We start from the raw sequence: 71314 nt of genomic DNA, 5'->3' as shown, positions 1-71314 counted from the left end.
GGTCAGGACTCTGGACAGATCACTAGCTGGAATTCATCCACAGAGAGCAGTTGTCTCAGCAACCAGCAGAGGCCTTCTGAAGGCTGGTGTGTTTGGACCTGCAGCTGGCTCCATCATCTTTGAGGGATCAGCTGCTTCTTAAAGAGCCATTGTACGGTTCTGCATCCATTGGCTCCTTCAGGGTGAGGGTGGTAAGAAGTGGATCAGGGGGATGCCCACTGCTGCATGGAATCTGGTTAAGCCATGTCCTCTGGCTTGGAAGTGGCGTGGCTGGTGAATCATGTGAGTGGGACTCTTTACCCACTGCAACTTCTATTCTGAGCTTCATAGAACCTATCTATGATGCTCCATAGAGGTGAACCTATTTGGAGGAGGAGTTCACTATGGGGAATAATATGGTCTCAAATCGCCAGTCTGCCTCTTCTGCAAATTCTGAAAGGTAAGAAGGGCATGCTCTGAATGTCAAAGTCAACTGCTGCAGGGCAAAGCCTTTGGCCATCTCTGAGCCTTGTGATTAAAAACTGACACACTGAAATAAATGAGCTATTAATATTTCATGCCCCAAAGTGGCTAAATCCTTTCTAATCACATTTTAATCCCAGGCAATGATAAGGCATTTGAAAGGGAAGATAAAACTGCTGCAGCTCACACCCTGCAGATGTTGGGAACAGAACTTTGAGGGACCTCACTGTGGTGGTGACCATGAAGGAATGAAGAAGGTCCCCAGGCTGATTGCTTCAGCCTGGGAAGAGGGCTGATCTTGCCCACCAAGCTGTTGCTGTGCCTGGGATCCCACCATCATCCCCTCCTTGGGCACCTTCACTGAGGAACTTTCCTAGTACTGAGTCTATCTTCCTTCAGGGAGTGGAATGATTTCTGAGGAACAGCACATGCTTTGGATAAAGAAGTTCTCAACCCAGTCTCGGACCTCCCCAGTTAATAGATTGGAAAGATCATGTTGGAAAGTTGTTGCTTATCCAAGAAGGAGTCAAAGAGCAGTCAACCAAAGAAGGCAAAAGGGGCAGCAATTTGCATGTGCTGATTAGAAATCATGAATATATATCCCACCCTAGTAGGGAAGGCTGTGATCAGCTGGCCTGGCCTTGGACCTCCTGATGCTGATTGTTGACCAGTCTCACTTCTTGCTCTCTCTTTTTAAGGTTCCTTGTAGTTTAAACTCAGGCAGTCTCTGTGCCATGGGTGTCTTCTGTCAGCTTGGCTGGTGGCTCAGCTATGCTCCTGTCTGGGCAGGGAGAGCCTGGTCTCAGCAGTCTATGCTCCAGCAAGCTCTAAATTAGATTCCTGCAGTGCACTCTACATGGGGTTGCCCTGGGAGACTGTTCAGGCACTGCAGCTGGGGCAAAATGCACCATCCACATGCAAACAAGGACTAGAAGGTCCGAATTGTGGCCTGCTTGGTTTAGCTGCCTATATGCTTCCAAGCTCAAGTCTAGGTGCTAGTTTTAACCTACAGAGCTTTACATGCTTAGTGCTTGATGATGCACCGCTCCCAGCTGTAATCTACCCAGACATCATGATCAATATTTGAGGCCATCTTCAAAGTGCCACTTCCAGGGGAGGCTCCAAGGGTAGCAACAGGAGGAAGCACCATCTCAGTGGCAGCTCCAGTCCAAATAGTGGGCTGCCTTCTGTTAAATGGGACCACTCCAAATACTGACCTAGATGGCTCAACGGTTTGGCACAATAGAAAGTAACGCCCTATGTTGCGATCTCAGCAACTGGGAATCAGACTGCATCACCTGGCCAGGAGGGTATGCCCAAGGAATGGGGTGTGTTTTGTCTGAGTTGCAGGACTAATCAATTCTGGAAACAAGCAGCCAGATGTGTTGTCCCATCAGCAGGAAGATGTTCAGTGCCTTGTGACCACAGCTGAATTGCAGGGTGTAGCTGAATGCCACCTAATCTGGAATGATTTAATGCATTTCAAATGCTTTCTGACAGCCCCCAAACAAACGGACAGTCTTCTCAGTAGGTTCCCATGTAAGCTGTCAGGTGAAAAGAAACACTATCATTTATTTTTAAATGTCTTGAAGTATTAACAACAGCCTACCAGGGAAATTCTCCTCTTATGTTTGTGATTTGAGAATTATTCATCAAAAGAGCAGAAATGACAGGGGTAACTATGGTCATTTTATTCACAGTGCACATCTGAAGAATCGGGATTCCTGCAGAGGGAGCAATAACGAGATTGGCATTGAATAATGAAGGTGCACCGAGACTGGAGGAGCAGTTTGGGAAGACTCTTGGGAGCCTCATTCGAAGAGCAGGTGAGATGATAGGTGTGCAGTAAGACCAAGAACAAATGCAGTTCCTACCAGTGTGGACACTGGCCGAAGTATATAAAACATGGCTCAACTATAAGCAAGTCTACTAAGCAATGAGCGCCAGTGCAACAGCTTTCAGGCTGGCAACACACAGTGCAATCCTGGCAGGGGATTTATGATTTAACTGTCACTGAAGGCCCTGTTATTTCCAACCAGTCATTGGAGATTTATTTATTTATTCATTTATTTGAAACATTCCTGTGCTGCCCCCATCGCAACAAAGCCTCAGGGCGGCTCAGCAGATAACAGCAGAAGAGGCTCACGGGCCAAAGGGAGACTCTGGAGGTTGTATCTGACCTGCAGGCTCAAGGTTCCCCATATCAGAGCCAAGCCGTATGTTGGATGATGTCATTCGTCAGGCGGGGATCCTGCCCTCTGATATCATTCAGCCTAGGGTGGTGGATCTGGCTTGCCACCCCAGTTCAGTTCCTCACCCCTGGGTTAAAGTAGAGTTATTATTTCTAAACGTTCACCTATGCCTCTAGGGTAGCACTTCATTCCCCAGCCTGATGCTGTCCAGATGTGCGGGAGCAGGGCAGTTGCTGCCCAGGACATCCAGAGGAACACAAAGGTTTGGGGAAAGCTGTATCGGCATCTTAAAACACCATGCAAATCTGTGTCCTCCTTTGTCTTCTCCCTGTCTCTTCTGGTCACTCTACCATTAAGCAGCCTTTTCTCCTGCATGGAGAAAGGCTACGCGACTCACAGGGGTTCCTCATATCTTTCCCCCTATGGGTGAAAAAGCAGTTTGCAGAAGGCAAATCGGAGCTGAAAATGAGGCAAGGTGAACAGGTGAAGCAGCCTAGGCCAACCTGTCCGGCTTCCACACAGGTGCACTTGCTCCTGTGTGGAAACAGGCTGTCTTGGGTTAACCCCCCCCCCCATAGTTATCCACAGCTTTGAGCTCAAATGCAGGTGACTTGGGAAGAACCTCCAGAGGAGGGCAGAGAAGAACACAGGAAACATCTTGATGAGGTAGAATAAAAGAAAAGGAGTGAGGAAAAGCCCCGTGATGAAGAATGTGTTGCTCAGTGGAGCAGCAAATGCTTCCTCTCTGTAGCTTAGTTGCTGGCCTGCTCGACCCCAGTCAAAGGATTGGGGTTGTTTGAATGGATCAGGCAAGCTGCAAGGAGGACCAGAGCCCAAAGATGGCTGCTTGTGAATGGCCACCCCCTACCCCTCCAAAACAGGACATGCATCTCCAAAAAGGAGGACAAGGATTTTCAGAAATGTAGCATATGCTTAGTTATATATAGATACAAATTTGGACATGAAGATTTAAATTTTAATAGGCTTATAGTATGGGAAGCTGAGACCAAGACAACCTGCATGCTTTGCTTAGCTGATGGGCAATGTCAAGGCTCAGTTCTTCCTCCTGGGTTTTAAAAATCAATTAATTTATTTATCCGTTTTTCAATTTGTATGCCGCCCACTAATCCAAATGGATTCTGTAGGTGGCTTAATGCTGGACTTGGATTGCAAAGCCCTTTAATAGAATAGAAGGCCATCCCACCGACGGATTGATTTTAAGAAAGGTCTTGGACTGCGCAGAAATGGATAGATTGACTTTATCGTTGAAGGAGAAAGAGGATACTGACTTCTATTGAACTTGGGATCTTTTTTATAATTGGCTGGAGAAACGGGACTTGGTGTAAATTTAGAGAAGTTTTCAAGTTATTATAAACTGATTTAAATATGACTATAGAATGTTAAAAAATATGTAGTAGGGGGCTGACCCAGTAAATCTGATGTATGCAATGACTGATGTTTTTAGTATTGGTTTAAACATTTTAATAAAAAAATTTCAAAAAAAATTCAAATATTCCTTCAGCAGCCCTTCAGACAGAGGCCAGCCTCTATACAAGTGCTTGCATGGCCACTCTGTCAGCACACCTTTGCATGGAGAAGGTATCGGCCTTGAGCACTGCCGTCACTAAACACTAAAGCATTCCGGGCGGCTGGTGACGGGAAACTTATGGAACGCAGAAGGGCCAAACTGAGCTGCCACGCGTGATGCTCTGCACCGCTGTCCAAGCCAAACCCTGAGTCTGGTTCAGTAATACTAACAGCAACTCCTTAAAGCAAGATTAGGAAGGCAGCTCTTGGAGATGCAAAAGAGGCTGTAAGGCACTGGCTTGATGGACTGAGGGCTGCAGACAGTGTAAGATTGCCTCTTATAGGGGTCTTAAAGTTTAACAGCTGGCCCATTTTTTCAGCACTCATGGGGATGTTCATCCAAAGGAAACCTAGCTCTGTACCGACAGAGATAGAATCATCCTGTATTTATTGTGATCAGGCATAAAGGCTTGGAAATGCTTAAACTGGACACCTGGGACAAATCTACCACGAACGTCTTGTGTTTAAACCTGTTTAATGCGTGAGAGATAATCCAAGAGCAAGCTTGTGTTTTTGTACAGAGCTTGTTCCTTTCAGTGTGCTATACCGGGAAAAAATTTTTTTGGTGGATTGTGCCCCTGCCCTTAATTAAATTAAGGGGCGTGGATTACTCCGAAGGTGCAAAGGTACCTGGTGGAACTGAAGTCACAACTTTCATTTTTCCCTACAGGGAACTTTTAAAAAGTCTTCTGGGTTAGTGCAGGATTTATTGCACCATTAATGTGATCATAAACAAGAACAACCTGTGTTGATATAAATGTGAGTGCTTCATTACTTTACTTGCTGACTTAGTAAAAATTCAGAGGCATCAGTTTAAGGGGCAGGATGAATGGAGCACTGCAGTTATGTTGTAAAACCATCTGGGCAGGTGGCCTTTGGACAGCCACAATGGATAGCCCGAGGGCAGCTGTGCGACATCAGCAGAGGCAATAGCCACGGTGTACGCAACAACGGGGGCACACTCGTGAAAGAGCATAGGAGGCTGACATGCGCTGGGGTCTTGTCCTTACGGAGAAGTGGCAGCAGTGCGTTGCTAGGCCCCGAAGTTGTGCATAAGCAACAAAGAGCTGCACGGGAGAGGCAGAAAATATCAGTCTGACTAGGTAAATAGATCTTCACGTGATCAAGGTGCTCTTGGTCTGTAGATGGAAGGAGAAGAAGTCACACGTTGGGAAGCTCCCTCATAAGAACTTCCCACACTCAGAAGACTCAGCATCAGGGAGGAGGGCGTTCTCACTGGCTTGAGGGTTAGACGATCAGGAAGCTCTGTTTGCATCCAGTTCTCAAATTGTATCACCATCTTGCTTTCAATAGAATAGGGACTTCTATATGTGCACTGATGTGACTTAAGCTGAAACTGGGTTTTAAAAGGAGGGCAATGTTGCTTTATGGATCTTCACTGATTCTGTCACATAGCCAAATCTGATTAGCTGCATGACATTATCCCATTCTGGTTGCGGTTATGCATTTATTATTAATTTATTAATTATATCCCACTTTTCTCCCATTGTGTAACTCAAGATAGGCATGAAAAAGGGACAGGTACATTTTTCAGAAAATCCGTTTTCATACATACCATCTGCAGAAATTTAGTGCAGCTCTTCTCTTAATGCTGGCATAAACTCAAATAGCTCCTAAGTAGTGTATCCAATTTGTCCTACTTCAAAGAGGACAAATTGTCCTACTTCAGTTTTCTTTTTGAAGGCAGTTCTCTCCTTATTTGCTCGTTTCCTTTCATTTAGAGAATCCTGGACCATATGATTAGAAATACTTAATGGCATGGTGAAGTGCACATACTAGCAGCCTTGAATTGAAGTGTCTCAAGATGGTAACAAATTTATAGTTCAATTTAATGCATGCTTACTCGGAAGCAAGTCCCACTTGGCTCAATGAAAGTGTGCCTAGAGCAGTCCCAGCCTCCTGATTCATGTTTCTAGTTGCAGTGAAATGTGAGGGTGATCTGGCTGCCCCCCTACTGACAGCCCGGGATTATTTGGCTGATCTGGCTGGCTAGGGGGGGGGTCCCTTTCCTCCCCCAGTGAGTCATGTGCATCCCCCCCCCTCGCAAAAAAAAGCGATGTGCTCAGTGGAAGAGGCCGATGGAGTTACAGTGGACTGTAGTTTTCTCTTTCCTTTGCACCTTCACAGAAATCAAAATAAAGTTTAAGAACGCCCTATTTCCACCCCAGATGTGTATCTCTATGCAACACCAAAGAGAGACTGGCTTAGTTGGGAATGGGTTGTTTGTGCTCCATCTATGGAAACAAGAAAATGTCTATTCGTCCACATCCCAAAAGGATTCACAGACATTCCAAGAAACAGGAAAGGGACTGAAGACGATTCTGCAACACTCACTCCAGGTATGCACAAAGGTCGCAAGGCCAAATGTTTCCTGACAGCACCTTGGGGTGAGGATAGGCTGCACATAACTCAGGTGTGAAGAACGGAGTCTTGTCCCAAGTCCTCTTCCAGCCCGTTTAACAGCAGTTCAAACTCACAGAGCAACTGTTTCATTTCTTCCCATGTTGTCATCTTTTGCTGAGCTGCAAGCTTATGAGCTGCATTTACCAGCAGTCCATAAATAACCTTGCTGGAGCCATTGGTGTCGGGCTCTTGGCGAAGGTTTTGGGTCCCTGCGCTTGCTTTAGAGAATGACTCATGGCAACAGGGGGTCAACGCACCATGTTAAGTACTTGGTGGTGTGGCTTTTGTCTGTGGATGTCATTCTGCTGCAGAAACAACATGATCACTGGATTCCAATAGCTCTCCTAGCATTACACACGTGACATTACCTATTATTCCTTTTATTTACTTAAAGTATCTGAATCCTGTTCCCCAGCTCAAAAGGCTCCTGCAGTCTTTCAAAGAAGACAGCCTTTGTCTGCAGGCTTATAATCTTAAGTAACACGACACACAAGGAAAACGGGATATGGAGGAAAAAGGAAAACGTCGTCATCTTCCAGCAGGACTGGGCACTGGCCCTCCTTCCCACCCCCTCCACCCCTTTTTCTTGTGTTTGCTAGATTGTTCCCTGAAGCACCCACATACCCGCCCCTCGCCCCCTTGCGCCATCATATTCGCCACATCTTCAGCTGACGTCTTGCCCCTTTCCTTCTGCACGCTGCTTAACTATAACCCATCAAGTATGAAGGGGGAAAAATTAGGGGCAAAAATGCAAAGAACTTCTAAGCATACAGGAGAAAGGATGTGTTGGGGGGGGTGGGGGGAGCAGCAGGACAAAAAATCCAAGGAAGGGAAGGGCCTCCAAGAGGAAGCACCTCCTTCACCCCTCTGGTGCTCCTCTCTCCTCCTGGAAAAGTAGAGGGCTCCTCACACTCACGGGATCCGCTCTCCACTGCTTCTCTCTTTACCTGCTTCCATTGTCAGTATTTGGAAGCACTGCCTGGGTGCTTTTACTTCTGTTATCAGCACCACATCTTGTGTCGTCTTCTTCAAGGCCCTTGCACATGTTGACCCCAGAACAGAGGATGGGGAAATGTGGCCCTCCAGATATTTCGAATGCTTTTTAAAAAAATATTTTAATAGCTAACTGCCATGAGGCCTTTGTTTTGTTTTGTTTTTGCTGTATTTTATTGTTGTTTTTAATGTGTTGTTGGTTTTTATTATGTTTTATTGTGCTTTTATCTTGTGGTTGTGAGCCACCCAGAGGTGCTATGGCACAATCGGGCGGCATGCAATGTTTTAAATAAATAAATATTCATAGAATCATAGAACAGTAGAGTTGAAAGGGGCCAAGAAGGCCGTCAGGTCAAAGTCCCTGCTGTTACAGGACACCACGTTACACCATCCCACTCAGAGGGCTGTCCAGTTTCCTTTTGAATGTCTCTAGTGTGAGAGCCCACCACCTCTCCAGGCAGCTGGTTCCACTGCCTTATTGCTCTGACAGTGAGTGCACTCCAAGTTCCATCAGCCTCAGCCAACAGGTTCAATAGTCAGGGATGATGGGACTTGCAGTGCCAGTGTGGTCTAGTGGTGAGTGTGTGGGACTGGGACTCTGGAGATCTGGATTCTAGTCTCCACTCAGCTATGACTCTCACGGGGTGACTTTAGGCCAGTCACTTACTCTCTGCCAAACCTACCTCACAGGGTTGTTGTTACAGGGATAAAATGAAGCTGAGGAGAACATCATAAGCTGCCTTGGGTTTCTTTGTGAGCGGAAGCAAGGTGGAGTATACATTTAATGCAAAATTAATAACAACCCCACCTCTGCCTGCCACCCGCTCTTCATATTGCCCTGTTCCACTCTCCGAGTAAAACGGCCAGTCCTTTCCATCACACACTTGACGGTACTCCCTGCAGCAAGCAGATCCGCTGTGTAAAGTGTTGGCAGGTTGCTTCTGTGTTACCAGACCAGACAAACTGGCCAGTTTCTTCTCTCATTCTCCCCATGTCTGCCTGGGTGTAGCGGGCTTAAATCCCAACGGCATGATTCACCAGGTCTCTACAGTTCAGAACCCTCATCCGTCTCCTCTCTGTAACAGTACCGTGGGACACGCTGAGCATCTTACATTACAAAACAAACCACATATTTCTCTTTGACAAGCAAAACAACTACGGCAGGAAGCCCTGTGCCAGTTGGGTTTCCATAGAGCAAGCTATTTCTTGACAACTTCCAGTTTATAAATAACTTGTGCTACGTTGGAGCAAAGGGATTCAAGAATGGGTCATAATGAATTCATGACACTCCACCACTTTTCTTCCCAAGCTCTTCCTTTTTTTGGATAGGGTTTCAATAATTGTTCAGAAAAAGCAACAGAAAAGGCCCCTCTTTATGTTGTTTCCTGCCTCCTTTCAATAACCTTGGTGCTCCCTGCTTACAGATACTGGCAAGGAAACTGGAGGTCAGTCGCTATGAACACCCTTCACCCTACACTTGCAGAAAGCTTGGAGATGCTCGTGTTTACTTGAATTCAGGGACATCAGTCCAGGTTTGTTTGGTTGAGGGATGGTGCCTGCATGTAAGGGTAAAATTGCAGAAAAAGGATAATAGAATTTGAGGAGTTGGAAGGGACTTTGGAAGCTCTCTGCTCTTTGCTCAGGGCGAGAGTCTTGGAAGGACACCAAACCAGCTGGCCTTCCACTCACTGCTGAAATACCTGCAGTGAAGGTTAGCCACCACCTCCGGAGGCCATCTGTGGCACAGATCTTGCCATTCAGAGGTTTTTCCTAATGCAGTATCCACCATCTGGTTCTAGTCTTGCCCTCTGGAGCAATAGAAAAGAAGTCCAGATGCTGAAGACCACTGTCATGTCTCACAGTAAAATTCACATTCCCAGAATTCTTCGTAGGACTTGCTTTCCAGATTATGCAGAGTCATGAGATGCAGCTGATTACAGAATAGCAGGCACAGGATCGAGTGGAACTGTTCTCACGAACTGGACAGTATGACTCCATTTATGCAGGTTCAGAATGCACTTATTCCATCTCAGTTGAGGCACAGCCATTTCTGGGAATTCTTACTGGACCCCTCTCCCCAGGGAAATTCACCATCTTATTGGCATTGGATAAACATTCCCTTTCCCATAGACAATTTGAATATGTTTACCCACAGCATTTCTTTTATGTAGACCAAATCAGCTATAACCATTTCATTTGGGCTTGAGAGTAGATACACGATGTCTGATCTGTTTTGGGGCCTGGCATATGGAGCGGGAGCTTTCCCCCTCCTGCCCCCTATGGGTAGCACTGTTTCTCAAGCAAGTAGGTGTACCCCACCTCTGGATTAGGCCCACCGTGTGCAGAAAGGGTTAAACCCCTTTGCTATTGTTGTGTGCCATTGGCTCTGACATTCATTTCTATACTGCCCAAGAGCCCAAGGGTCTTAGAGTGACCTTATGGTGACCCTATGAAGGAATGCCCTCCAGAATAGCCTTGCTTGGCTCTTCTAAATTCAGGGCTGTTTACGGAATTAATTCATCTCATACTTGTTTTTCCTTCTTCTGCCTTTGACTTTCTCTATCGTGGTTGTCCTCTCCAATGAGTCTTGCCTTCTCATGATGTGCCCAAAGCACGACAACATCAGTTCTCTTTTTGGCTTGTAGGGAAAGTTCAGGTTTGATCTGGCCAGAACCCACTCAGACCCTGCCCCTGCCCCCGCTACTAGGATCCTGATTCAGATTGGGTCCACACCCCATTCTAGTGTAAACACACACTTTCTCTCATACACAGTTCCTAGTTATGACTTGATTGTTTGGCCCTCACGTTGGCTTTCAGCCTTGCTTATTGCAATTACTCCTGTTATGCTTCTGTGCAGGATCCAATCAATGCGACCTTGGTCAAAGTGGAGGACTGATTCAGCATCCCCAAGTGTAGAGAGAACATGGAAATGAAGACTTAAATGGAAGAAAGGGATGCACTCGAGTGGAGGGCCCAAACTTCTCAGCTTCTGCCCTTGAGAAACAAGGGCGCTCCTTTTAGTTTGGAGTCCATCTTTCAATAGATTGAATGCTTGGCTCAATTTCCTCCCACTCCCAAGGGTGTGGTGGAGTTGATATTAAAAGAGAAGGCAAGCCTACCTCCTCTTTTATGATTTTTGAGGGAGGTATTCCGGGGTCAAGGAATTCACTGGTATTCCCCTATGACTCACTGCTGTTCCAGCCACCCATTTTAAAATTGCTCAGAATGCCCTGAAACAATGTTATGTGACCACAAGGGGCATTTGGCTAAAAAAAAAAATGTGACTTTCCCTGGTAGTACTGTGAAATGTTGAGAGACTTTCAACAGCAGAGTGAAGCGATGTGATGGAATCTGAGTGTGTGACTTGTTTCTAAAAGGTGATAAATTAGGCACTCCAGAAGAGAAAGCAGTATTAAGAGGATTGCTGTTAATATTAAGCCGTCGGTGTTTTAAAATAGGATTTCCTCCCCCACCTTCTCTGCTCCTTGCCCTGCCACTGCCAATAAACCTCAGCAAAGCAACGCTGTTTACATTTTAATAAAATTAAGTGACTTGGTGCTACATTCTATCATAGTCTTTATTGGAAAGTGGAACAAAATTGCACACAGAGGAGTCATAAAAAGGGGCAGGGGAGAATCACTGTGAGCAAAACATAGATTGTGCGAATCATTTCTTTAGGATGGATCACAGAAAAGGCCTCCCCCTGGGAGAAGAGGTCCAGGTTCCTCTTCCTCTCGATTGGTGTGGCTAAGAGTAAAAAGCTTTAAGAGATCCTTAACTACCAGAAGGGTCGGACGCCTCAAGCACAATCGGTGTTCAAACACCGAGGCCTCTGCAGAAAAAGAAATCGGTCTTTGCAACCTACAACAGTTGTTGATTACAGGAAGATTCTCTGATCCAGAGTGGCCATGCAGGAAGGTCCTTTGCATCTGCGAGCCACTAATGTCATAAGAAGAAAAGGTTGTTCTCTGCAGCACATCTTACTTTACAAGGAAGACTGGTTTCCTAGGCCAGTGCCAGGGCGCACCACGAATCCTGGCGAAGGGGAACGCTTAGTCCCGACTGCTGTGGTGTCATGGTGCCTGGAGAGAAATTGTAATCCTCTGGTTCATACTTGAACTGGGGGTGGCTATCAGTCAGTGTATCTTCAGACTGGCTTGGACCCTGCAGAGATGTACAGGAAGGAAATGAATACATTTGTCACCATCAAAGGGCATGGGTTGATTAATTGTGTGACGATGGGGGACTCATGGTTTGGGGACTTGCCAACTAGACAGTTTAAAGTGGACTGAGTCAGGGTTCTCCCCTCTCAGACCTCTATTTTTGAAGTTGGCTGGAATTTGCTTTTTTTTTTTTTAAGCCAGAGGAATTTGCATACAGTTGGGCTGTAATGGTGGCTGGACTTTACTCCAGTGGTGCAAATTGTAGCCAATCTGTATGCAGGTTTTACTGGCTCTGACAAAACAAGGCACACATCGTGTCCTGCTCTAAAAGTGAAGACCTCATGCTAACCTGTGTTGGCGCCAGTGCTTGGTTAGATGGACCATCATTTGGGAAATCAAGCTAAGCCCATCAACCAGATTTTGGCCTGCCAGCTAGATTCCTCACACATTGTAAAACCCATGTAGGAAACTGGCTACTTCAAATCAACCCCCTGCCCCTGCAGTCCAAGCGGCAGTCCTACATCCGGTTCTTACTGCAACCCCTTGTGCTAATGGCTTGGTAATCCATTTTGAGGTTTCCCTGGATCTCTCTGCTTGACCATTCAGCAATCAACAATCTTGACCAATTTCAACAGGTTGGCAAGCTCTTGTGTACAGTTTGGGTAAGAATGCCCATCTCATACAGACAACAGAGAAGGGCAGGGCTGCAGAGAGATGCCCGGGGGAAAAAAGGTAAACTTGGGGTCTTCCTCCTGCATTTCTCACATGCCTAAGCTGATAATATTAGCATAAGGCATGGAACACTCAAAGAAGCAGGATGTATTTTATTACAAGAATAATGTCTCTAATACTTAAACATGTGTCATGGTAGAATGATTTTTTCCATGGTCAGCTTATTCATGAAATTGTTAAGATGCTTACTTGAAGCATGGTTTCTGCTGAGAGCACAAAAAGTAATCCACTGTCCCAGTGTAGCTCTTGCATAACTTTTTAACAGGTTCCAGTTACTAAAGGTACACTGGCCTAATGCAATCAGCATATGGAGATGACTCGGCCAGCTGCGAAAGAGCCAGCTTGGCAAGAATAATTTATCCCAGGCCTTTGGCATAAAATTGGCTTGAGGCCATCAGGGTGCAGGTTTTGCCATGGCTGTCCCACAATCCAGAGAGTTTGTAAGCATTTTAATAAACAAGCTGAAGCGTTACATGAGTTAGATCCACAGTCCAGGTCTGTTGGATATTTGCCATGCAGTAGAAAATACCCAGCAGGTCTGAACGGTGGATTTAATGTGTGAAGAGCTTCTGCCTTTCTGTGGACATTTGAATGCACAGGACGAGAGCTGGTCTGGGTGAAACAAATGGAAACAGGGATCAGCTGTATGGTGGGAAAGATCCTTGTGCTGGGTGTTATGGTGAGGAGATACTTTTCCCCCATTCAGGGCTGCTTCTGCTGTAAAGGACAACTTCATCTCAGCCAGTATGGTGGACACACATCTCGCTTTGCAGAGGATGGGAGGAAAAGGACTGCCCAGTCCACAGCTAATGTAAGGATAAAGAACCACCAGAAGGAAGAGCTGGGCCTTGCAGGAGACCATCAAAACCAATTGGGGAGCATACTGGGCAAGGTATGGACCGTCTCCTTCCACATGTGCCTGCCTGCCTCTTAAGATGGGTTGGAGGCCCTTCTCCAGGAGCCCTCCCTTAAAGGAGATTAGGAGGAGGGTCTTCCTTCAGTGGCACCCCGACTGTGCAATATACTCCCCAGAGAGGTTTCCCTGGTGCCATCACGTTATTCTTTTTGGCACCGGGCTAAACCCTTTTTATTTTCCCAATATTTTAAGGTTTGCTATTTTAATATGGCTTTTATTGTCAGAAATTGATCAGGATGCTGTATATATATTCTTTTGTCTTACTGTCCTGAGACTTCAGTAAGGGATGGTCTAAAAAAGTCTTAAATAATTAAATAAAGTACATACATCAACTGGTCACAGTTCTATCTTTAAATCAATCATCATTTCTAATTAGCACATGGAGAGTTGATGCAAATCTGCACCATCTTTTGTCTTCTTTTTTGGCAATGCATTTCCTTCCTTTCATGAAACGTGACTATACTGCCATCTGAGGAACCATTCAAGCTCATCAGAAAAGAATAGACTGCAGGGCGATTCCAACTATCTTTGATTTTACAGCAGAACTATTGTTTTAAGTTGTCTTGAGCATTTTGGCTGCCTATACTGCAGTTGACTTTGGCAAAATGTAAACTGAATAGTGGAATAAAAATTAAATTAAGGAAAAATACATGCCATGGAATTCTGTAGTTCCTGTGATAGTTTACCTGGGAAGCTGACACTATGGATTGCCCTGGATATTGTGATGTTACCACGGGTTCAGTTTTTAAAGTGACTGTGCTTGCTGAGGAAGGGGAGTTGGTGGTTGAAGTCGTGGAACCTGAAGGAGAGAGGAAATTGTACATCAGTGAAAGGCCAGGGCAGATCACATCACCAATACCTTTTGTAGCATTTGTAGAATCAGAATAGTAGGGTTGGAAGCGGCCAGGAAGGCCACTGAGCCCAACCCCCTGCTCAGTGAAGACCCCAGCCTCAAGCATCCTTAACAGATGGCTGTCCTGCTGCATCTTGAATGCCTCCAGTGTGGGAGAGCCCACCACCTTCCTAGGTCATCACTTCCACTACTGTATTGCTCTAATGGTCAGGACGTTTTTGCCGATGCTCAGCCAGAATCTGGCGTCATGTAACTTGAACCCATTTTTCTATGTCCTGCATTCTGGGAAGACTGAGGAGAGGTCCTAGCCCATTTCTGAATGAATGACAGCCTTTCCAGAACATGCAGAATGGTATCCTCTCTCCACTCAGTTTTCTCTTCTTCAGGCTGAACATGTCCATTTATTTTAATCTCTCTTCTTAAGGCGTTGCTTCCAGTCCAATGTAGCATTTGTGTGTGTTTTTGTTTTATTTTTTGTAGCCGCCTCACAGGGCTGACTTGTGATCTATGATCATTCCAAGATGCTTCTCACTTGTAGTATTGCGAGCCAAGTATTTCCCTTGGCTCAAGTTACACGTATTTATTGCAAAAATGTATTTGGTTTCTTTCTCCTTGGTGCAGAACTTGGCCTTTGTCCCTGTTGAATTTCATTCTGTGCTTTTCAGCCCAGCGCTCCAACCTATCAAGATCACCTTGGATCCTGTTTCTGTCTTCTGGGGTATTAGCTATCCCACCCAGTTTTGTGTCATCTGCAAATCCGATCAGCATCCCCCACACCTCCTCGTCCAAAGCATCAGTTACGATGTTGAGGAGCACTGGGCCCAGGACTGAACCCTGCAGAACCCCGCTTCTCCCCAAATGGAGAAGGTGCCATTGATAAGCATGCTCTGAATCTGATTCTGGAGCCAACTGTGGATTCTCCTAAATTCCCACCCAGCCCACTTTCAGCTAGTTTGCTGATCAGAACATTATGGGGCACTTTGTCAAAAGCTCTTGCATTCCCACAGTCCACCAGGGAGGCTCCCTGATCATAATGGCTTATTCACGTTTCCTTCTTGTGGGCAAATTCAGCCTTCCAAGTGCTGATTCTTACATAGCCCAAGCAGCAGCATGCATGTGTCAGAGAGCCATCGGGAGCCCCAGGGAATCACCATGTTTTGCAGAAGTATAAAAAACTTTAGGGAAAACCCTAAGGAGCCCCCTTTTAGGCTTTGTCCTAAACGCAGGATTTTTCCCTTTTGTGAGCATGCTCAGTGATACCTTTTGAGCATGCTCGGTGGTGACAGACCAACTGGGGAGAGTGAAAGCCCACAAAAAGCAGGTGGGGAGGGAATGGATGGAACATCCTGTAGGAGGGCCAGGTCGGTTGGCACTTCAAAAGAGCACAAGAAGAGCCTCACTGGATCAGACCAGGTCCACCTAGTCCAGCATTCTGCTCATGCAGTGGCCAACCAGCTGCCCACAGGATCCCACAATGAGCAAAACAGCCTCCTCTGGCCCATGTTCCCCAGCAATTGGTATACACAGGCACACTGCATCTGATGCTTGGGGTACCATACAGCCATCAGGACCAGTAGCCTTTGAATGCTTTCTCCTCCATGAATTTGCCCAATGCTCTTTTTTGTTGTTGTTGTTAGTTGCGAAGTCGTGTCCGACCCATCGCGACCCCATGGACAACATTCCTCCAGGCCTTCCTATCCTCCACCATCTCCCGGAGTCCACTCAAGCTCACACCAACTGCCTCAGTGACTCCATCCAGCCACCTCATCCTCTGCTGTCCCCTTCTCCTTTTGCCCTCAATTGTTCCCAGCATTAGGCTCTTCTCCAGGGAGTCCTTCCTTCTCTTTAGGTGGCCAAAGTATTTGAGTTTCATCTTCAGGATCTGGCCTTCTAAAGAGCAGTCAGTGTTGATCTCCTCTAGGACTGACCGGTTTGATCGCCTTGCGCTCCAAGGGACTCACAGGAGTCTCCTCCAGCACCACAATTCAAAGGCCTCTATCCCTCAGCACTCAGCCTTCCTTATAGTCCAGCTTTCACAGCCATACATTGCAACTGGGAAAGCCATAGCCTTGACTATATGCACTTTTGTTGGCAGGGTGAAGTCTCTGCTTTTTAGTATGCTATCTAGATTTGCCATCGCTTTCCTCCCCAGGAGCAAGCATCTTTTAATTTCTTGGCTGCAGTCCCCATCTGCGGTGATCTTGGACCCCAGGAAAATAAAATCTGTCACTACCTCCATTTCTTCCCCATCTATTTGCCAGGAAGTGAGAGGACCGGATACCATGATCTTAGTTTTCTTAATGTTGAGTTTCAAAATGCTCTTTTTAAAGCCATCTAAATTGGGGGCTGCCACTCCATCCTCTGGCAGTGTATTCCAAAGTTTAACTAAATGTTTAAAAAGTCCTTTTTCTCTGTCTTGAATCACCCACCAATCAGCTTCGTGGGATGACCATTTTGGGTTCTAGGTTTTATGGAAGAGGGAGAAAGAAGTTTCCCTTTCCACTTTCTCCTCACCATGCATAGTTTAGAACACCATTATATGGCTCCCTTTATTCCTCTTTTTTTCTAAGCCAAACTGTTGGAACTGCTCCTCACAGGGGACTTGTTCCAACTCCTTCATCATCTGAGTCGTCCTCTCTGCTCCTTTTCTAAATACATGCTGTAGCATGCTGTGTATTTAATCATTTATATACCACTTTTTGGTCGAGTTCTCCAAGGCAGGTTACAAAGTATCACAAAACAACTGAACAGAATTCTCTTCCAAGGTCTCCTGAAAGTCTCCATGGAAGCTGATGGCAGAACTTCTCACTCATTGCAAGTACCGCTTGTCTTTGCCCCTGAGCTTTGTTGGCATCATTTCACCATCCCGTCAAATCACCTTTACTTTTGATTTCTTTCTGGGGCCATTTTTGTCATCACTCAGGGTCAAGCCAGGAGATCAGCAGAACTATGAGAAACCGTTCTTGCTGGAATGCCCCAACTCAGACTGGGAATGGGTAGTGTTTTCGGAATAGGTGGAGTTGATGCTGATAGAACTCTATTATCTTGGCTCAGCTGGAGATCAGAGGAAGAGAGGAGGAGGAACTGAGCAAGAGAACCCTGCCTCCACAAATGTTAGCCTTCCTGTATTGTCTTGTCTGTGTAGAAATTTAGCAGGAATCTCTTTGGAGCATAGCCCTGTCCAATGATATTTTGTAAAGTAGCATGAGCACTGCTAACATCATAACAATGGTAATAATAATAATAATAATAATAATAATAATAATAATAGGAGCTACCTGTTGAGGATTTGCCTTTGCTGATATTTTTAGGTTTCCTCTTCCTCGTCTGGATGCTCTCCTTTTTCATTGCCAGAGGTCTTGGTACCTTGACGTTCAGAAGGGCAAGATGACAGTTTAGACCTGCTTTTCTATATGATATGCACACACACATTTCCTTTTTTGGTTACTGTATTTATGCAATACCCAAGTTGTCCTTGTCCTTCACAGGAGTTATTTTTCTCATTAGCAGTCCTTGGCTCGTAAATGTGAGAGGAGCGATATCGGGAAGACTCCTGAGCAAATTATAACTATACATAAATTCTTTGCATTTTAGTGGGTTCAGAAGAATTGCCATAGGCACGGAATGTTTCTAGGCTGATGCAGACTTCCCTAACATGGTAACCTTCAGAAGGATTTGATCACAACTGCCATCATCCCAGTGCCATTAACACAGGCATGTTGGCTGGGGATGCTAGGAGTTGTACTCCAAATCATCTTGGGGGTGTCGAGTTGAGGATGCCAGATGAGAAGTCAGTCCAATCGAGCTCAATGGGATTTCCATCCATAAGAGCTGAGGACAGGAACTTTGGTCCTCCTGCTCCCTGTTGAGTCTGACCACCAGTCCCAAAATCCTGATATTGCCAACAGTAACTGACCAGGGCTCCCCAGGGATTCTGGCAGGGGTTTTTCATTCCTATCTGGACATCCCAGAGACTGATCTTGAGAACTTCTGCACAAGGAGCTGGCACTCCATGACTGAGCTATACCTCCTTAAGCTGCTCCTACCATGTCTTGGATCCCCCAGTCCTTCACCCCTGCAGAATATGAAGGACAAGCCTTCGCTAGGGTGTACAGCTCAGCAACTTACCCCGTGGAGCTTCATGTACAATCCACATGCGTTGCAGACGGGCTCCCCTTCCACGTTCCGCCTCCAGAGTGTGGTGTTGGTTGTGTGGCAGTTGGTGCAGCAGAGGCCAGCACGGCGAGATGAGGACTGAAAAACAAGGAAAACACATTGGCTTAATGCACAGGCAAAGTCTTGCAGGGCACAGGAGAGATTTATTATATTTGCGTCACATGGGAGATGAAATCCAAGAGTAGGGGGGGAATTCTATGAGGCTGCTTGTAACTTTTGAACTGGGAAGGTTTCGGGTGTCCAGTCAAGCCTGGGAGCAGTAGAGGTGAGGATTGCTCCTGTGCTCTCCTCACCTCAAAACATTTAGATGACTGATTTCAGCATGTTTTTAAGTCTACAGGGAAATCCACACATATTAGCATGCATTTTCCTCCAAATGTATGATTTCCTGTGTTTTCCAGCTATTTTTGCTATGATTTCCAGCTATTTTTGCTAGCAATGTCCCCTAATATAATGCAAACTCTGCACATTATTTTCACTAATATATACACATCTCTTATGCATCTTTCTCTTGCACACAGGTTTAGATCGGAGAACTGCAGTGCAAAATTCAGCGCAGTGCAAACACCAATAAGCATGACTGAGTTTGTAAATTTCTGAGTGAAGTGTGAATTAGGTAGATTGACATAACGGTGCCAGCTGAATGAATGTCACATCATGTGCTACATAGAGAGTACTTTTTAAAATATCTATGGCATGTTTGGTTTGGCTGAGGAAGGAGGACTCTAACGTGTGGAACCCCCAAACGGTAGTTTGATGTGTTATAGTCCTGCAGCAAATACATTATGTGCATTGGCCAAAAGTGTGTTCCACCAACTTTGAGGTGCTTCAGCAACGCTTCTCAGCCTCAAAGGAAGAAACTATCAGCTCATGACAATCACCATCCAGCTGCCTAGAAAATTATGTACATGATGAAGTTCATCTCTGTTTACTTTTCTATTAAAAACTTGGGACCACAAATGATGAACGAAAGGATGCCCATCACTGCAAAGAGTGTTGTTGGGTTCAGCTTTTCAGGAAGAGGCTGGGAAAGCTGCGAAGATGCTTGAATGTTCCAGTTGCAAAGGCCGTCGTTAAAAGAGCATGCTTGCAGTCACTTTCTAGGCTTCTCTTCTGTGACATGGGTCATGGTCCCTTGCAAAAGATCTGCGCTTGAACCTTGAGGCTTCTTAAGATCAACAGATCTGTTTTGGCTAAAGCTTTTGTGGATGCGTGCCCACTTCAGTTGCTTGAAGTGTTATACTTATCAGGCTGATCATATCCACATATCCACTGCAGATGGAAACATGGCAAGATAAAGCCCTTTCTTCAAGCCAGCACCCTCTGGACACTGTGGATTTTAAGCCCCCCTGCTCCTCCCAGTCTGCATGGTCAAAGGCCATGGATGACAGAGCTAAAGTCCAACATCTGGAGAACCACAGAATACCCACTCGTGGTCTGTGGACACAGATCTTGTTCTGGGTGTGAGAGGTCTTAAGTGCCAGACAAGCCACTGAACTTGGGCGAGAGGAGTCAGTCTTTTTGGAAACGAGGCTTTGACATCTCTGGGGGGAGCTGGGAGAAGCTCCTAAGACCCTGGAGAACTGCTGCCCACCTGTGTAGACTGCATGGTGCTACACCAGGGAGAGACAATGTGGAGCCTGCAGACACCTGGCCACTTAAACAAAAATAGCAAAAAGCTTTGAGCCGGTGCTCATAAGTGTGGGTTACAGGACTGTTTAGTGTGTGGTCCTGTGTATTTTTAGACAGAACCCCCCCAAAAGTTGTAGGCCTTTTTCCTGCTTGAATATACAGAGGATTGTGCCATGTGTGTGTGCGTGTCTGTGTGCGCGTCAGTGTCAGACCCTGCCTCTGCTTTTATTGTGAGCCGCCCCGAGGCTTCGGCAAATGGGGCGGCATAGAAGCCTTCTAAACAAACAAACAAACAAACAAACAAATAAATAAACTTAGTCTTGTGGACCGGTTACTTTTCCTTCACGACCAACCACAGCTCCTCCAGCAGTTTTTTTGTGGTGGTGCCCTCAACAGTTTCTCAGCTTGGTGAACTCATCTGATCACCCCAAAAAGGTTGCCCCTGCGGAGCCAGATGGGCCAACAGCTGGACTCGGTGCCACGCCATATAATGCAGCTCCCATACAAGTTCCATGAAACTTCCTAGTCTCTTTGGGGTTGCTACAAGTTCAGTATGGAACAGATAAGGGATTCTGGGAACAGTTCGAGTGCTCTTTCTAAAATGCTTTATGATCATGGATTTCTTTCCCTGTAAGAAAGGAATCTAGCAGACCTGCACATTTGAGAGAAGCAGACTATGAAAATATATATGATTTTTATGACAAATAGTGAATATGGAGTCAGTAGGGTCAATGCTCATCCTTTGACAGGTCAAATTCAGTAGCACCAGCAAAAATGGCCAATGACCCAGATTTATAATTTATGGATAAAAGAAAACAATGAGATCATGATGAGTACTGTGATTACTAAGACTTCAAGATAATGATGGGAAATATGGCTATCATTGGCTGTAGAGCCTTCTCTTCAAGCAGTATCTCTGGGATCTCATCCCAGTCGCTTAAAACAGACCAGTGTACTGGTCTGGATCCCAGAGGGTGGTCCAAAGATGCATTTGGGAGGACCCCACTTTGCCTAAGGCATGGGGTCCACCCAGACCAGCAGATGACTTGCTGAAGGTTGTGGTTGCCAGCCTCTGCAGACCTGGGGCCCTCTTTGAACTCAGTGATGCAATTTTCTTTCAGCAATATATTTGCATGGATGCTGGTAACTCATCATAGTCACACTGTGACCCAGTAGTGCCATTTACGCAGCTTTTCGTTGCCTCCCATCCCTGGGTGGTGGATCTCTACACTCTTGCCCGTTTCCCCATAGCTTGTACTCTTCATTTTCTCCCCCAGTTATCTTAATACAGGGAGCTCTTAATATGCAGCTGCTAGCCGTGAGGAAAGGAAACTCTGCATCGGATTTGCACGTGCAAGAGCATGTGTGAATGCACATACAGCTGCATGTACCTGCCTCCTGCCTGCGACCTTCAGACCAGCATCGAGTATGGTCCTTAGGGCCAAATGGTTGTGCATCCCAGCTGGCCAGCGGAAGGCCTAGGGCCTAAGGCCGCCCACATGGCACAAGCTAAACTTGAATGAGAGAGACTTTCTGGCATGGGGTTTGATGCAGCCATGCTCTGGCAGACTTGACGCAGCATGCAAGCTCCTTCCAGTCCAAGGGCCGGATTCCATTTCAGAGCAGCTGCCAGGAGTGGCATTCCTGGGACAGGCGAAGCTGAAGCCCAAAGGGCCAGGGCCAAGCCCCCTCCCAATACCAGCATATTTTAAATTAACCCAGTAACTAAGCCTTAGGAGAAGCATTTCAGCCCTGTAAGGCAGGGGTAAAGCTGCATAAAATACAAGAAACTGAACAATCAGGGCTTGGGGCAAAAGAGGTTGTGGCTTTCTGAAGAAGGCCTGGACTGGGACCCACAGAAGGCTAGATTTGGCCCCAGCATCTGAGGTTGTCCAGCCCTGCTTTAAAGGAAAAGTGCTATGCTGCCAGAGAAAAATTACATTTTCCATTCATCCTCCCCAGGTTTTGGCACTGGTGTCAAAAAGAAAGAGATATAGGGGGGTTTTGGATGTAGAGAAGGGAGGGAAGCGCAGAGTGCTGCAAATATTCCAAATGTTCTCTTAAGAGAAAGCAAATCCCTCCTCTTTCCTATTCCACACAGCTTTTGTGGAGTTTTGACCTTGGCTCGGAAGTTGTTGACTTCAATATTGCACCCCACTGTGATTGTTTATACAAAACTGGACCGGGCCCTGAACAGAAACCCCGCCACACACCACCCTCTGCAGCCAACTGCAGCTGATAAGCTTTCGGAGTGGTGGACTTTGAAAAGTATTTATTCAAAACATGCTGGAAAGTTTCACAGGACGGCTCAAATGCAAGCCCAGAGAAATGTTCCAAGGTGAAGATAATTTCAGCCTCCCTTGGGCTGGAGCCACACATGTGATGCTCAGTTGCGCAATCCTTTCCTGCAATGGTTTGTTGAAATAAAAGGGAACAAAAGCAAAGGAAAATCTGGGCTTGCTCTTCTTTGAAAGAAAACATTAGAGCAGCTTGCAACATAAAATAATTGGATTACTACAATAAAACCATGATTATAAATAAGAAAAAAGAAACCACACAGAAGAGTGTGTCCCTCCATCATACAACTGGGAAAAAATCAAAGCAAAGAAGCTTGCAGTGCAGAGAGAAGGAAGGGGGTGGGGAGAGATAAAGGGTTTCCTTGACCCCTTTCCCTTCTTGCCATTTATCTGCTTCAACCTGTGTTCCCATCTGTCCGGGAAGAAAAAGAGAAATCTTTCCTTGTGTATGATCACAGCTGCTTTGTGCATTTAAGCCTACATTTTGTCCAGAACCATAGAAAAGACAAGTAGGCCCATCTTAACTGGGAATGGGATACAGGTCTCCCTTCTCTTGCTTGATTCCTCAGAGACTTTTGTTCCCAGCCCTGCTGGGTTAGAAGAAAAGTACTGGAGAGGAAGGACTAAAGGAGAGAACTCTGGACGCTACCTGCTCATACTTTTGTGAACAGTCCCTGCCCAATACTCTCCTTCTTCCTACCCAGTTCAGACCGTGTCCAAGTTTGCATGAGAGATGTTGGAGGAATCTGCAACAGATTCAAGAGACTCTGGAGCAGAGAGGCTTCTGGACTGTTTAAAAGAAAAACGGGCGGAAGGGATTTGGGCAAATGCCTGCTTGCTTAATGCATACTTGAGGAAGCGGGCTCAGAATGTTGCACATCCGTTAAAAAAATCTGATTCCATGATGCCGGACAATCCATGAAACATAGCATGGATTTAACAAAACCCGTGCATCCCAAGCTTGTGTACAAACACAAAATTGCCACTACCAAGGCAGGTTTGCCTCGTAGCAAAGCCATGTATCCAGGGCTTGGGTAGTTTCGGTTTTTAATCCAACAACAAAGCCAGAAAGAGTTCATGGGAATACGTGTGGCGTCCCAAGGACAAGTCAACACTTTTGCCGCCAAAGGTGCATGATCTATTCTCCAAACAACCAATGGAGGAAAAATCCTATACTTGAGTAATAGTAGAAGGGACAGACACACACTATAAATTTAATGAAGCGTGAAGTTCTTAAATTCAGACATGGACAAATAACCTCCTATCCTGGGATATCAGAGTTCAGCAGGCTGATTTTGGGATAGAGGTGCTTTTGGAAAGCCTGACTTTCTGCCACAAAAACTGAAGCTGAAGCCCCAGAGTTGAATCCTGAAAAACAGCCGCAATGATCTCTCTGTTTGTACTGGGGGCACAGATGAGAAAAACATTCTCAAGATTTAAAAGGGAACAAAAAGGCAGTGGCATAAATGACCATTTTACAATGCTTATGAGAAGATATGGAGCTATAAATATAGCTAAAATAGCAGAAGTATCACCGACAGAGTTCAGACTAAGGAACTGAAGCTTTTGCCATGGACATTTAGTAAATACAACCAATGGTCACAAAGCTCCCCTTGCTAATGGAAATAAGCCACAACATGTCTTGAACTAGTGGCTGCAAGACAGCGCCAAAAAGGCATTTGTGGCCTTCCAGATATTGAGGAATTGATACTTCCACCATCCCTTGCCATTGACCAGGCCTGCTGGAGTTGATGGGAATTGCAGTCCCTTCTTTGATCTGGACTTCTGCTTCCATAATTCCCATGTTGGCTGGAATGTGGGCAGTTATGGTCTCCAACATCCAGGCTGGAAATGGCTGACTTGGACGGCTTCAGAGGTTTCTGTGTCTGCATGCAAACTTTACTCTGCCTGACCATCTTTCTGTTGCTTACTGGCTATAGGAAGCCTTTGAACAAATGTTAGTTCGTTCACTACAGTAGAAGAAAGTGCATAGGTTTTATGGGGCCTGGGATACCTGAAATTAACACCCTAGCTGTGATATCACAGGGGAAGGAATGGGGCTAAATACAGGTCAGAAAAAACCCTACTCTTGTTTTGTCCCTGAACTCTCTCTCTCTCTCTCTCTCTCTCTCTCTCTCTCTCTCTCTCTCTCTCAGAAGAAGCCCCGAAACAGGGTTCTCCAAACTTTTGGGGTCAGCACATGGGGAATTCTGAGAAAGTATCATGGGTGCTCTCACAAAATGGCTACCTTAAGGAGGATTGACCAGTAAAAAAATAGCTATCATAGTTGGTCACAAAATATTTGTGCTTCTGAAAGTTACATGTGGGTACATTGGTGCCCATGTCCCAGGTTCAAGAGCGCTTGCACACTGCTTTGGCTCAAGGAACCTGGGCTGGACAAGGAGGCTCTAGAGCTCTCTTGCACTCCAGAAACAATTCCCAGCATGGCCAGTGGCCAGGAATGCTGGGAGTCAACCTCCAAAGCACTGGTGTCTAAGAAAGATTTCTATAGGATTCCAGTTTGCCAGGAGATGACCACCCTAAAGCTCTAGAACTTTTCTATTTGTAGAAAGCCTAAAACCAGTTCAGGTTCTGGGACCAACCACATGCTTCCAGGAGTCCCACAAGCAGAACTGGCCTCTGTCTGTCGTCCACCACACCCCTCACGCAACTGCTATTTAGAGACATTATCTGAACATGGAGTTTCCATTTAACTTATGAGACACAGAACAAGGAAAGAGAGCGCCTGTGTGGCTCAGTGCCGGACTGGGATTCAGGAGATCTAACTTCTAGACCCCTCTCAGCCCATAAAGCTCACTGGGTGACTTTGGGCCAGTCCCTGACTCTCCTGCCTCGCAGGATTGCTATGAAGATCAAATGGAGAGGAGGAATATGTAAGCCGCTTTGGGTTCCTTGCAGGAAAACAGGTGGCAAATAAATAAGTAAATGAGACAAGCACTCCATGAATATCAACCTGCAGGCTTTACCCTCAAAGCATTCTGCAATCTGAAGCACAGCATGCCCCAACGAGAGGGCAAGTGTGAGCGCAAGGTGCAGGATTCAGACCTGGGGGCCAAGCCTGGCAGGCCCGGGGGCTCAGTCCAGCCCTCTGAGTTTCCCTACTCTTGGGTGACCCCTCTCCCTGCTCACCAATCGTTTGATGGTTTTCCAGCTTCTGTGCAGTTTTTCCACATTCCAAAAGATTCACATGCCTCTCCTGTGGCTTGCTGGCAGTTACGGTGTTAAGCACCAGTAATGTTGGCATTTTGGCCTCACTCCCTTTGAATGTGGCTGCAGCCCCTTCTGCCTTCAGGCCCTGCATTTCCCTGGCAAGCAGCTTCTGAAGGGAGCTAAAAGTGTTTACCATCCTCATGACAGCAGCACCAAAAGCTCCAGAGGACTCAAGCGATAACATCAAGCTACATCAGGAGAGTCAGAGGAAGGGAAAATCTCTCAGTAGAACAAGAGAGCCCAGGAATCTCTTCTTACCAGTCTTTTCTGCGGCTTGATAAGCGGCCGGTTAATGCCATTCATCTTGTGATAGAGCCCACAAGCATTGCATAGATAGTGCCCTGTTCCATCTTTCCTCCAGAGTGGGGTGGACATGGCCCCACAGTTGACACATTCTCTGCCATCCCCAGGGAATTCCTCCAAGAATTCTGAAATGGAAAAGGAAGACACAAGTCTTTAGCCATTCAGGTAGAGCACCAAGGGACACTGAAACTACAGATTTATGAGAATTTCAGTACAACTTGCAAATCATCTTGCTTCATATGCATGCCTGAATATGGAGTGCATTTATTTTGGGGAAAAAAAATCCCATATTCACAATCACATTTAAGAGGTGTACTTTTTCAGTGCACTTGGAAGTGTGCTGAATGCTCCAAAAATATGCATTTTCATGCTTCAGTCTTTGGGGGGTATACACACAGCAGTGAGCAGTTTTCTCATCTGTAATGTGATTTTTTTCTGATTAAACAAGTAAGCTGAACTGGACTTTGAAGTGAAGACTGACCAATTTCAGTCAGCATGAACAGTTTTCTAATTACTAACCACAGCATAGCCACCACAACCAGATGGGAATTCTAGTCCAAAATGATAGCCCAGTGAGACCTAACCCTGAGTAAATGAGCATAGAATCAGGGAGGGAAGTGACCCCCTGTAGGATTAAACGATGCTTCCCGCTGGGCACGTATGGACAGAGTCTTACGTGCCATTGACTTTTTCTGGGTCACAATAATTACATTTAAGGCAGCTTCCCCCACCCCCATGGCTGGCAGGGGTGATGGAAATTGTAGTGCTGCATACCTGGGTGGTATGAGATTGAGAGAGCTGCCATAGTTATTCTTCAGAAATGGTTAGCCCTTTACTAATGGTTAGTTAGTTCCAGACTGGGTCACCATTTGCTTCAGAGATGTAGGAAAGGAGGTATTGGATAACTCATGCACAGAAGCGGAAACAGGCTCTTTCCATGCCTAATGCTTTCTTCTTCTGATGCTGATGATGTTATTAAAACAAGCCAACACTTTTTAAAAGTACCCAAAGCAGAAGGATGTCCACTTCCCCCTCCCTCAATTAAAAGGACAGGCAAACTTCACTCTCAATCATTTCTCCAGAAGTGTTCAGAATGACCTTCCTACAGCATTCCGGTATCTCCTTTGCCCATTCCCTTAGGAGGCCAGGATGGGACCAAGTTTTCTGGACAAGAGTGATACAAGGATGCCAAGAGCTTTATAACTTTAAGGGAAACACATCCTGCTTCGTCTCCAGGGAGCAAAACCCAACTGGTGAAGTAGGCCAAGCTGAGAGAACACAAGTGGTCTGATATCAGCTGAGTGAGGGATTTGAACTCAAGCCTCCATAGTCCCAGTTTGGATAACTCCATGCATTTTTGCAGCCGATATCACCAGACATATCAGAGGGAAAAGATCTAGGTTACTTTGTTTTTGGAAAATTCACAATATGTGCATTGACACAAGGGTCACAGCAGCCGTTTGCTCCTCCAAGTTTCTTGCACAAATGAGAATTCCATCAGAGACCCTGAAATCATTAGAATCCAGGTATACAAATCCAAGCACCAGGAACTACTGACATCTTTCTAGGATGACCCTCACTTTTGCATTTGATGGTGATGGCTGAGTGCTTTTATTTATTTAGGTAAAACTTTTCTATTCTGTCCTATACATAAAAGTCTCAGGATGGCCCAACAGCAAAAGCACAGCATCAGATCCATAATAAAAGCCCAATTAAAATGGAAATTAGGTCTTAAAATAATGGGAAAATAAAAAGGTTTTGGCCTGGCGCTGAGAAGAATAAAGTGTTGGCACCAGGCGCACCTCTCTGGAGAGCATGTTCCACAACCAAGGTGCCACCGCAGAGAAGGCCCTTCTCCAGGTAGCCACACTCCTAATCTCCTTCAAAGAGGGCTCCTGAAGAAGGACTTCCAACCCAGATCTTAAGGGGTGAGCAGGCACATAGGGAAGGAGATGCTATGGTTTCTCCAAGGAGATTAGAAGCCTATAGGGTACTCTCACTGTGTAGGGGTAGGTGACCACCTGACTATCAGGAGACAGTTCTCTACCCAAAAGCATCCTCGGCTTGAAGGACTGTCCAGTTCAAGTCCAGTTTAAAGGAGAGAGAGCGGTCTTGCAGTTACGCATCAACACTTGCCACCTCTACAACCTTCCCCACTGGGGTGAGATGAGTTGTATTTCTATTCACACAATATTTGTGACTTTTAAATTAGCATCTTTACACATCACTCACTACAAGAGGGCAGTTGTTTTTACAAACCGATATCCTCTCTTGTCCTGTCCTGGGACACAAAAGTGGCCACCCTACTGGGTTTGGGTGGAGAGGGTGATGACAGGTTGTGTGCATGGCTACACTGTGGAATAAATGGGGCTGGAAAAATAGTGTTTGGTCCAAGGTCATTCAGCATGGTTTATGGGCAAGCAAGGATCCAAACGCAAATTTTCCTAATCGAACCGAAAGTAGAACAGTCATGTGATTCACCTTGGGGTGTGCCAGGTGCTTTCTCTGGAAGCAAAGTGACAAAACTGAGGCTGTCCTACTTCAGACACATCATGAGGAGGCAGGAGAAGACAATCATGCTAGGGAAAGTTGAAGAAGAAGAAGAAGAAGAAGAAGAAGAAGAAGAAGAAGAAGAAGAAGAAGAAGAGGAGGAGGAGGAGGAGGAGGAGGAGGAGGAGGAGGACCACCAAGTATGAGCTGAGGGACTCCATCAGGGAAGCCACTGCCTTAAACTTGGAAGAGCAGAAGTTGGAGAGAACTTGACAGCACATAACACACGCACTGGGAGCGGTAGGGCTTTTTCTAATCATGCATAGGACGGCACTTTTGTGCAGAATGCAATCCAACCAAGATGTCTGTACATCTCCAGACCTGGAGAATTATGGGCATTTGCACACAGCAGCAGGAGTGATGAAGGCAAACACCTTTTCCCTGCTTCTTCCACTCTGCATTTCTGGTGGATGACTGGCTTTGGTCAACTAGCCGGGGTCTTTGGAGGAGGAAGGAAGGAAGATGCAGAAGACACAGGGTATGTCCTATCCTGTTCACTGCAGTCTTATCTCCTCCTGGCCCTCAGAACACCTCCTTTACCTCCTCTGGGAGGTGAAGTTTCCAGCCTTGGAGATGCAGCCAGTGTAGCTCTTTTGGCATCACCTACAAAGGAGGGATTTCACAGCATCGATTCCCATCTCTGACTAGAGATCTGGGAATCCAATGGGTCCCTGGGTGCTGTCTAGAGGTTGCTATGATCTCTCACCTAGATGTAATTATCTGAGTGGCTTTGGATAAAATAAAACAGTGACTTATTTATAACAAATTAAATCCTTAGCATCTAAATGCAGTATAAGACCCAGCAGCAGGAGTGCTTTTTGCCAGCAGTGAGTGGAGGGTTGTGTAGCCTTGATCTAAGTTGATCAAATTCATCCTACCCACACAGGCCACTCAAGCAGGTGAGACAATGCTGGATCCTAGAGCTTTCCCAGACTCTGAACCTGATCCCGAAGGGGATACGCACCACTCAACTGGGCAGATGAACTGCCCAGCAACAATCTGGTCTGGATTGATTCTCCCTGTATTGGCTGCCCTCCAGTTATACCCATGCATTGATGGACAACCGCAGCCCCACTTGAATTTGATGATAAAGAAAGATATAGTGGATGTAGTCAAGTATGAAGAGCTCGTATTAAGATCAGCAGCTTCATGGAACAAAGCTGCACTGGATTATGCCTTTGGAAGGCTGTCAAAAGGAGGTCCAGGCAGGGCTAAAAATGGAGGAGGAGCAAGAGATTCCAGGCACGGAGTCGCGTGGGATGGGTCCGGTCATCCATCTGGGAAGCAAGGTTGCCATCTCCTTCACTGTAAGTGTCTGTGAATATGACACATTTCTGCTGTGGCGAGATGAATGCACTCCACTTACCAAGGATGGGAATTGTGTTGCCTGCTGCAGATGTCGGTGGAGTGCAGCCCCCCCCCCCGCCTCACCACAGGCTATGAAGGCGAAGTTGTTGTAGCAGTCCAACAACACACAGGGGTCCATATGTTCCCCATACGTGCTGCCATACATGGTTAGAAGAAAGTGTGTTTGTAGGGGAGTCTTGTGGCCCCTAGACCCGTCAGGAAGCTGCAAGATTTTCTGGAATGCCAGCTCAACTCCACGCTCAGAGCACCTTCACCACTTGCACATGAACCAGCTGCTTCTCCAAGAAAGGAAAAGCAAACTCAAAGAATGGCTTTAAGGGGCATTCTCAAAACAGGGAGGAGGAGAAAATGCCGCTGCCAAGACTCTTCGTATCTCTTGGCAGTGCCCCAGCCTCCTTTGCTCCCACTGCAAAGCACCCCTATTAATCAGCTGAAATTGGCCTTCAAGCGTCTTTGCAGGATGAAGCATCGGGAAACCTCCCTCTCCGAGCTCCTCCCACTTTGCACAGGATGTTTGTAATTCTTTGAGGTCGGAAAGTAACAGGCAACCCCTGTGGAATGTGCCCTTAATTATATAATGCGACTTCCTAACAGTTTTCTCAAGAGGAAACAATGAAGAGGAAACAACGAAGAGGAATTGCTCCACAAGGAGCAATGATGCAACACAGATAATGCTCCCACTGCAAAGCACCCCTATTAATCAGCTGAAATTGGCCTTCAAGCGTCTTTGCAGGATGAAGCATCGGGAAACCTCCCTCTCCGAGCTCCTCCCACTTTGCACAGGATGTTTGTAATTCTTTGAGGTCGGAAAGTAACAGGCAACCCCTGTGGAATGTGCCCTTAATTATATAATGCGACTTCCTAACAGTTTTCTCAAGAGGAAACAATGAAGAGGAAACAACGAAGAGGAATTGCTCCACAAGGAGCAATGATGCAACACAGATAAAGGATGCGCATTTGGCCTGACGTAAGGCTCTGTGTTTTCTACCATGTGCCATTAAGTCATCTCCAACTCATGGCAACCCTATGAGTGAAAGCCGTCCAAAATGCCCTGCCTTCACAGTCCTGCTCAGCTAGTCTAAATTTATTCAAAACTTGTTTAGACTGTCCCTTACTCTGGCCTCAGGACAGTTTAACAATAAGACACAATAGAAATAGAATAAAACACAGCATCCAATTCAAAGCTGGATGTGGCTTCTGGTTGGAGTTAAGCCATTTCTTACATGATCTCCCTTTTCTTCTTCTGCCTTGGACTTTCCCTAACAAGGATCTGTACTAAATAGAATGTACTGGCTATGTGTCTCTTTCTAGTTTGCATTCTGAGGAAGTGTAGGGTAGTGACTAGAGCACTGGAGCTAGGGAGATCTGGTTTCCATGGGATGCTCAGCCATGGGATGTTACCAGGATATATATAAGCCATCTTGGGTTTCTTGCAAGAGGGAAAAAGGTAGGAAATAACAACGCTAAGATTCAGGAGAAATTAGTTTTAAAAAATCTACCATAGAGGAAACAACGGCACCCCTACATCTTTTAGCCAGACTTAGATGGGAAAGGAAACATTCATTCCTTACATTCTTCTTTGCACTACTGGACCTACTGTGCAATGAAGAACCCAGCCAGGGGAGGGCAATCCATGGCCCTCCAAATATTTGGGACTAAAATTCCCATCAGCCCTTGTGAGCATAGCTTACGCTGAGGGAACATGGGAGCTGTAGGCCAAAATACTTGGCAGGCCACAAGCGCCCACTCCAGCTCTTACCCCTTCCGTAGGTGTGGGCCTCTTTCATGACAAGCAGTAGCTGCTCCAATTCCTTTCCATATAAACTGACAACCCTGCATGAATCCTGCTCTGCTTTGCATCTGGGTCAGGGGAGCTGAGCAACCAGCATCCTTGCCCAAAGGTATTTTGCTCACCATCGGGAAGGTTGGTGAAGAAGGAAATAGCAGGCACTTGGAGAACCTATTTCGGTCAGACAGCAGCTTGCTTCAGCTGCATGTTTTGTGCAGATGCACAGGTTTCTCAGGCACATTCCATTAGAGCTGGAGTGGGTCCTTGTGGCCTGCCAAGTATTTTGGCCTACAACTCCCATGCTCCCTCAGCGTAAGCTATGCTCACAAGGGCTGATGGGAATTTTGGTCCCAACTATTTGGAGGGCCATGCATTGCCCTCCCCTGACCCAGCCAGGAACTGTTCCCCAAAAACGTTTTTGTAATGGCTTGCTTATGCTGCTGTCCGCACAGTTTATGTTTGCAAGGTCCGCTTTGTTTCTTAGAGGAATTCCAGTAATCAGGGCTTGGAGCCAATGATCGGACACATACACAAGGATGACAGACAGAAGCAGGCATGGATCTATAACCGAGTCACTGGAGGCCATGGATGAAAACGCAGCATTTGGGCATCCCAAAGACTCACTGCACAGAAACACCGAGAACGGGAAGAAATTCACTCACTTTGCATTTTAATGGGAACTTGCCTAGTTGCACTTTCAAAGCACTATGCAAACTCCGCTACTCTTCGAAACTTGCTCATTTCCAGATTTTGAAGTTCGAAGTTGAAGTTTCCCCAGTGACACCTCCCCATGAAGTTTGGTCCTGCACTGGGCAGGGGGTGGACCTGATGGCCCTTGGCTCCTACCGTGATTGAATCAAAAATGCAGGTAAAGATGCCTATATTAGGAAGAATGCTCAGAAGTGCATTATAGTAGGAATGTTGGTTGCAAAAGGATGTATATTAGGCTAAAATACAGACAAAAACATGCATTAGGAGGAAAGTGCACAAAATATTTAAGAATTTGCATGCAAACTTTAAAAAAACTGTCAAAGCTCAGAATGACCCAAACTTTAATTGGGAGAGTGGAATTGACAGATTTTTCATTCACTAAGGTGGTGCCCTGCCTATGGAATGCACTCGCCAGAGAGGCCTGGTCGTTATTTGTTTTTCGGCGCCAGGCCAAGACCTTTTTATTTAAAAGTTATTTTAATTGTTAATTGTTGACTATTTATTGGGTTTTTATATTGTGCCGAGATGTCTCCGGATTTTTAAGGTTAATTGTGTGTATTGTTGTTTGCTTTGTAAGCAGCCCCGAGGCTCTTTGCGAATGGGTCGGCATAGAAATGTTTTAAATAATAAATAAATAAATAAAGGCGGCCAAAGCAGAAGCATTTAATTTGTGCTCTTGTTTGTTATTGTTGAAAACTACCAGATATGGCTATGTAATTATCAGCTAACAGGCCCAACTTGTAGATGAGGCAGCAGAGGGCAGAGAAAGAGGGCAGGTCCTAGGTGCTGGCAGAACACGGCCTTTCTCAACCCTGACAGAAGCATTTTCTTCCTGAAATTTAATAATTCTTGTTATAGGATTCATGGGCTGCCACTAAGGTGGGCTGGGGGAGAGGAAGGAGGGGCAAATTGCAAAACGAATTCTGAACACAGTAGTACATCCATACAGCTACACAACTTGTGTAAAGCTGCATTTTAAAAGCTGCACAAGTTAAGAACCAATGATTAAAAAAATCAATCTGCATCTTCTGAAATTCTAACCTGTCTAGAAGTATTCAACACTCCTTAGTACAAATACAGACTGAGAACCTGTCCCTGATTTATGATTATTATATTGCATTTATAAGCTGACTTTCCTCTTGCGGCTTACATCGCTCTACTTTATCCTCACAACAACCCTGCGAGGTAGGTTGGGCTGAGAATCTGTGACTGGCAGAAAGCCAGCCAGTGAGCCTCATGGCTGAGTGGGGACGGGAACCCAGGTCCTCAGTCCAACATGCTCACCATCACACCTGGCTCTCTGCTGGATGATCAAATCCAACACTGGTTCCTGAAGGAGAGAGAACCACAGTGCATGCGTTCACCTGCTCACCTGTTGGACGTCATGGCAGGCAGGCTGGGGTAGGGCATGTAGGACCCATCCCTAGTGTCCCTCCACGTCCTACTTCCATGTAGACCTTGGCATGCTGAGCACAAGAGGCTGGAATTGCATTCCAGTGGGATGCCTAAGCAGAGCTTCCAACTGGGGGAACTCTGTTAATGCTTGCATGGAAGAGCTGCATGGGCACCGGGCATGCAGGGCTGGGGCTGAGATGTATATTAATGGCTCCCAAAGCATGAGCAGGTGAACACCTGCAAAGAGCTAAAGAAAAGCCCACTTACGAACCAAAACGTGGAGTGAGGTACTGGCAGAGCAGAGGGGAAATGAACTCCTTTTCTGACATATGTTTGCTTTGCTATAAATTGCCTTCTCATTGAGTCTGAAGGAAAATGTATCTGGGACCTCTCATGGGCTGGTGACTGGGTGGGAGGGAAGGCACCCCTGATTTGGAGGGGCAGTAAAGGATGTGGGGGGTACACCCTAATTTGGCATGGGGAACTCATTTGATTTGGCAGATCAAATGCTAGGCACTCCTTCCTCTATCAGACGTCCATTCCAAATTGTCCCCCCTTCATTTCCTTCAAAATAAAATAAACAATGCTGTGGAATTTGGTTTATGTACCTGTGCATACAACCATTATCACCATTATATTTAGACCCCCAATATGTATCTATATATTTCCTTATAATATATAAATAATAATAATCAGAAATCATAATAATATATTTACACTATATTTTCTTCCTCCTGCAGGGAACTCACACGGGCTCATGACTCTTTCCTCCTCTCCATGTTATCCTTGCAACCAACAACAACCCTGTAAGCTGGGCTAGCCATGACAAAAATCACCTAGGGAATTTCATGGCCGAGTGAGCACTCAAGCCAGGATCTCTCAAGTCCCAGACCAGTACTATAACCACTAGGTCACACAGTTGCCTGAGTCCTTATCTCTGGCCCAGAAATTCAAAAATCCCTCCTTGTGGTGTACTGATCCTGGTCCAACCTTACAGGGGGAAATGATATGCGTGAGAACTCGCACTCGGGGCCAGTATCAAGGGTACGCAGGCAAGGCTGCGCCCATGGCCCAGCAGCAGCTCGCTGCCAAAGGCCCCTGGACCAGCTGCTCTTCACACTGTCACAATGTGCTGGCTCACCTGCTTCTTGCTCTGGCCCAGGTAACGGTGGCGGCAATAACAAGGAGCGGCAGATGCCTGGAAGGCCTGCTGCTGGTTCTGAGATTGTCGAGGCAGCAGCGGTGAGAGAGGGGATCGAAAGAGCAACAGCCAGTGGCGGCAGCAGGAAGGCCCATGGAGGTGTCCAAGGGACCTCAAAGCCCTGGCGCCCACATGGTTCTCCGTTGCAGGAGGACTCAGACTCCCAAAAAAGCCTTTCCACACTGCCCTTCAGAAAATCTTAGTCCCAGAGAAGACACGGACACAGAATCAGTACCCAGACTCATACAATGCACACAGAATACAGAACTTGGGGGCAGGGCAGTTGACATGACTCTGGCTTTTCTCTTGTTCGCATTCACTGGTTGTCTGAATGTGGCAACGCAAGGAAGTTGGCACCGTGACGCCTTCTAGCACACAGCTATGGAGTTGCTTCATCTGGGGAAATCTCTAATGCTCAGACAGGGACGTAGCTAAAATGGGAGGGCACCTCTGTAGCATCCATGACCGGGTGTTAGAAACAGGGTGAGTCAGAAGGGGTCTCCCGGGCCATCTAGTCTGACCCCCAGCTCCAGCCGGCTCCACTCATGACATGCCCACCATGTGCATGTCCCTGTGTCAGCAGCTTTTTCAGAGCTACGTCAAAAGGCTTCTCCTATAGACATCCTAGAGTAGCATGGGGAAAAGCAAGCAAGCAAGAATCCTGCACAGATGCTTCCCCACATCTGGATTCATCCTGCAGAGAACTGAAAAGTACTGCAGAAGAAGTCCAGTGTGACCAAGAGATGCACAAGGTTTGCCTAAGATGGTCTTATGCCAGTATGAGTCAGCCAGTTCCTTTTGTAGGAGCACTTAAGTTCCTAAGAGCAGGAAATGCTAAAAAAAATGGGGAGGAAACAACATTGCAATTGCTTGTGTCTAAATGCACTGTCAGAATGGAGTATTTCCATTCTGGAGAATTTCTGTGCCATCGATCGCATAGCACAGAGCCAGTTTAATTCAGGTGCAACGATGTGCTTAACGGAACAGTTACACTGAGTACCTCATCACTATACGCATTTACCAGCCACGCACCAGTCTGAAAGCTGGGGTGCTTCAATCCAAGCTAGGCCAAAGAGCAGACACGCACAAGTATCCAAAGTCCTTGATCAGAAAAATATTTAAGGTGTTTCTTAGCGCAAGAAGTTCTGGCCTGGTTTCAGTACTGAGACCGCTTTGGTCTCCTTGAGTGGGGGCCGCTGTCAGGAGAGGGACAGGGCAAGAACACCCCCGTTGATACGAGCAGATATCTCAGTGGCTTTCCACCCCTTCAGGCGTAGTGTCCTGGAGCAACCTGCTGGGTTGAGGGTGACTTTGCAGCCGCTCTGCTCCTACTTGGAGGGCCAACTTCAGAAGGTGCACTAGAGGGCTGCCCTTGAAGACGGTTTGGAGACTGTAGCAAGCAGACAAGTCACCTGAACGAGGCATGCTGAACATCAACGCCAGTTAAGATCTGGCCGCCAACTTGTTTCCAAGTGCAATTCAAAGCCTCAGGGCTACAAAGAACACATTTCCACATATGAGCTTCCCCAGACTCGAAGGGAAATATCCAAGGCCACTGTCTTCTGCGAGAGCTTTCAGAAGATGGTGATGGAATAATGGTAACTCTGAGATAATGGAAATATTTCCCTTGCAGCTGTGACACTAAACAAATCCCAGCCATATTTTATTCCTACCGCACACCTGCATGTATGTTCTCTATTTCCTAACTACTGTTGAATCAAAATCCACTCGTTTCTTTGGAACTTATTTCCGAGCTCGCAGTGCCTGATCAAGAAAGGGATCTTGGCGTTGTAACAGACAGCTGGATCAGAAGGCTGACCCAATGCACAGCTGTGGTTAAAAAGGCCAACTCATGCTAGGTATAATTAGGAAAGGGATCAAAAATAAAACTGCCAAGACTATCTTGCCTTTATAGACTTGGAATAGCCTGCGGAGTTCTGGTCTATTCTACAGTTGGAAAACACAGAAAAAAGCAACTGTGTGTAAGAGTTTAAGAGGCTGGAATGCCTCTCCTACTAGGAAAGGGTAAAGCCTTTGGGGCTTTTTAGCTAAAATAATATGGGGAAACTGACAGAGGTGTACAAAATTATGAATGGTGTGGAAGACGTGAATAGGAAGACATTTTTCGCCCTCTTTCATAAAAGTAGAATTTAGGGACACCAAATATAACTGAAAGGAGGCAAATACAGGGGATTAAAAGAAGCACTTCATGCGGTGCAGAGTTGCACCATGGAGTTCACCTTCGTGAGATGTGGTGAGGACCACCAGAGTGGATTGCTAAGGGGATCAGACAAACAAATGGACAATGGGGCTCTCAAAGGCTACTGGTTCTGATGGCTGTCAGTCTATGCTGTTTCCATTATCAGAGGCAGAATGCTCATCTATACACAGAATCAGAGTGAGCCAGGAGGGGCCTCCTGGGCCATTTAGTCTGACCCCCGGCTCCAGCCAGCTGTGCTCATGCCATGCCCACCATGTGCCTGTCCAGCTTATCCTTGAACACCCTCACCGATGGGGCTGCGAGTTGCTGGGGAACATGAGCAGCAGGGTACTCTTGCCTCGATGTCCTACTTGTGGGCTTCCCCAGAGGCTGACCACTGCGTGACTGGAAAGCTGAACTGGACAGGTGCTGGGTCTGAGTTCCTGTGGCTCTCCCTTTCGACCGAATGGTCCCACTCAAACCTGTAAGATTTTCACATCGGTCTTAAATACAGGGGATTGGATCCTGCTTAGTCATGGCTAGTGTGGTCTCACTGAAATCCATGGGACAACTCACAAGTAAATCATGTCAGTGGGTCTGTCGTAAAGCTTGGCTAAGTCTGTATCCAAATGAGAAGAATGCCACCGATTTTAACAAGCCTGAAGAAATCTCAATTTCACCCAAGCAGTTTAAGATCATCAGAGAAATACAAAGAATTTCTAATGCCTGTCTTTGACTCTTTCCATTCCATTTTAAAGAGGCAGACATTTCTCTTCTTCCTGACTTAGGCATGTAGGAAAAAATACTTTTAAGCCTCCTGTTTCCCCCTCTGTTGATTTCAATTCTTTTTAAAATCAGTAATAAATAACTTGTAGGGAGAACAGCGGTTACTAATGGGCCATCGACTTCTTCAGAGGCTGGGAGGGAGCACTGCGAAAATGTGCCCTGAGAAGTCAACATCTCCTGCCGCTAGGCTGAGCTGGGTGAAGCGCAGCCCAGCTTGGTTGTAAAAATAAATGATTGGGATGATGTTATTGTAAGATGATAAAAGGGGAGGCGGTGGGGGAGGGGAGCAGGAGACTTCCCTGATTTCAATCAAACTGTGTTGCTGGTTGACTGGTGGCGACAGGCAGGCTGGGCAAGGCCCGGTGGAATGTCTTTGGCTGATGGAGAAGGTTGGGGGATGCAGCGCTGGAGGTATCAATCACGCCGGCAGCTCCGAGCTGACAAATGACAGACCCGCTGCAGAAGCGGGGTGTGTGTGGCGGGGGAGTCTCCTCTCGAGTCAGTTTTACAGCTTCTAGGCCAAATCCTGGCCTCAAAGGCAAAGGAGTTAAGCATGGAAGATGTTGGAAAATGAGACAGACTCTTGCCTCTTCTACCATAGTGGGGTCCTAGGACTGTGGGATTTGAATTGATAGATCAGCCACCTAAGGTTTAATTGATTGTGCAATTAATCAATTAAAGGTGGGAGATTGCATAAGAGTTAAGGGCACTAGGCTGGACAGATGGCAGCTCTGGAGGGGTTTCATTCACGGGGTCACCCTTAAGTTGGAGATGAGTTAACGGCACATGACAATAAAATAAATAAGTCTTTTTTATGATGGACCAACAGTCTTAGCAGGTATTTGCTCTTCATTAGCAGCTGCCCCAGGGCACACCCGTTTCCCTTCCGTTCCATTTCTTCAGGACGTACCAGGAGCAAACCAAGCCTCACCGTGCAAGCAACCCAGAAAACCTTGCTGCCTAGCAATGCTGGGGCACTTTGGGAGTACCCCAAGATGGTGCTTGCAATGGCCACAAAAAACCTCCAGGGGGCATGACAGGATAAGGTGAGCTATGGGAGCACCTTGAGGCCATCACCTGATGAGCATGGTGGAGACAGGTCTGGCCTGGGGACCTGAGAGATGCAGGGTCTAGTCCTCACTCGGGCATGAAGCTCGCTGGGTGACTCTGGGCCAGTCGCCCCTCCTCAGCCTAAGTGACTTGCTGTTGTGAGGATAAGATAGCGTACAAAGGACTAGGTAAGCCTCTTGGGTTCCTTACAAGAAGGAAAAGGGCAGGACACAAATGCAGTGCAATAACCCAAGACAGACTTTTGACTTGGATGGGAAACTCCAAGTCTGAGGTGCATCACTGCACCATGACTAGCGGACTTCTAAGAAAATGACCTTTTAATGGAAGTTTGGGCACTGGAAGCCACTTGGAGTACCCAATCAAAATACCCCATAGCTCTGTGCCCCAAAGGGAGAGCAGTCTTCTGAGAGGGGTACCGGACAGGTGAGGGATAGAATGGGTGGAAGGTAAGCACGGCATGGGGGAGGTACGACCGGGCAGTGTCTGAGGTCCTACGGAGGACTTCACTCCAGGAGGTGCTGCTCCTGACGAGCATGGCTTGGGATCCAGTGCAGTATAGCGGTGACAGGACCAGGAGTCTGGAGATCTCAGCCATGGAGCTCACCAGGTGACCTTCGACCAGTCAATGCCTCTTAACCTACCTCACGGGGTTGCTGTTGATTGTGAGGATAAAACAGAGGAGCAGGACATCCCTTCTCTGGCCAGCTGGGAATCTGGGCAGTGCCATACACACAAGCAAGGCTTGCGTGTGGCACCAACCCCCGAAACATCAGTGAGGTGTCCCTATGCCCCGTGAAGTACTGGGAGATGTTCCTCACCAGCCAGAGCTTTGCCACAATGCTGAAATGACGCCAGGTACGGGGCTTGTATAATGGCCCTTCGGCATGGCTGTGGCCCGGGATGCAGCTAGTCCCCGCTGCCCCTTCCGTTGCTCCACTGGGGTCACTGCAGTGGCCTTGCTCTGTCCCAGCAGAGGGGCTCTGCGAGCAAGTCTTCTCCCCGGCCTTCAGAGGGGCTCTGCTCACATGCCTGCCACAGTGTACCTCCATTGTGGGGCACCCACCAAGCCCTGCAGCCGGCCTCGGATCGGGGCAGAATTGCAGCCTAACCCTGAGAGAATGACATGCAAGAGGAAACATCTTGAGCTGCTGTGGATCCAGGAATTGGATGATCTGGGTTCTAGTTGGCCGTGGAGCCAACGGGGTGACTTGGGCCTGCCTACCTCACAGGGTGCTTGTTCTGGGGATAAGGCTGAAAGTAGGAGGAGAATGATATAAGTTTGTTGGGGGAAAGTGGGATATAAATCTCATAACTACATCTGGCTCAGCAGACAACCTCTCTCTTTCCCCTAACTCATTCCATCCGATTTAAAATAAAATTAATAAATATTCCCAGCCCCATTCATCTTTCAAACAACTCTGCTTATACAAATATGCCCTGTGTATCGTAGCTTAAACCTCTTACTGCCAGTGACTAAGTGGTAGGAGAGGCATTTCATCCCTTTAGCATGGACATTGGGGGAACTGCATAAAAGCCAGGAAAGCAATAAACTATCAGTGGCTGAGGAAAAATGGAGCAGAGCTGTCTAGAAACCCCTGTTGAGCCAAATTTGCCCCTCCCCTCCAGCATCAGGTTTTCCACTCCTACATTACAAAAACCTTTCCCCATTCCTGATTGAACAAAGAAAACTCTATTGATAATTCATACAGAAGGGAGCATCTTAGAAAAAACTTTCTTTTCCGGGTAGAACATTGCTTATCACTTTATTTTTAGTGTATCAGCTTTAAAAACCCCCACTGCTAAATTAAAATGATACCTTTGATTTGATCACAAGATTCTTTAAATTAATGTTTCCCAACTTATTGTGCTTCAAATGGGTTGGGCTTCAGCTCCCAGCTGTCTTGGACCATTGGCTATGGTGGCTGAGATGAGTTTACGGGAGTTGAAAGCCAAAATATTTGGATATCAAGGTTTCTTTAATTGATCTAGTGAATGACCTGGAAAAGTGGTACAACATTTTGGTTTTGCAAATAAAGATGGTGTTGTCCTTCACTTAGAAATTATGTAAGCTCAATTCACCCATATCTGCTGAAGAAAAATAAAATTTGAAAACTACAATAAAAAGTACCCACTAGGAAACAATCTAGGCACCCTCAGAGCAGTAATTCTACTCTCCCCTGTTTGGTACCACTAATAAATTTTCCATCATGTAAATGTGCTTGGTAGTCAGAAGCCACATAGAATGTGACTGTATGCACCAGTAAACATAAGATGGCAAAAATCTTTCGCATATAAATGCTGGTAAAACCCACATGGAATTTACTTCCATGTAAAATAGTTTGGCTACACTTGGCTTGAGTATCCAGCTGCAAGCAAAGTGAATCTAGCTGCTTCCTCAAACAGCCCGATATCTTAACAAATACATTTTAAATAAAATTTATTCTGCAACTCCAGCTAAGACTTCATGCCTCTGATGAAAAGTGCTGCAGCCCCTGAAATTTTATACCATAACTTGTTAGCCTTCAAGGTGCCACAAAACTATTGTTTTTGCTGCAACAGATCCATGCAATGATGGCTCTGAGTATAGCAAACATGTTCACACGAGGGAGAAGATATACAACTGCTACAGAATTTGTAAAAATATCCTACCCAACACAGTGTGAAAACACTATTTGAATGATTAATAAGCAGAAAAAACCGACAGGGTGGGGAAGCACAGAAACAGAACTCTATCTCTAGTGCTAATGTATTTCAGAGAGACACACAACCAACCCTTTAAGGGCATTTAGCAAATTCTATTGATGTATCTTCCAAGCAAGCTGTTTGGAATGGTTTCAGTTTCATGTCAGAGGTGAATAGTCAAACCCTACTACACCCTGCTGACGTGTATTTTCCCCTAAAGTCCCACTGTGCTCAATGGGGGTTACTTCCAGTTTTAATATTATAGTGTGAATGTGTTAGCCTTTAATTTAACACAAGGATTAACTGTAGCATCCATAAAATCAAATGCTTAATTGTTTAAATATTTTCATTAGTCCATGCTAATTGAGTAAAAGATCTGAACAATTAAAGCAGTCCATATGGGTTTCACATATAACCCCTGAATTCACGTGTGTTTAAACTGCTCAACTGAACTATTGAATTATTAAAAAATTATACCCACACACAATCGATGTGTATATTAAATTGCAATCAGTTTAGCCATTATTGTTAACTTGATTAATAGCCCTGAAAAGACATGTTATTCCATATACTTGGGGTGCCATCTGTTATGTGCCCAAGACTGCATGGCCAGCTATATGGTACGGGAAATTGTAGAATTTTTTTTCCTGTCTAAACATTCCCTTAGTTGGTCACCTGCATTTTAGACTGATCTGTTGTAGTTCAACAACAATTTGGATATCACAGACACAGAGTAACAGGCCTCAGAGCAACAAGGAGTGCCTTTCTTGTATTGTATTTGTATCTATGTATTTGTATCTATTCCCATAGCTTGATGCAATCCACACAAATAATTTGATGAAATCAAAATACACAAGACATACAAGAAAGAAAGTGCAAAAAGCCAGCTAGACTGAGGCTTGCATTGCCAATGGACCACTTATAACAAAGCCAGTTAAAAATTGGTGGGGAAGGCAATGGAAGTTTACAAGTATTTTATATGTCATTCTTGAAATTAGTTTGATATTTGAAAACTGTGCAAAAAGAGACTTATAACAGTGAAAAGTGGAGATTATGTTTGGAATGGGTGGTCAAGAAAAAGTTGGCAAATGTAAACTGATCTTTTTAAAAATAAGGTAGTAAAACAAAGTTATGATAGTGTTGGAGGTATAACTTTTCCTGTTATATTGCAACCTTCCTTGTTAGGCAGAAACCACATGCTTTCCACTATCATGGACTGACCAACTACTTTCAAGCTACGTTGAAATTTAAGCCTAACCATTCTATAAAATTGTAGTGACAGAAGCAGCCTACTTCAGAGAATTTGTGTTCACAGACCTACTCCGAAAATCACTGGTCATAAGATTGCAGGCCACGCAACTTACTTCCATAGAAGTACAGTTCAAAGCTGCCTTGTTTAGGCAGGGGTGAAATCCTATGTTAACTGAATAAAGATCCCATTTAAACAATGGGTCCTACTTCTGAGTAAACATGTGGCAGATCTGTCATCACACTTACTGATTAAATCTTGTACTTTCTAAATTTAGAATCAAAACTGATCCGGAATCTATGAGATTCTCTGCCATATGAAAGAGACTGCAATCGAATGCATCTTTGGCGCAAGCCAGTTGCTAGAGAGGGTTTAAATGTGCCATGCAAATTGTACATTTCCCTGCTTTAGGAATTAAAGTTTGCAAATTATTTCCTTTCCGACAAGGTTGGAGGTATCTAACCATACTTAGAACTGTGATCCTGAAGGCAATTAATAACAATCTTCAAATCTCTTTTTGTAAAAGCCTTTACTATTTACTCCAGTGGACTACTCCTGAGCAAGGACATAAAAAAGATTCTACCTTGAATTGACAAGAGGTGCAGTAACGCGACCTAATTCTGGTTTGTCCTTCAGATAAAATAAGAGATGGAACAGGGGAGGGCTCGGCGTGGGAGAAGTCACAAAAAGCAACGGTCAGCCAAAAGCCGAGGTTGAAGTCAATTTTAAAAGGGTCTCAAAAGAAAGAACATAAAGCCAAACGAAATGCCTTTTTCAAAACAAGATCAAGGCTTCCTCTTTCTTTTCCTTTCTTTTCGAGCCAAGCGCCAATTTAGCAGAAAGTCTGTCTGCCTCGATTCATTGTTGCTTCTTTATAAAATGGTGCGAACCAAAAGTGAAGTGACTTTGATTGTGGGAGATTTTGAGTGTCGGTGCTGACGGATGCCGCAGAGCGAGTGGAGAAAGAAAGGCTTGTTTGGGTGAAGGCAAATTAGGAACCCAGGAGTCTGCTCAAAGCTAAACTCATTTACCCCAATAAATTACTTTTAAAGGCATGGCAGCTGGAAATCTGCTCCCCTCATTTAAACACCAGCTTAGCCACCCGACTGAAACCAGCACAAAAAGAGGACTTGTAGAGAGACACACAGATACTGCGCTCAGAGAAAGGAGGTTACTCAAAGAATCCCTGCTCTTAACTTTATCCCCACAGGGAAGTGGTACGCCTTCCTAGCTCTTGCTGCTTGCATGTCATGCAATATGAATACAGAAGGCTGGTCACCAACTCCACTTTGGAAAGGCGCAAGAAAAGACTCCCATCGTCTCTCTTTTTTTAATCCTAGGAAATGCCAAAAAACACTTTTTTCCTCCCACGAAAACTGAAGCTGACTTTTTACAGCTGTAAGAAGCACAATTATATTCCAAGCACTCTATGCAAAGTAATTTTGGAGTAAACCTACTGAACTAATTTGATTTACTTTTAAGCAAGCATGCATAGGCTGGAGCTGCCTGGTAGGTTCCCTGCCAGAGTTTCTGCACAAATTAACAGAAAGATTGAGGAATATCTCCTGTACTTTAGAATTGCAAGTATTTTTGTATATATGTTGTATTTCAAGTTCTAGTTCAAAGACTCTTCTACAAACATGATACAAACAAGACACCAGTTTTGAAACTACTCCTTCAAACTGGTGGATAGTTTCCAGCACACTGAGTTTTTAAGTTGTCAGATGTCCAACTCTATTTTTAATCTGTCTGCTGAGCATTTCATTTCCATGGCACATGTCCTTTTTTCACATTGCACTTGGTTTTATACATGTTTGACAGGTGACAGTTAACAAACCCCTGATTCTCTGGAAACCAAAAGCCACATTAATGCCACCCCTTCAAAAACATTCCTAGGATTTCAGTAGGATGAGGTTAAATTGTCCACTGGGCAACCTAGTTCATTTGTCATACTTGGGCTTAAACCAAAATGATACAGGAGTCTAAGACCTACTAATGACCTGAACTTATTTAACCTATGGTGCTAGTCCCTTTGATATTGATATGTGTTTTACCTCAATTCCAGGAAGTGTTGTTTTAATACAGTATAGTGTACTTTCCACCATGTAAGTGTTTGATCAAAAGTTGTACGAACGAACGAACGAACGAACGTGGCAACTTCCTTCTCTTTCCCCATCCCACACAAAGCAAGGCCAAAGTTTGGACAGAGATCAGAATTTGACCCAAAGTGCTCTTTCCTGTTTGAGCTTGCCTTGACTGTTTTCTTGGGGAGCAAAGATCTAAGGCCATTCCAAGTGGATGAAGCAGAGCAGCTGGGTGCGCATGCTTTATCCCCAGTCCAAGGCTCAAAAGTCACAAACTCCAGGACATGCTTAGCTACAAGCTTGCTGAACCAAGACGCATTTGCCTCCAAGCAAAGCAAAGCAACAGCCTAGGTCAGTGGTGGGTCTTTGGGATGGAAAGGATTCAGAAGGAGCCTACCCACTCTTCTAGCAGGGAAGCTTTAAACAGGATTTCTGCACTGACCACCGAGTCAGGAGAAACCGAGTCACAAGAAACATTAAAGTGTAGTTTAATGTTCCTTCAAACTGCCTTAAATCAAAACTGCCATATTTCCTAAAAGCCAGTATTCCAGCATGTTCTAAGGGCTCCTGTGAGTTTAGCAACAAGATGACTCTTGCAGTGTATGGTTGTAAGACCAAAGCACAATCCCCATGCAAACACACATCTGCACACCCCAGAATTAGGGTTGGAGCCCAACGTGGCCTGCTTCTAGGCATTTACACCATCTGCCTGCCTCCTTTACAGAACTTTTCACATTTTCCTGCTGCTTTGGCAGTCTTTTCTCTTACCACAGAAAATATATTGAAGGAAGACAGAACAGCTGCACAAAACTTTCTTGCCCATAATGCTAGGAGCCCTTCACATGCCATTCCTAGAGAAAACCCCTTGAAATCAATAGGACTTGAATCAGTGATGACTCATTTAAGCCTCATTGATTGCAGTGGCTTTCCCCTCAATATTATTTCCCCTCAATCTGCATTGAAACCCTGCTCTCAGCAATTTCCTGGTGCTCATTGTTAAGGACATTACTTTTTATAGTAAAGGCAGCATTTGCTAAAGATTCTAACATGATTAAGGTACTGATTTAGTGATGACCCTTGTATATTGCCCATGAGACACAACTGTTACTCTTCTTATGCCCGGGTTACTAGCTAATATTCCAGGATGGAATACCTGTTTAACACCCCTGTTTGCATGGCATTCCTACTGCTCATACACCATTATTCTGTGACGGAGTCTTTGCAGATCTGTGTGTTTGTGTAGGCACCCATACCAAACCACTGTCAAAACACCTTAAGATGATGGCAGCCGGGAAACCATTCCCCACTCCTTCCCCCATTTTCAGCAGTGCCCAGTCGTGGCGCCTTCATAACCTGGCACAGCTTTGCAGAAGCAACTGGTATTCAGAGACCTTGAAAGTGGAGTTCCAGTTTGCCCTCTGTGACTAGCACAGGTGCGCCCGGAAGCCAGTGGAGGGGCTGCTTCTCAAAGAATTCTCTTTACAGATTTAGCATGTTCAGTGAACCTGGAAAAGAACAATGCCAAACAGTGCAATCCTATGCAAGTTTAGATGGGAAAAAGACCACGACTGCTAAAATGGGCCGCCTCCTTTCCTGTCTAAATTGCATAGAATTACATCTTGGTTCTCATTTCAAATATATAGCATAGGCATACCCGGAGACCAGACTGCAGGCTTTTTTTTTGCTCCAGGTGTGGGTCAGCCCCATAACACCTGGAGACAGATCAAGGCCTCCCCCACCCCTGCCCCAAGCTGAAAGCATCGAACATGGGATGATACAGGAAATTTAGTGTGCCCCCTTGCCTAGGTTTCTGCCCAGAGATTCTGCAGGGTTATGCAAGGCTTTTAAAAGCTGTGCTTTACAGCAGCTGATAGCCAGGGAGCCAAAGCGGGCAAACCAGGCCTCCAGCTCTGGAAAGCAAGTGTTCTGGGCCAGAAGTCCCTGATGGCAGAGTTTCACACGAGGCTGGAGCAGCTTCTATGGGTCGCACTATACATACCGAAGGTGGGTCGCCGGCCAGAGAAGGTCCCCTGCCGTGTCTGGAGGCTATGCAAGACACTGCTCTCAAAGTGTCCTGCAGTCCAAGATGGCGGCATCTCTGCGGGGCTGACATAAGCACCCGGATAAGGGCTGGAGTAGGATCCATTGACTGACCGCACCAGGGTATTGCCGTACTGGTCACGCCCCCCAGTACCTAGTAACAGTGGGCTCTGGTACCCTCCATCTCGTCCGGTACTACCGCCACCAGGGGGACTGTGGGAGTAGGAGAAGCTGGATGGCGGATGAGGGCTGCTGGGGCTGAAATGCGATGCTTCTGCACTGGTGGTCTGTGCCCATCCTGGGTGGCTGCTCAGCGGGTGACCCTGGTGAGCAGGTTCACAACTCTGCAGGTAAGGCAGGCTCTGGAGCATGGAGGGCACCCGGCTGGTGGGCACGTACACCGCTGGACTGGCTGGCGAGTGCAGGAAATTGCTGGAGTCATGGGAGTATGCCGACTGGCCCGGGTTGGGAGCAAGAGCTAAGCTCTGGTACATTTTATATCCTTCGAAGCGAGGGCTGAGAAAGCAAGGCAGCGGCTGGAGGGGTGCACTCGAGGCAAGCGAAGAAGTTTGAGGGCAAGGGCCGAAGATAGGACATGAAGAGTCCAGCTAATCCTCGGAGCTGTTGCAACTGCGACAGCTTTTCAAGCACCTGCAAACAAAAAGAAGAGAAATAAGGACAGACGTTTGGTCCTGTATCTATCCCCTGCCCCGAAACTTTATATTCTTTAAAGCTTTTTATATTCCTAGTCTGTATCTTGAAGAGTGTGTGTTGAATGCAGCAAAAGCAGGGAGAAGGACTGGAGGTCACAGTATCTGTGATTTTAGGAGAGTCGGGTTTTTTGTTGTTGCTGTTTCAAAATGCTTCCTCCCTCCTGGGCTCTTGCAACAGCTTGACATGCCAAAACTTAACAAATCAATATATATTTTGTTAGTTGGTTGAAGTTTGCTTCAACTTCTCCAGCTTAATTTCTCCCCTCCCTGCCGAGTAGCTGGAACTTGCTGTTCTTCCAAGGTGGTCAGAACAGCTTGCATGGTGTTAGTCTGATGTACTTTTATTTCTTTAGGAAATTCATAAACCACCTTTCAGCACAAACTTCCAGCTGAGTGTGCAGTTAAGGGAATAGGTGCTATACACTTAAACTATGAGACAAAACCTCTTCTTAATAATCCTGAGACTAGGTCAGAACATTTTGGGAGTTTTATGGTAGTCCCTCCTTTTAATCCACATCACAAAGGCACTCTTATTTTATAGTTTTGCTGTATAGGCTAAAGGAAGTTCTGGACCCAGCCACACAGCTGCAGGACAAAGCCAGCCTAAAGCACACGTGCTTGAAATAAAATGACAACAGCAACAATTCTTTATCCCCCCCCCCTTGATATATTGTCTAAAGAGTGTCAAAAAAGTAGTCACTGTCTCCAAAGTGACCTTAATCACTTGCATGACCTTATGCAAGATTACTTGCCTGCAACCCCAACTGAGTCCAGTGCCACTAAGTTTGCAAAGCGATCCCAGACTCACTGCTCCAACTAGAAGCCCTTCATAGCCCTTCCTCAGAGTTGAGGATCAAGCTAGTTTGTTCCTATCCACTTAAAGTAATTCTATTGCCTTGGGTTAGATGACCCTACAAATACCGGAAGGGATGCAGTCACAGGATGCGGTCACAAAGAAAATCTGTAACATCTGACAACCATTCCTTGTATTTAGAAGTGGTAGGTTGAAAAATCTCACTTCTAATGCTATTAGGAACGTGTGAGTTGGATGGGGAGGAATAGTTATGGAGAGAAAGACACATGGCACCCCTCTACAGGAGCCAAGAAAGCAGTTTGGAACACACTGTGAACCCGCCTGGAGTGTATTCTTACAGAGGCAATCAGGTCCAACTTGGCATTTCAGCTCCAAGGGAGCCGACTCATCTGTTGTGTTTCAACAAATACAAAACAGCAAAAGGACTTCAGGATGACCAATTATCAGATGGAAAAAGTTCATACAAGTATTTTCTTACACTATCTCTATCCTATATTAAGAATGAAGTTCCACAAAGGAGGTGTTGCTACAATGGATCTAATAAGCTGTAAGAGAATGATAGAGCTCCCGGAGGACCAAAAAAATATGTGTGCACATCAGCATATAGGAACACTGCCACCATATTGCAGCAAGTCATTGTTTAAACTTGCAGAATGGAGCAGGCCATGAAGCAAACCCCCCATTTTCTGCATATTTTCTCAGAAGTAAGACTCATTATATCTAATGGGACTTACTACCTGGTGGGAATGTAATAGCATCGCCTCCTCTCCAATGCGCACTAATATGGCTCAAAGCTCCAGGTAATTTTTAAAAAGAGACAGATGCCACAATGCACCATTCAACATACGGAATTCTCCTTTGAGCTGTTGTGAGGGCTACCGGCTTTGCAAAAATATACATTTATAGAGGATGCATATACTCCTTATTAATTAAAAAAACCTCAGAACTGTGAGTCAGGAATGCTGAACTGACATAATTAGATCTGGGGAATACCAGCCACTGAGAATAAAGGGAAGATTTCATCAATATGCACAATTACCCAGCTGGTGGTAGTTAGAGACAGAATAAACCTTTGCTCCAACTGAGACTGTTATTCTTTCTACCTAGGCTGCACTAGGTACCTAGTTCATAATTTTGGGGATAAAGTGAGAGGGCTGCATTTAATTGGAGTCTTTGAAGACCGTTTACATGAAGGGTGCGATCCTATGCAAGTTTAGACAGAAAGAAGGATGACAACCGGACCACATCTTAAAGGTGTTATAATCACAATCGGCATCAAAAGCACATTTTGAATCTTTGCTCGTTGCAGTGGGTTAGTGCAGAGTACCTGTCAGAAGCAGGTCTGCAATATTAGGCAGCCTACTTTTGTGCCTGGGAGAAAACTGAAAACTCACCCTATTGAAAAAGCAGCAGTTTAAGAGGTGGTGCCAGGACAGCTGCAAGCATTCTTTCTGCCAAAACTCAAGGCACCAGCTAAGGCTAGAGTCTCACTCATCTCTCTGGCTCTGCTTTCAGCAGGCCTCACATTGGATGAAATCTTCGGTTATGGCACAGAACTAAGGATGATCAAACAGGTGTAATTCATTATTAAACAGGTTTAATAATGGATTCCTCATCATCATCATTTATTTATTTATTTGCTATACTACCGCATAGCCAAAGCTCTCTGGAAGCAAGTCCCAGGGGTTAGACAGTATCTTGCCTCCCAAACCAGCATAGCACCTTCGCCTTAAATTGGGTTATAATCTGGCTCATTCCAGATAAACTCCCATGTTATCTTCTAAAAGCAATCCTCGAACTATCAACCAGGCCCTCAGGCTGTCTATTCAAAACTAAGGCCCTGGCTTAAGGACACTTACTCAGAACTAAATGTGTGCAGAGTTTTGGCCCTTGCTTGCATACTGAGACAGAAAGCTAGTGCTGAATTTGGTGGATTGAAGCAAAAAACAAAAAAGCTAACAAAAACCCACCCCTACCGCCCATGCATGTTTAAAAGAGAAAAACAACTTCCCCAAATTTCGTAATTCACAACCCCACTCCGTTTCTTGGAAATAACCTAACTTTTTAGCTGCCCCTTCCCCATTACAGAACACTGAGATCATACAAACAGGTGAAGTCTTCCCCCTTAGTGGGACTATTTTAAGGGAGCCCGTAGTCAACCTAAGAACTATTCTATACATAAATCCAGACAATTACACTAACCAGAAAAATCAAAGCAGGATATTTTAAGGAGACAGTCTCCCAGACCAATAGGAAACTTGGTCCCTCGTATGAAACCCACCACCGCTAAATGCCATGGGTCCGCAGCCAGGCCTTGGGAGATGTGAATTTTGGAATTGCTGAAAATTACCTTGGGAGAGTCCCTTAACCGAAAAGAAAAGGAGAGAAAGCAGTACATGGGAAGCTGGAGGCGAGACTTGCAGCTCTGAAGCGCTTGGAAGGAATGGGCGACGCGCTTTTTCACGGGCGTCGTAACTACGATGAAGGGCGGAAAAGCAGAAACGGACTCCAGGAGATCCAGCAGGAATCCGCCCTGCAGGGCTGCGTGACAGTTGGAGAAACTTGGCCCTTCTTCGCCCCTGACTTTGGCGTCAACATTATAGGACGCGCCGTACTAGCAATATTTCTGGTGTCCGTGTTTTTGGGAAGACAGGAAGGCGAACACCACTAAACACGCCTGGCATTCGGGATTGCGTAACTTACACGTTGCTAGTATTGAAGTCTGAAACAACGAGAGCCGCGCCTTACGCGCGAGTAAGCCCCCCAAACGCAGCAGCGGCTGCGATTCGAGACAGGCCGGTTTTCCCGTTGAAGTTTGGGGGGCTTTCACGGCGCCTGGAAGGGAGAGCAATTCCAGAGAGAAACCTCTGGAAATTTACGTCGGATTCCCCAGGAGATCGGGAACCAAAGTCGTAGTTTATCCTTCTCCGGGCTGAATTTGAACTCATTAAATTAAGCCCCATGAAAAGGTACTGGGACTTGCCTCCAGGTTCAGGGCTGTCTGTTTTCTAGGAAGTAAATTCCCCTTCGCGTTCAGGCCGGCGGAAATATTTTCGGCCAAATGTTTAAAGCCTCACCATCAAAACGCTTCAGTCTCGCATACACCTATTTGGAAGTAAATCCCACCCCGATGATTTAATGTGAAGACGCTCAGGGGACAAGATCCCGTTGCAACTTCGGTTACTTTTAAAGTACAGCAAGTTCTTAACTGTGCAGGCCTGTCTTAATTCCCACAGAGTTAACCCGCTCCATTGAATTTAATGGCGCTTACTCTCAGCTGAGCTTAATGTCGCTTACTTGAAAATTAAATCCGTACAAACGGGAAAAGGACGCGATGCCCGAATGGGGTGGGGAGGGGGTTGTTTATTCGTTTCAAATCAACCGGTTGCAAGCAAAGTGCCTTCCTAAACGGAAAAGTGCGAGGGGAAGAGAAAACAGAGTTTTCTTCCCGACCAAAGCGGCAGCGACTTCCTTGATAAGAACCGGCGCGGTGGGAAGCGAGAAAGAGAGAACCTTCCCTGTCCGAAAAAGGTATCGGAGAAGATTACGGAGGGCGGGTGGGGGGGGGTCCCCTCGCTTTTCTGTTTAAAAGGGGGGTTAATCAGCAAGCCCGTAAATCACAGACGCGGTTATCCATAGTGGGTCTTTCCAAAGCGACGGGACCCCCGCTCCCCCCAGCTTCTCCCGGAGTGGAGTTATCTGGCAGATAAGCCGAGCTACAGGACAGATAAGTCCCTACACCAGGGCGTGCAGGGGGGGCGGGTACTTACGTCTCAAGAGGCAAGGAAGGAAAGGTCCCATGATGAGCTGGGCCGGCGCGAGAAGAGCCCCCATTCAAAAATAAACCAAAAACCAAAAAAGATCCCGAGGAGGAGAAGGAGGCAGCGGGGGGAGCCGCGCCTGCCCCCTCCCCGGCCGCGTCCCGTCGCCCGGCCAGGCGCGGAGGCTCCGCCGGGCTGCCCGGCCGCGGCCCTTATCTCTGATGGCCCGATAGCCGCCCTGCCCCGGCCCGGCCCGGCCCGGCCCGCCCGCTGCGGCTCCGCTCGCGCCTAGTCGCGGCCTGCGAGTGCTGCCCGGGGCGGCGGCTCGGCCCCTTTACGGCGGGCGCGGGGGGCGCGTCACGTGACGGGCTCCCGCCTCCCTCCCGGCCAGCGGGTGGCCCCCCGGCGGGCCCGGCGCCGAGCGGAGCGGAGCGGGGCGGGAGCAGCGCCGCCCCGCCCGCCCGCCCTCCCGGATCGGGGCCCCCGCGCCCCCGCCAGCGCCCAGCGCCGTCCGGGCGGGCCACGGGCGGAACGGGCTTCCCGGCAGGAAACCGGCCTCGCCCCCCCCCGCCCCGCATCCCCAAGTCACGGGTTCGTAGCCCCAGCTGGTGAGTAGACCCCACCGAACTACTGGGGCTTGCTCCGGAGTAGACACGGCCGAGGTCGCGCTGGTTTGGCCCAGCCGCGGCGTGGGGTCTGCCGGCTTTCAAGCCTGGCGGACGCTGACTCGGGAGTAAGGCCCCTCGGCGGGACTTCCTTCGGAGTAAGCGTGCTTTGGACGGGGCTTCGGCTGTAACTTCTGGGAAATCCCGATAACACGCAGGGGACACTTCCGATGCAAGCCTACACACGTCTGCTCAGGAGTAAGCCGTTGTTCCAGTGAAGCTCGCTCCCCAGTAAAAGTGTGGAATTTTAGGCCTCTTCTCCGTTTCTTTTCTTTTCTCCTGCTCTAATGGTTTCATGTTTTACACTTTCGCCCTGTGCATTTCTACCTTGGAGTAAGGCCTCGCTTGCTTTAAAGAACTTACTGTTAAGTGACTCTAGGATTGGGGCCTTTACACATTTTCCTTGTCTGAGCTTTCTTTCCTTATGCCTTAATATCAATCCATCTTTCCATATATACGCATATATATTCCCTGTTCGTTGACAGTGCAACCCTAGCTATATCTTCTCGGAAGTAAATTCCACTTTATTCAGTGAGGTTATCTCCCAAGCAAGTGCGCACAGGATTTCTTTCTTAAATATACCCCTCCTCTCCAAATAATTTAACAACCCGGCTTGTTTGCCGTGCAAAAACTTAGCTGAGTTAAATCGGTTTCAGAGAGGAATGAACACACTCGCGATGACCCGTTTGAAACCTTAAAAAGGATGGCCGTAAAATCCGGTTGAATTTCACCTCTGGGAAAATAAGGGGGACGCGCTGGGCAGAGAGAGGCGTTTTGGCAGGAGCTTTGCTTCCCTGCGAGATGCGGCTCTGCATTAAGTCTCCGTCGTTAATGCTCGACGCGGCGGGAACATTCGGAATGGTCCGATTTCCCCCTTGGGAGAGTTTTCGAAGAGCGGGGCAGAGATGCAGAGAGGGAGGCCGAGCGGGCCCCCCACCCCCTCTTTCTTTCCCCGCAGGGGTCGGGGCTTGCGACTCCCGGCCCCGTCGCTCCGCGTCGCGGTCCAAGGCCGGTCCCGGGCCGAGTAAACCAGGGGCTGGCACCGATCCGGGACGGATTTTAGAGCTCTTCCTCTTTGGGTGGCAGTTGTGGGGTGTGGGGGAGAAGGGACCCGGGCGCTTCTCTTGCTGCGGGCGCAGGAGGGCATTCACAAATAAAAAGCGAAGCGGCGGAGTCCGCCCACGCGACGGTCCCGAGCAGCAAAATTCGGATTGCGCGTCGACTCCGCCGCGGTGCGATTCGCGTCTGCGGCGGTTTGGGCCAGAGAGGTTTTGGGAAGGCGGAGCTGGGGTCCCCTGGGTGGGGTGCGTGTTGCCAAAGAGAGAGGGAGGTATCGAGATTGGACCATGTTTGGAATTAAACCCAATCTGTAGGCTATTTTTAATCAGTTATTATATTGCAACATCGTTTCCTCGTATTGATATTTTCTTCCTCGCCAAAAACGCTCTGAAAGAAAATTGCGAGAAAGAAGCCTGTGCTTTTGCGGAGCCAAGAGTCCGATCCTAGGGGTTTACTCAGAAGTCAGCTCTCCCGTGGCCAGTGGCGCATTCTGCTCAACGCGAGCCTGCGCCAGGACCCGGCAGCCTAGTCCTCACCGTGTTTATTGGGAAATCGGTGAGTTCACAGCTAGGAGTGCTCTTTCCTCCACGAGTTTGTCCCGACTCGAATGGTGCTTCTCGGGAGTAGTTGCGCAGAGCCGTACAAGCCACGCACAGCTGTTGAGGAACTGGTCCCATGCAAAGCGGAATAAACTCGCAGAAGCAGCAGCAGGTTGTCTTACACCTGAAGTGAGATCGCCCTATTTATAAATACATTTTGGGAGTAATTCTATACATCTGCTCAGAAGTCCCACGGAGTTCCCCCCAGGAAAGCGAATATAGGACTGTTGATAGAATTGAACAGACGTTACATCGGTGTGAAGAGGCGGCGGACTGAGCAGGCCACCTCGCAGATTTCAATCCAGATTTTGGCTTGGCGTGTTAATGAGAACTAGCCCCTTGAGTCCTCCCAGCCTGCGTAGGCCTTCACGCTTAAGAGTAACCGCGAAAGGTGATAGGGCGAAGGCTTTCCTCCCGGATTGACTAAAAACAGCAACACGAGGTAATGAATCGCAGCCGCCTGCGATACTTCACGGGGGACATTTTGGGGTGGGGCTTAAGAAGAGGGCAGACTAGATCGCCTCGCTCCGGAGCAACCCCTTTCCCTACCTCTGCTGTCCTGAGCTGGGCTCCCCAGGTCGGCACCCGTGACCAAAGCCACGCCGCTGTTTGAACCAGCCGGAGTTCAGCCAGCGTCGGCGGGCTGCGCAAGTCCAGGGCACCTCGCGTGGAACTGCGACCATCCCCAGAAACTGGGGGGCCCGGCGCCTTTGGGCGGAAGCACCCCAAGCCCTCCCAGCCACGTCCGAGGCTTGGAGACAAACGGATCCTCCCGGAGCCAAGGAGTAAGCAGCGCGTGGAGTAGGCCGTCTGGTTTCAGAAACACGCGTACCTGCCGGGAATCGACTCAAATACGCCCAACTCCGAATGATCACCCCCTTTTTCTTAGGGAAGACTCTGTCCGGAAAGATACTCCGTTCCTTCTCGGCCTCAGAGCCCAGCACGGAGCTATTTCAACGCCCAGAGGGAAGAAAATCAAATTCACCTAAATCAAGGAGAGAGAGAAAGCATCGCAGGTTGCTTCCATGAGCGGCGAGGTCGCTTTTCCTTTCGCTGGGGGTGCCAGGCAGGCGATCAACAGGTGTTGCTGTTCCCCAAGTGCAAAGGGGTCGTTCCTGGTGAACGGCCACCAGACGCAGCAGCCCCGCACGGGGGAAGCCGCCAGACGGGGCGGGGGTATTAAAATATAACACCCACCCCCGGGTCCCAGGACCAAAACTCTGCCTCGGTGAGTCCCAGTTCTACTGCAGGACATTGGCGCGGTATATTTTTTTCTCTCCCACGGATTTTTAGTGTGAAGTATTATATAATAATAATATTTTTATTTTATTCTATTCTATTTTTCGTAATAAAATGGACGCTGTCTTGGAGGTCTGCTGTCTGGCAAAGGCTAGGCTTAGATGTTTACTAAGGCTGCGATCCCACGCTCACTTTCCCGAAAGTAAGTCCCATTGAATTCACTGGGGCACATGTCTGAGACAGTTGAGGATTGCCCTAGATTCATGCAAAGAGTAAGCAATATTCACTCAGAAGTAAGCCTCAGAGGGGTTTACCTCGACATAAATGTGCCCAGGACTGCAATCAAACGAAGGTAATTTCCTGAGATGGGGGTAAAAAGGCCTGGCTTTATTTTCCTTTTTTGAAAAAAAAAATTAAGACACTTTGTCTCAATCAATAGAGATAACAGATGAAATAAATGAGATTGCCCAGATAAAACTTTTCCTCCGTATGTCTTCTGTACTAAAAATCCAGAGATTGTTTATAATTCTGTCCACAGATCTCAAGAATTCCAAGTTTTTCTTTTAAAAAAAGAAAGATATTTTGATCTTTCCTGTTGCTTGAATAAAATACCACCCCCCGTGAGGAGCAAAGATAAAACATATGAGATGAGGATTTTAGAGAGTTTCCACACCCATGGAAACAAGCAGAGCTTAAGTTGAATTAGGATCCAGCACAATTCTATGCAACAAGTTGACACAGAGAAGAAGAGACTGAGAGAGATGCCACTTTCATAATTACCAGTATCAGAATTGTATTAAAGTCTCTATTTTGGTGTAGTGTTTAGCCAAACTGGAACCCTCAATAGACTGGAACCCTCAAGAGAGGTCTGTGATTTTTCTGTACTTTCAGAGAGTATATTTTGACTTCCTTCCTAAACTGTCATCCCCATCCTATGTATATATTTTTGCTTGGAAGATCGCAGTTCCTAAGTGGAAGGTCAGAGTTTCAGATGGGAATTACACTCCCCTACCTTAAAATAACGTTGCAGATTTTGAGAGCCTCTCCGAGCCAGATGGAAAACCACGGCTGTTTAGTTATTGTCATTCGGCTAACTCAATGGAGGCTGCGATTCTAAACCCACTTACTGGGGAATAAGCCTGGTTCAACTCAATGGGACTTACTTTTGAGTATACACATGTACGATTGCATCCGGTGTTAGTTCTGTTTAAGAGGATGCCCAAGGAAACAAGCAGAGCTTAAGTTAGACTATGATCGGATACAATCCTAAAAGTACAATCCTATGCAGCAAGTTGACACAGAAAAAATTCTTGGCGGGCCCAGCTGGCAAACTGGGAGTTGTAGGCCAGCTCCCACCCCGATCTAAACCACTCGGCTGTCCATTCTTTTGAATGGGGTGGGACAGATTTTGGAGAAAACATGTCAGATTGGTCTATAATTAGGATTAGATTGGGATCTCCCACGTCTTGGGGTGGCATCCATTGTTAGTTCATGCACAATAGACCCATTGAAATGAATTAAGTTAGTTATGATTAACCTAAGTCCTATTCATTTCAATAGGTCTACTCTGTGCAGGACGAACAATGACTGCTATTGTAAAGTAGGTTTATGGTCTCAGAGTAGGACTGGATCCTTGCTGTGGGCAGGTGGGTGGTAGGAAGACTTTTAGGTTCCAGGCTTGATCTGCACCGACTCGAGTGAAAAAGTAGGCGTTAAACTAAAATATCCAGTAATGTCTTACTTGTGACGGAGTCTTAGACTGGGTGCCCTTTGTTTAACCAGGTCGTGTCCTTCTGTTTTGCGCGCCAGCTGTCAATGCTTACAATTCAATCCACCCAACCAATAAATAATTTTCCAGTCTGTTTCATTGTTTTCAAGGAGACTAATTTCCAACTCAGTTTGCTCACAACTGTAGCACAATTCTTTGGGAAATGTGGCACTGAGTTTAGTAGAAATCACTTTCTAAGGAATACTATATTGCAAAATAGGCGACCAGAGTCTAAATCCTTAATGGGGACTAGTTGCTCTGTATTCTCCTTGAATTAAGTATCTAGACTTGACCTCATTCTGGAGCAATGAAAGGCTAGAATCGATGATTCCATCCTTGTTGTCCCCTTTCCAAGACACTCTTGGATAGGCTACTAAAAGGAATGGAATAAAAGCCTGGTCATTCCCCCCCCCCCACCCCCACTGCAATTCTTCTCATATGTATTGACTTGGAAGTAATTTCCATACAGTTCAGTGAGGTTTACTCCCAGATTAAAATATGTGGATTGAGCCCAAGATGGGATGAATAATTGAGAAAGACTTGGTAAAACTTAAAAGGTGCGGGGAGGCAGCAGGAACATGTGTTTCTTACTGAAATGTTCCATATTCTTTAGTTTGATTTTCCAAAGCAATTTGGATGTAGAAGACATCTGCTTAAGCAAAGAGCAGATGAGACCCAGGACCAAGTATACAGTTTCCAACAGCAGGCAGCCAAATACTTGTGCGAGTCGGCAAAATGGCTACAATAGCAGCAGCCTGCATCTGTGGCTTGTCTTCAGGATTTGCTCTTCAGATGTTTCCTGCCTCTGGCCACAGAGACTCTATTTTGCTCTCACTGTGACTGTGAAATCGGGAATAAACAGTCCTGCGAGATGTTCTGTAGCCTCCCTTTAAAGCCACCAAAACTGAGAGGCTATCCCTACATCTTGTGGTGCTGAATAAAATTAGAAAGCCAGCTCACCCTTGGGAATACTTTACTCACACACCACACATTTGCTAGTGATTGTAGCATCACGTGAAGACTTGCCCCTGCAGATTCGGGTAGTAGTGCATTTATGCCTCAGCGCATCGCTTCCGATTCAGTGCTGCTTTTCGATAGCATAAAGCTAGCATTAGGTGATGGACTGCCCTGTATCCCAATAAGGCCTAACCTTGCAACTGTGTCATCTTAGGTTGTGGGCCCAATGAACTTGGAAGATTTTGGGTAGAAAGTCCTCCAAGCCACTGTCACATCTGCGGGGGGGGGGGGGGGGGGGGGGCGGAATGGTCTGCAAGTTGAAACATTCATCTCTCTGTTTATGGAGACCTGAATATGTGCTAATACCTTAGAGACTTGGGTGGCCAGGAACTAGATTACTGGAGGAGAACTTTGGGACTGTGAGGTGAGTGCCTGCCAGTCCCACTCCTCCTCCTCCTGGAGGACCATCCAGGGCTCCTCTGAGGGACAGCTTGGACGCAGGGCCCCCCTTCCAGTTGCTCATCCTTATGCCTTTCCGGTAAGCTGAGCTGAGAGGAAAGCAAAGGGAAGCTCTGCTAAAGGACTGTTCCCTTCCCTCCCTCATCTCCTTTTAGATAGCAAGCCCTTTATTTCCACTTTTCTTTCTTTTAAAAAGGACCACATACGATCTGTGCCTGGTGCCTTTTGGGCTAATGAATGGGATAGAGCACTTGGGATGAACACCTTGCTATATAAGAGGCGGTTCCTGACAGCTCCTCTTCTGGGGTGCAGTCCAGGGTGTGCAATTGAGAAAGCAGGAGCGGTAGGGAGAAGTTTGGGTGGCGGGGCTGGGAGATCCAGGCTCCAGTTCCTCCTCAGCCATGGGGCCAGTCACAGACCCTCAGCCTAACCACTTCACAGGGTTATTGCTGTGAGGATAAAATGAAGGGGACGACCATGAGCTCCTTACAAGAGGAAAACCGGTGGGATATAAAAGCAATGCAGCACTGCTACTAGGAACACTCCCATGCAAATTTAGACAGAACAAATATTCCACAGCTCCCAGCATTCCATAGACGGCAATTCTGACTTCCAGCTGCAAGGATCTGGAGGATTTTTATTCTGTCTAAACCTACATGAGATTGCACCTTAACTGTCTCTAGCTAATTTACTCCAAATATCCTGGATTTAGGGCAGATTATCAGCAGCGCTGGAGAAAGGCTGTTTGTTTCACTTGCCCCACGCGCATTGGCATGAGCCAACGGGAGAGTCTTCAGCTGAAGCATCACTGAAGTGAGAACGCAAGCATGCCATGGGGCACCAAGAGAAGTGCGGAGTTTGGATGTAACGCTTCCGCAGGCAGACGCTTCTTTGCTGGTATGGCCCATTACTTCTCTGAGTTCAAACTGCACTGAGCAAGCTTTGCGGCTTTTGAGGCCCCTCCTGTTGAGAGGGGACCTGATTATCTGCCCAAAGTCCCTGTCCTGATGGTGCCCTTGCGTCTCCCCCCGCCCCCCCCCACAGCTTCTCCTCATTTTGAGCAGGCTTGCTTTGACACTAATCTGTAGTGCCCATTAAATCCTGCCTGGAAAGGGGGATGAGTTATTCTTCATGCCGGCCTTCTCCAGAAAGCAAATATGGTGCTCCTGAAATCAGATGCCAGCTTGAAAATCGAATGTGTGGAGGGACTTTATTTCATCTCCTGAACTTGAGGGCTAGCCAGGTTGCAAAGTGGCAGAACTGTCTCTGCCCAAGGCAAAAAGACTTTTCAGCTTTTGCTGGCCAGTCCTTAAGCAATTCTTTTGAAATATGGATTACCTTATCCAGAGAAGCCAAGCTGCCACTGCAAGAGGGCTCTTGGGTGCTTTGGAGTTCCCCCAGGTGCAATTTTCCTCCTCACTGTGGAAGAGCAGTGGGAAAAGCAGCACTTAAGGCATGATGCTAGCTATGCTTGGACAGGAAAAACTCCTGCAATTCCCAGCAGATTTCAGCCGGGATCTATAGGACCTTTTCCTCTCTAAACATGCATAGGATCGTGAACAGAAGAACAGCCCTGCTGGATGAGACCAAAGGTCCATCTAGTCTGGTAGTCTGTACAGACAGCAGCAAATCAACTGCCTGCAGGATCCTTGGGTAAAAGAGGTAGCACTTAAGCCAGCAAGGTTAGTAGCCATGAACCTGTCCAGTCCCCCTTGGAAGCCATCCAAATTGGTGGCCATCACCACTTGCCCTGGCAGTGAATTCCATAGGTTAACTATATGCTGTGTGTAGACGTTCTGCCTTATATCTGTCCTAAACCTCCCACCCATCAGCTTCATAGGGTGACCCCAGCTTTGAGTGTTCCGGGAGAAAAGTATCTCCTCTCCACTTTCTCCTCACCATGTATTATTTTAAACACCTCTCTCTTGTCATCTCCTTTTCACCCTGTTCCTAAGCCGAACAAATTATTATTATTTATTATTATTATTATTATTATTATTATTATTATTATTATAACATTTCTATGCCGCCCCTTGCCAAAGCCTCGGGGCGGCTTACAACAAATACTGGTTGTTGTGGCCCCTTTCCATAGCTGAGGGCCTCCAGCCCCCTGATCATTTCCATCAGCCCTTTCTGTACTTTTTCTAACTCAATGTCCTTTTCCAGGTAAGGTGATTAGAACTGAACACAATATTCCAGGTGCTGCCACATCAAATATTAGCTACATGCTGTGTGTAAAAAGTTCTTCATTTTATCCATCCTAAACCTCTCACCAATCAGCTTCATGGGATCACCCTGGGTTTGAGTGTTATGGGAGAAGGAGAAAAATCTTTCCCACTCCACTGCTTTGAAGTTGCAGTCTTATATGTACTTACTTAGGAGAAATCCCCATTATTTCAGAGTGGAGGAGAGGATCATACAATTACGGCTGCTTCTTCCAAGTTTAAGAGTCCTGTTAGTGTCTTCTGTGTTCAGTTTTCTTCTGATTTCAATGTTAATTCTCCTATTAGCATACATACTTTCTATAAACCCAAAACTATCTATAAATGTCCGAACATCTAATGAAGTGTATTGCAGGATATGAAATACAGGTGCAAGTCTTTAAGGTGTTGCAAGATGCTTTGCTGTTTTTCAAAGCACAAAATCAACAAACCAAAGGAACCTGAGAACAACTGTACTGGTTGAAAACTGAGCATACAAAAATAAGTATTCACTAGAGATAATCAGGTGAGAAACAGCAATACATCAAGGGATAATACTCAGTGCAGAGGCACTGTAGACTCACATCCATATGACACAGACAACCTTGCCCTAAGGAAAAGACTACTTAACTAACTGCTATGTTAATGATCAGTTGTATATTGTCCTAGAATGATGAAAATGTCCCTTAAGTGTTTTCATTTCCTTTTTGTTTCAAACTGACCAACCAGTGACCTTATTTTCTTTATCTCCTATGGATGACAGCCAAGCTTGCACCTCCCAATTAGTGTGCTCTCCAAGACCTTCAAAAATGGCAAAAGCTCCCCAGTACAGTTGCCAAGCAATTCCTCTCCTAAGGAAATCATATTCCTAATTATCCAAAGATTTCCAAGGCCACCCCTACAAAGAAGCACCTTAAAGCCAGAAAGCCATAGGCATGAAGGCAGTAACGCATGCATACGTCTCTAGGATATGTTCTTCAACACATGCTGGTTCATGCACAGAATATTTCACTTGGTATATAGGAGTTTATTGATTATTACCAGTGACCATGTATTTATCCATGTACCTTTTGTTTTCATGCGGCATAGTTGTGCTGCATGATGGGTTTGATGAGTTTGTTTTGTAATTCCACCCCCTTTGTTTGCTATTTTTAAGAGAGGGGTTTAGCAACTGGGAAGCAAACCTGGTGCCTTAATATTGTTTTAGATTATATATATATATAATCTAAATTCTATGGTTTTTAGATTATATTTAACCATAATTCTATGAATTTAACCATAATTCTATGGTTAAAATATAGATTAAAAACAGATTTTGAGGGAGTAGGGAGTGGGGGGCTTTGTGGGTGCTGTTGGAGGTCCTACACTGGAGACCCTGAAGCTATGGGGCCTGAAACACAGTGGAACCCCTTCATGACTAAGTGTACTTTGTTGGAATAGCAGCCAGTCCTGGTCTACTCAGACTAGACTCCAATGTTGTTCATTACCGAGAAATGAGTATTCTGAGGTATAATGCCCCCAAACCTGGAGGTTCTATTTGTAGCCATTGGTGGACTCCTATTCATTTCTCTAGGAGCAAAGGCCCACAGTCTTAGGGCAGGCTACCTGCTGCCTTACAGAAGCTGCTAAACTCCACTTTGCATAAATCTCAGCCAGAATGGCCCAAGGTCAGAGATTAAGGGAGTTAAAAACATGTGAAGGACATCAGGTTGTGTTCTTTGGATCTACTCCAAAATTCTGTATCCAGATTGAAGAAAAACTCTAATTCTGATCTTGACTACTGCCACACATTTCTGAGCAGAAAATAATTCCCTGATTTTCAAATGGAAGTGTATTTTTGGTAGCAGATGCATTTCTGTCCATCTGCCAATGTTGCCTGTCATTCTGACAGTGTTTCTGAATATTCTTGACATGGGAAAACTTTGTGGATGATGTGGAGAAAGGCAAGGCATGGGGAGGACAGGCTACAGAGCACAGGTGTTCTGGGAGAGCGGAGGAGAGGATTCCAGTGGAGCAACTCTACCTGCTCCTTGGAAATGAAGTTTAGAGCCCGCAAATGGCTGCCCAGGCAGTGGCAGATGAGGGATGCTGCAGCAAATGGGACCAGGATTGGGCCTTTCCTTTGTATAATTTTCTATGGTGAAATGGAGCATGTTCCCAAGCAAATGTGGCATCCCATGCATGCTCAAGTGGGAAAAAAGAGCATCAAAAATAGACCGGTGCTTTTTTGACTGGTTGGGGAATGCTGGAATTGCCAAACATTTTTCTTTCTAAATATGCACAGGATTGCATTCTGAATGCACTCAGCACCAGGGCAACAGAAACAATTCTTTTTTTAATCCCTTGTGAACATAATGGTGCTTGGCTTTCAATTTTAAACATGAAAGCACATGCTCAAGAGGGGAACATGGGGGTGCAAACGTGTTTCTGTGCTTTGCTCTGATGTCTCAGAAACATAGCCATGGTTGCAAAGCAAGAGGCAAGAGAAATATTAGTTGTGTGCTTCACAACTGAAGTACCACATGACCATCTACAGTCCCACCCCACCTTAACCCAAAAGCCATTAAGTCCAGGGGCATCTGTAGATTACCTCTCCCCACCCAATAATTCCAGGAAGTAGGTCTCTGCATAAGCCTGCTCAAAACACACCTACTACACCAAAACCACTCTTTCATTTGGGGGAATTCTACCACAAAATTACACATACACACAGAGATTGAGAGAATTGCTGGCACACACAGCTTTATACAGTAACAAAGGCAAGGCAGAAGACAGGTGTGAAAGATCAAAAAGTAGTGGTAGTAATACAGGATTTTTTTATACAATTCCCTCCCGCTCCCCCAGTCAATCAGATAACATTCTTAAGGCTCAATTTAGGCGAGGAAAAATGACCATGCATTCCCAGCATGCCCTGGCATGGCTGCCTGGGGCATGCTGGGAATAGTACGGCTCTTCTTTTCCTTTTATGCAATGAATTGCAGGCTCCCCCCCCCCCCGCCCCCGCCGCCACTTCCCAGGGAGCACAGCTGGCCACGGCATGCTGGGAACTGCCAGCTTTTGTTTGTGTTTTTGCCTAAACCAACGAATCTTGCTGGGGCATGCTGGGGGTTGTAGGCGCCCCTTCACGCCAAGCACGCTTGCCTCTTTTTCTCCAGCCAGCGCGCTGGGAAGTGCAGATTTTTTTCTTTTGGTCTAAAGCGGAGTAGGAGCGCACCCTCTCATAAAGCACAGCCAGGGGAAGGGTTACCCTGAAATGATTTCCCAGCGCATAATCCAAAATACTCCCTGCGCTAGGTATTAATAATTCGCAGCTGGTCTGGATGGAAAAAGCGGGCGGGGGTGGCGGGTCTGAGCAGATTTAGGAGTTGAGCTGTCCAGGTGAGTTTTCTTCCAGGGCCCCGGGACAGACTGAGCGGCGCCTTTTCGACGCCCCCTCCTAACCCTGCCCCCCCCTCGCGCTCCCCGCTTGATTTGTGGACCTTTTGCCCTAACGGAGACGCGCGGCGTCCTCGGCCGGGCTGCGAGTCGGGATGGGGCCGGCCGAGCAACGCGGGGATGCGGGGGCTGCCTTGGGAGGACGGCGCACGGAAGGGGGGCCTGGAGACGGGAGCGGGCTCGAGTGCGCCTGGAGAAGGAGCGCGGCGTGCGCTCCCGGCGCTCTCAGGAAGGAGAGCGGAGCGGCGACCACGGCGGCGGGCGGGAAGCGGAGCCCGGCTTCCAGCCCCCCTCTTTCACCGACCCGGCGGGAGGCGTTGGCCAAGCCTCTCTTCCTCGGTTCCTCCCGCCTGGCCTGCAGGGAGCCCGAGGGGCCGCCCGTGGCCCCCGCGGTCCGCTCTGAGCCTCCCGGCGGTCCTGCGCGGTCCAGAAGGCTGCGAAGCGGAGGTCCGGAGTCCGAGGCGCGCTGACCGGTGGGCGAGCCACGCGGGACGCGGCGGGTCCCCTCCGCGGAGACCAGCCGGCGCTTGCGCGGGCGAGGAGCGGCCGAGCTCATCCAGCGGACCGAAAGGTGGTGGCGAGGTCCAGAGGGTTCCGCTTGGCCCGCCCCCGCCCCGCGAGTCGGGGGGGGGGCGCATCCCAGGCACCCCGGGATCTGGCTGAGCACCCAGGCTGACCCCCGCCTCCCTCGGCCAGGCAGACTGCGGAGGCAAGGCTCTTTTGCAAATCCAGAGAAAAGCCTGCACAGGAGTCGGGCATGGCCAGCGCCATCCCTGCCCTATGGCAGGCTCCACTCGCGGATACTCGCAAGAGCTGCCTCCGCAGGGTCCTGCTGAGAGCTGTGGGGCTTCTTTGCTGCCTAAACATGCATAGGATCCCGTCCTAGATGCGTTGCTTTCGGTCCGTAGCAGCCGCTGTAAAGTAACATTCCCACATTCTTTTCCCTGGGTTAACGTGGTCACTGCTAGAGAAGCCCCGCTGAACTCAAGGAGACCTACTTTTTATTGATGTCAGCGGGGCTACTCTAAGCAGGACAAAGTCGGGATGTGGCCCGTAACGAAGGACAGACGCATGCGCGCTTTTAAGGCCGATTGCGCTCCATGGGCCAGCTTTAGGGATGGCGAGAGCCCGGCCCCAGCGCGTCCAAACATCTTCCCTTGGCCACGAGGTCACGGTGGCGGCTTTGGGGAAACCACGGATCCTTTTCGCTCCTACAGATCTGCAGTACAAATCAATCATAACACTGACCCCGTACAGGACTGTTCAAGGGATTGCCTGGAGGCGCCTTGAACAGTTCGAAAGCGCTATATAAATGTCATGGAGGAATATTGTTGTGAAGGAATTTGTGTTTCAAATATGCGAGATTCTTTCCGAGTCGGTAACTCTGAGGTGCCCACCTGCCCTGAAACATTATTCTTATCCTTAGGAGGGATAGAAATGACCCTAGACTTTCCCTACAATGACTTTTAGCATGCAATCCTATGCATATTTAGACAAAAACGTTCTGGAACTTCCAGCATTTCATCGGCGTTGACTTTTCTTTTTCCTGTTAAAAGGTGCATAGGATTCTGCCCTTCGCATGATTGCTGGCTGGCCACTAGTGGAAACTGAATACTGGGTTACTATGGGCCTCGGTCTAAGTCGGGAAAACTCTCATTTCCTGGCCATTGCTTTTGCAAAAAACATTTATTTTAAAAATGCGAGAATTGTCTGCCTCATTTCGTATGGTTTGGCATAATGAGTTTTAAAAGACACCTGAGCTTGAAGAACTCCAGGCAAAGCTGAGCACTTGAGGGAGCAAAGCTGGGGATGTACGGACAGGAGACAATCCTGCACTTCCCAGCACTCGTGGGCGCTGCAGGCTGCGGGGGTTTCTGTCTGTCTGTCTCCATTTCTATGCCGCCCCGTAACCCAAAGGTTCTCTTTTGAACATCGGATGTCCTCCTCAAATTCCGTGCGTTCTGCACACAGCAGATTCAAAGTGTTCTCACCTCCCGTTGAAATAAATGGGGCGAGTTGCCCAAGTCGGAAAGAAACCCCCTTGTCTTCACTGGGAAGTTCAGGGCAGGCCATCTTTAAAGTGAAAACTCATTGAATTCAAACGCTGTGCAGGATTTTCCAGTAGGCGTGTATAGGATTGCAATATTACAAGAAGTATTTCGTTTCGGCAAGACTGTGATGTGCCTTAAAAAAAAAAAAAATCTGCCCAGCAGGGTAATCCAGTACTTATCTGCTCCGCATTAAATCCCATCGAATGCAATGGGAGTTATTCTCTATTGCAGGCTCACTCTTGTCAAGCCGGCGTTTGTTTATTTATTTGGAATTTTTGTATGCCGCCCCATTCGCATGAGCCTCGGGACGGCTTACACACAGACGCAAGCACTGATCGGGCGGAATCCACTTGCAAGAGAGCCGAAATCGCTCTCCTCGCTGAGCTCCCGCGCCAAACAGGAGAGCCGGCCGGCCGGCCAGCGCTTGCGCTTCCTCGCTTCGGTGGATGGCTCTGCGCCGCTTTTGCATTTTGAGCGCCGGAGGACGCGCGTTCCTCCCCCAGCCCCCAAGTCACTTCCGCTCGCGGCCGTGGGTCAGGTCTAAGATGTGGGTCCGCGCAGCATCCGGCGCGGGTGCAATTTGATGAGCCGCCTTTGCTCGCACGTTAGAGAAGGGCTGCTGGCGCAGGCGCAGGCGCAAATCGCTCAGCGCAGTCTCGCACCCGAGGGTGGAGTGACACGGGGCAGCGCAAGGATCGCTCGTTCGACGCATCCGCTTGCCCGCGTGGCGGCATACAGGGCACCCTCGGCTCTTCCTAGGCTTTCCTGGGTGTCCCCAAGCGCCGGGCACGTAGGTGCGGAGCGCCTTTTTGTCACCGGGCAACCTTTGTGGAAGGCCTTCTCCTCTTTGCACAAATCGCTTTTTTATGATGTGCATATAATTTCGTACAGATGTTAAAAGAACTGGACCGAGCGTGCGTGCGTGCGTGCGTGCGTGCGCGCGTGTGTGTGTGAGAGAGAGTTGCTATCGATTTCTGGAGGGTACCTACTAATATTAAACAGTTTGTCGGGGCGGGCGCACGAACCTGGTTTTCTTTTTCGCTTTCGGTGTAAGAGGGGCGATGCTTGTACGTCACTCGCTGGCAAGTTAAGGGCGTTCGAAATGCCTTGTCCAAATCCGAGCACGCATCGCTGGCGCTTCCCACCAAACTGTTCCACACGTGCGCGCTCGCCTCAGCCCAGATGACGCGGTCCGCTTTTGCTCAAGGTGAGCCGCGTCCCCAGCTAAGACCAATGCAGAGCCTCGATCCAACCCCCGCCTAAATCAATTTAAACGGGATTTTTAAATCCCCCGATTTCAGGGGAAGGTGCCTCTTACCTTACAGATGGAGCGTCATTCGATTCTACATCCCGATGTAGTTACAACATATTTTGCTCGCCGCTCTGTGTGTTGGCTCCTTCAGAGATTTGTGCACCAGGGTTTTTCATGAAAACCTCTTTTTTACTTGATCAATCTGGAATCATTGTAAAGCAGCCCCGGAACGGCTCGATCGAGTAATCGATCAGTTCTGGAAGTAATAACAACCACAATAATGGTGGCATATTAATGAAACCACCCGACTTGCCTTTCCGAAATTGCACGTAATAATAACAATCATGGTATCTACGAGGATTGTTGTACCGAATGCGGGCATAGTGGTCTGTGCTTAAGGACTTTGACCCAAATGATATTGAACACCGAAACTTCCTCCCGAGTAAGCATGCACAGCATCGGTCCGGTTTCATTTCCTTTTGATTCCCTTTTTTATTTCAAAAGCAAGAGTCCCACGGCTGGGGCGAACTGGGTGGGAATTACTCTAGAACAGAGACAGCCCGATTCCGAACTAAGCTAAAGCCAGAGGGATCGCAGCGAAAACGGTTTAGAGGATCAACCCCCGCTGAACCTAAACAGCCTAATCCGCAGGCCGCTCGTTTAAATGCCACTGCCATCAATAAAACACTCCATGCGGCCCTTGTGAAGTTGGAGGCACGGAAAACAATTCGGACGTTTCCCAGTGAAATTGACTCAGCAACATCTAATTTGTGAAATGGACAAAATCGCAGCGTAAAATTCAGTTCGTACAGGATGCTGATTTTTTTTTTCTTTTAAAAAATTAAATCTGCTGGTCGATCAGACCAGAAAGCAAACTTTCTCCCCTCCCCAAGAGCCCGGCAAGTTTCAAAACTTTCCCCCCACCTCTACCTGTCCGGAGAAGGTTTTCTGGGCGCTTTGGCCGGCCAGGTCCTGCTTTCAGGCGTCCCTTGGAAGCGAGGACTTCAGCTCTTCAAACAGCGACAGAAACCAAAGAGGAGGAGGAGGAGGAGCAGCCGGGAGAAGAAGGCGCTCCGAAAGTGAAAGCGAATCTTTGGGAAGAGCGGAAAGGTCGCTGGAGGAGAAAAGAGAGACAAGGAGGTCGGGAACGAAAGACGACTGCTGTAGACTGAAGAACAGCCTCCTGGGCTGGGAGGGGAGGCGAGCGGCTTGGCTTGGGAAGGAGGGCGCGGAGATGGAGAGAGCTGCCTCTCGAAGGGTTAAATAAACAGATCGCCCGGCGGGAAAATGACATTTGTCTCAGCTGCCGTGCTCCTGCCGCAGCCCTTCTAACCCGAGGGGAATCGAAGCAGGATCGCGCCCCCCCCCCGCCCCGCAAGCGCGGTTCCGCGCACTCCCTCTTCAAGAGAGAAAGCACGGAGCGCTTCCCCGGAGCAATCGCTTTCGGGCCATCGGTACCCACTCCGCACGCACGGAAAACAAAATTATTACGTGGCCTTAAATCGGGTGTGGCGCCCCATGTGCGCTGGATTACAACTCCCAGCATCCCCCAGCCGGCCACGGGATGCCGGGAGTCGTCGACATCTCATCTGGTGAGCACCAGGCTGGGGAAGGATCCTTTAAGGATGCAGACCCTATCCGGAGAAAATGATCGCGCATTAAGGCCCAGATCCTATGCAGGATTGCCAGTGGGGAATGCTTTCAGTGAAACAGGTGCAGGATCGGACTGCGCTAAAATCTATGGGGCCAGTAAAAGCAAACACCCACCATTCCCATCCCAGCCACTTCCCATTGTTCCTGGAGGAATTAAGCTCCGCTACTAATGGAATTGCGCTGCGCTCTTTAGGATCACTGCGCTCTGATCCTGGACTTGCTTGTTCCAAAGGTAGTCCTACTCTGGTCTTTCTTCCAGGTAGGTGTCGTAGGATTGCAGCCTGAGCGAGTCCCTCAGGATGCGTTCTTTTCCATGGGATTGAAACGCGGCTCACTCTCGCTCTAGGGATCCCAAACTGTTTTAGGATCAAACACACTACGTGTGGTCCTACCCATGCAAAGCGATAGTGAAGTTTTTAGGAAAAGATTTAAAAGAGAGAGGGGGGAAAAACAACACGAGAGAGAAAAGAATGACAGAAGCAAAAGAATGGGAAGGACCCAACTAAGTGAGACTCACAGTTTTGCTTATCAATCAGAGAGCATTTTGACCCTCAGGTAATGGAGACCTTCCTGCGAAGTCGCGGAGGGCAACCAACGTGAGAACGTCACTGGCTTCCTGCAGGACGCGCCCGTCCTCTGCTCTGATCTGATTCAGGGCCATAAGCAGGAAGAGAATGGCTTCCTTTAGAGGTGATCATGAGGATGCATGCTGACACGATCCCCTTAGTGGGCTGGGGCTGATGGGACTTGTAATTCTACGTAATTGAGGGGGGTCCATTTTCCCACCTGAGAGATAATTTGGTTTATAATTGCAGCTGAGCTCAGTTACCTGCCTTGCTCTGGATCTTTTTCTAGCCAGGGTGTATGTAATTATAATTTTCCCCCAGTGAAAGAACAATTCTTTTGAATAACATGGCTGAATGGTAATTTTCTTAGCTTGCAGAAAGGTGTTCAAATAGCAAGTCTCCTTACTTGCAGTGTTCAATAGTTTTACTGAGTTTTTAAGGGGTAGTGATGGGGAACCAAGTACAATTATTTAATCAAAGTGAGGCTGTTAATTTTCATGGATGTCAGTGAGAGCCAAGAATAGGAATTTGGCTTCCATTGAATGCCACAGGCCTTGAATAGGGCAATCCTATACATACCTATCCAAAAGTAAGCTCCATTCAGTTCAGGGGCACTTAGTTCCATATAAATGTACACAAGATCGGAGCCCAGAAAGCTTAATTTTGACTGGATTATGCCCAGGTTGTATTCTTTTGGCAGTTAGACACCATTATTACAAAACGGACTTGCCGGCAAGATTTAAGATTTATGGTTTGTTTGTTTGTTTTTTTGAAACCAGTGGGGCATCCTATCTAAAATGGCTTTTAAACTGATTTTTTTTTTTAAATGTTCATAATGTGAATCATAGTTCTGAAAGTTTGCATAATGCTGAACTTGGGTGAAATTACCAGGGTCAGGTACCTGAAAATCTCATTGACATTGGATGGGATGTAATTTTGTATGAATGTCTTTCACCACCTCCAGGTGCTTCAATATCACCAGGTCGCACATGAAGGTCATCTAAATACATCCAAAAAGGAAGTCAAGTGATGTAA

The 71314-nt window shown here is 47.0% G+C and overlaps 1 protein-coding gene across 4 annotated transcripts; it reads right to left on the bottom strand.

Moving 5' to 3' along the window:
* Positions 1-11217: 11217 nt before the first annotated feature.
* GATA5 (GATA binding protein 5) lies at positions 11218-70338 on the bottom strand. Of its 4 annotated transcripts, XM_044454967.1 has the most exons (9): positions 70231-70338; positions 68991-69174; positions 68127-68316; positions 47047-47738; positions 25917-26086; positions 18451-18576; positions 17601-17688; positions 14156-14268; positions 11218-11822 (listed from the first exon to the last, which is right to left on the bottom strand). In XM_044454967.1, the coding sequence occupies exons 4-9, from the start codon at positions 47579-47581 to the stop codon at positions 11664-11666; spliced, it is 1191 nt and encodes a 396-aa protein (XP_044310902.1). In that variant the 5' UTR covers positions 47582-47738; positions 68127-68316; positions 68991-69174; positions 70231-70338; the 3' UTR covers positions 11218-11663. The 4 variants fall into 4 exon arrangements, with proteins under 4 accessions (XP_044310902.1, XP_044310901.1, XP_044310903.1 ...); XM_044454966.1 differs by lacking the exon at positions 70231-70338 and having other exon boundaries at positions 68991-69355; XM_044454968.1 differs by lacking the exons at positions 68127-68316; positions 68991-69174; positions 70231-70338 and adding an exon at positions 52385-52551.
* Between the last annotated feature and the right edge of the window lie 976 nt (positions 70339-71314).

Source organism: Varanus komodoensis, unplaced genomic scaffold, assembly GCF_004798865.1.
Source record: "Varanus komodoensis strain SLA01 unplaced genomic scaffold, ASM479886v1 scaffold8, whole genome shotgun sequence".
NCBI classification, from domain to species: Eukaryota; Metazoa; Chordata; class Lepidosauria; order Squamata; family Varanidae; genus Varanus; species Varanus komodoensis.
Note: the sequence above shows the minus strand (reverse complement) of the source record. Positions and strands in the feature narration are given on the sequence as shown.

Bases quoted from the DNA above. Each gene is read 5' to 3' on its own strand.
- GATA5 (XM_044454967.1), bottom strand. From the start codon at position 47,581: ATGTACCAGAGCTTAGCTCTTGCTCCCAACCCGGGCCAGTCGGCATAC. The intron at 14,269-17,600 runs GTAGCTCCTATT...TCTCTCCTTCAG, and splicing joins CAAAGGCAAATCCTCAACAG to GTTCCACGACTTCAACCACC. The intron at 11,823-14,155 runs GTAAACTATCAC...ACATCTCTGCAG, and splicing joins CCATAGTGTCAGCTTCCCAG to GGTCCAAGCCAGTCTGAAGA.